At 35.4% G+C, this 69,541-nt stretch overlaps 7 protein-coding genes across 14 annotated transcripts; 4 read left to right on the top strand and 3 right to left on the bottom strand.

The window, feature by feature from the left end:
* The first annotated feature begins 1,639 nt into the window (after positions 1–1,639).
* LOC132185681 (protein TIFY 6B) lies at positions 1,640–5,997 on the top strand. 4 transcript variants are annotated; one of them, XM_059599456.1, is made up of 7 exons: positions 1,640–1,952; positions 3,815–4,005; positions 4,279–4,571; positions 4,687–4,777; positions 4,879–5,188; positions 5,336–5,396; positions 5,586–5,997. In XM_059599456.1, the coding sequence occupies exons 1-7, from the start codon at positions 1,862–1,864 to the stop codon at positions 5,680–5,682; spliced, it is 1,134 nt and encodes a 377-aa protein (XP_059455439.1). In that variant the 5' UTR covers positions 1,640–1,861; the 3' UTR covers positions 5,683–5,997. The 4 variants fall into 4 exon arrangements, with proteins under 4 accessions (XP_059455439.1, XP_059455438.1, XP_059455436.1 ...); XM_059599455.1 differs by having other exon boundaries at positions 1,641–1,952; positions 4,276–4,571; XM_059599453.1 differs by having other exon boundaries at positions 1,641–1,952; positions 3,818–4,014; positions 4,276–4,571; positions 5,586–5,996.
* A 7,387-nt stretch (positions 5,998–13,384) lies between these two features.
* Positions 13,385–19,748, top strand: LOC132184590 (TPR repeat-containing thioredoxin TDX). Its single transcript, XM_059598278.1, has 10 exons — positions 13,385–13,729; positions 13,818–13,851; positions 16,328–16,483; positions 16,596–16,683; positions 16,795–16,875; positions 16,984–17,048; positions 17,219–17,359; positions 17,430–17,543; positions 18,091–18,121; positions 19,239–19,748. The coding sequence occupies exons 1-10, from the start codon at positions 13,620–13,622 to the stop codon at positions 19,565–19,567; spliced, it is 1,149 nt and encodes a 382-aa protein (XP_059454261.1). The 5' UTR covers positions 13,385–13,619; the 3' UTR covers positions 19,568–19,748.
* Positions 19,749–21,205: 1,457 nt separating this feature from the next.
* Positions 21,206–25,686, bottom strand: LOC132183596 (ABC transporter G family member STR-like). The gene is given in 7 exon segments (XM_059596946.1): positions 21,206–21,665; positions 21,667–22,454; positions 22,654–23,050; positions 24,104–24,372; positions 24,471–24,497; positions 24,500–24,655; positions 25,330–25,686. Coding segments are annotated over 7 exon segments (2,454 nt in total).
* A 6,953-nt stretch (positions 25,687–32,639) lies between these two features.
* LOC132185919 (non-specific lipid transfer protein GPI-anchored 9-like) lies at positions 32,640–36,011 on the top strand. Its single transcript, XM_059599734.1, has 3 exons — positions 32,640–33,008; positions 34,387–34,440; positions 35,804–36,011. The coding sequence occupies exons 1-3, from the start codon at positions 32,657–32,659 to the stop codon at positions 35,926–35,928; spliced, it is 531 nt and encodes a 176-aa protein (XP_059455717.1). The 5' UTR covers positions 32,640–32,656; the 3' UTR covers positions 35,929–36,011.
* A 700-nt stretch (positions 36,012–36,711) lies between these two features.
* On the top strand, positions 36,712–43,315 carry LOC132185918 (surfeit locus protein 1). Of its 3 annotated transcripts, none has more exons than XM_059599733.1 (7): positions 36,712–36,991; positions 37,077–37,177; positions 38,651–38,889; positions 39,271–39,445; positions 39,526–39,809; positions 42,890–42,967; positions 43,094–43,314. In XM_059599733.1, exons 1-6 carry the CDS (start codon positions 36,793–36,795, stop codon positions 42,957–42,959), a joined length of 1,068 nt encoding a protein of 355 aa, XP_059455716.1. In that variant the 5' UTR covers positions 36,712–36,792; the 3' UTR covers positions 42,960–42,967; positions 43,094–43,314. The 3 variants fall into 3 exon arrangements, with proteins under 3 accessions (XP_059455716.1, XP_059455714.1, XP_059455713.1); XM_059599731.1 differs by having other exon boundaries at positions 43,083–43,314; XM_059599730.1 differs by having other exon boundaries at positions 42,890–43,315.
* An 821-nt stretch (positions 43,316–44,136) lies between these two features.
* On the bottom strand, positions 44,137–52,269 carry LOC132183819 (uncharacterized). 3 transcript variants are annotated; one of them, XM_059597260.1, is made up of 11 exons: positions 51,656–52,269; positions 50,943–51,200; positions 49,553–49,795; positions 49,180–49,329; positions 47,341–48,842; positions 46,644–46,723; positions 46,441–46,522; positions 46,233–46,358; positions 45,973–46,079; positions 44,761–44,918; positions 44,137–44,608 (listed from the first exon to the last, which is right to left on the bottom strand). In XM_059597260.1, exons 1-11 carry the CDS (start codon positions 52,094–52,096, stop codon positions 44,363–44,365), a joined length of 3,393 nt encoding a protein of 1,130 aa, XP_059453243.1. In that variant the 5' UTR covers positions 52,097–52,269; the 3' UTR covers positions 44,137–44,362. The 3 variants fall into 3 exon arrangements, with proteins under 3 accessions (XP_059453243.1, XP_059453244.1, XP_059453245.1); XM_059597261.1 differs by lacking the exon at positions 44,137–44,608 and having other exon boundaries at positions 44,834–44,918; positions 45,973–46,069; XM_059597262.1 differs by lacking the exon at positions 44,137–44,608 and having other exon boundaries at positions 44,834–44,918; positions 45,973–46,063.
* Positions 52,270–57,175: 4,906 nt separating this feature from the next.
* On the bottom strand, positions 57,176–61,822 carry LOC132185846 (uncharacterized). Its single transcript, XM_059599643.1, has 6 exons — positions 61,771–61,822; positions 61,282–61,413; positions 60,558–60,718; positions 58,635–58,724; positions 58,102–58,260; positions 57,176–57,380 (listed from the first exon to the last, which is right to left on the bottom strand). Exons 2-6 carry the CDS (start codon positions 61,409–61,411, stop codon positions 57,282–57,284), a joined length of 639 nt encoding a protein of 212 aa, XP_059455626.1. The 5' UTR covers positions 61,412–61,413; positions 61,771–61,822; the 3' UTR covers positions 57,176–57,281.
* Between the last annotated feature and the right edge of the window lie 7,719 nt (positions 61,823–69,541).

Genomic DNA, 69,541 nt, shown 5'->3' with positions numbered 1-69,541 from the left:
CTTCCGGATATCGGGTCAAATCATATTTACCTTATTATAACTTCTAGAGCATTATATATATATATATATAGAGAGAGAGAGAGAGAGAGAGAGAGAGAATGAAAAGAAGCTAATGTCTCACTTTCAAGGGAAGTGGCCAGTGATCCAATGGTTTATTTTTAAATTAGCAACCTAAAATCTTTCCCCATTATAAAATTATGAAAAATAGCTAAATAAATGGGGGAGGAGTAAAAGCTGAAAGCAAATGGTCGGCAACGGGAAAGTGACGAAAGTCCCGTACGAAGGATGCGTCGGTCCAAAAATAAATAAATAAAAGAAATCGTGAAAAGATGTCACGTTGCAATTGGGGTTGGCTGTTGTGTGGGGACCGATTGGTACGCTGGCCCACTTGGGCCCCGCCATTCACATGCCCGCATCTTTATGCTCCACATGCTCTCCCTCCCCGTCCTATTCTTCTATCTATTCCTTCCAATCTTTCTTTATTTCCATTTTTCTTCCTTCTTTATTTAATTAAACTATTTATTTTATTTTATCATTTTACACTACTAGAATAAGTGTAAAATATCTTCTTATTTTTTACATTTTTAAACAAACAAAAAAAAAAAGACAATCCTTTTAAATCCTACTCAATATTCCTTGAATTATTATCTTTAACATCCAATTAAGAAGGGCTAGAAGGCTTCATTTTATAAATTAAAATAAATGACCACAAAAAAATTATTACAACACTAATTCACACAGAGTAATGCTAAAAACAAAACCCATGTCTTTTTTGCGTCCTCCCAAAAATTGACGTGTCACAGTTTGATCAAAATTTAATAGTAATTTATCATAAATTCAATGATCATTTTAAAAGTTACACTAATTTTAGAAAAAACAAAAAAGACAGAAGGATGTCATATTGTCATTCAACATTATTCATTAAAACAAACAAAAACAGTTTAATTTTAACCATATTAAATTAGTTTTGAGAACCATAACTTAACTAACTTTTTTTCCAAGATTTTTGGGGGCTATAAGTTGATCTTGTTTATAAAAAAACAAAGACGGAGTTTGAATTCAAGCTCTACCATAAATAAATTAGTCAAGTTTAAATAACCGTTATTCGAATCTCGAACAATTTGTTGTTTAAACCGTTAATAATCCAAATAATAAGCCTATCTATCCGAATAAAGCGAGATTTAAGCACATGATTTATTTAGGTTCACTCTTTTATATTTATTGTCTGAATTTTTATTTAAAATAATTGAAAAACAAATGTTTTGGCCACGCGGCGGGATGTAATTGGGCGTTGAGACTCTTTCGCCGCGTAACACGTCGCGCCACCTGACACGCCCACTCTTTCTCCGAACATTTTTCCTCGTGAAGCGTTCGCGCGCGCGCGCGCACAAACTCTCAAAAAGGGCTCGGAAAATAATCAAAACAAGAAGATAATTCTAAAAGACGCAAGCACGAGGCGCGCCACGTGTCAGACCGGCCGTCACTTAATCGAACCTCGAGCGCCAAGGACCCACCAGTCCCCGAGGTTCGTCCGCGCACGTGGTCGCTTATCGGCACCACCCGGTCCCCACACAGTGGACCCACCGGTCACCATCCAGGCATCCACCCCCACTCAGAAACGTATCTTGTCCATCGGACGGCCAAGATTTCGCATAGGGTATTATTCAAGAAGAAGCTCTCGCATATTTCACAAGCTCCACTCTCTTTCTGTGTTGGACGAAGCAAGCATTTTCCCACATGGTTTAGAAGAAGCTTTTCTTTTATGCTGCTTTTCTTTGCTTTATTTTGGTTATAGTTCTTGGTAGAATATTTGGTGGGTTAAGCTTTTTGTGGGTTTTGAGAGAGAAAGAGAGAGAGAGATATGGAGAGGGATTTTCTGGGTTTGAGCTCCAACAATGTTTCAAAAATGGTGAAAGAGGAGGCCAACGGCAACGATGATTCTATTAAGTCAGGTATGGCCGTCATGTTTCCATTTCAGCTTTGTTCATTTTGGTGCTTGTTATAGCTCGTTTTAGTTTTCAAAGAGTTTTTGAGCTTTTTCTCTCTGTTTGGTTGCTTGGAGAACCTGGGAGAGGAACGAAATTATGATCTTGAACTTTAGTTGTTTTTTCTTCTGGGTTAATTGTTTGAGGCAGAAATAACATGCAGAAGGTAAATTTTGATTGGAAAAAATCTTGGGGTACAATATATTCAGCACAGGGTACAAGTTTATAAAGCATAAGGTATACAGGCTCTTGTCGGTCCTTTTTCTTGTTGTTCAAGGATCTTGAATATCTTCCCTTGAATATGTTTTTAGTGAGCTGTAGAAAATAAATAGTTATATTTTTGTATATTTTAAATTGCTAATTTGCTCTGGGGGTTTTAACTGTGGGTCAGTCAATGAGAAAAGTATGCTGTTGGAGAGTTGGTTGGTTGTAGAAACATCCTTTTGTGTTTGTAATGTAAAGAAAACTTTGGTTTTATTTAAGATAAATGCTCGAAACTTGCTCACACGTGTCATGTCATGTCATGTTAGTTGCTAAAAAAATTTAACATTGTCCGGAAAACGATCATCTCAATTTCAAGGAAATTTAGAGTATTCATTTAGTGCATTTAGGAGGACAATATTGTCAATTTTATTTTTTGGGCAAAATGTTTTTGACAGTATGCCCTACTAATTGTACTAAATGGATACTTTCCATTCAAATGAAATGGAGAGGATCCGTTTCCTCCGATTACGTGTTGACTCGGGTCAGCAAGCTGTAAAAGCATAGTCCCCCATATATATATATATATATATATATATATATATATTAATTTAATGCCTTATGCTTTAATATTAAAATTTTTCTTTTCCTGCTTTTGCTTGTTGCATTGGGGATAGGACCATGTGTGCTTGGTAACATGCGCATGAGGTGCTTATTGAATGTATTAAATTAATGAGTCACGTTGGGTTGCCTATATAAAAGAGCATAGTTTATTATTTCTAAACAGGAATGCCTAGCCAGATGCAACAAGTTTATAGTAAATTATTTACCTGTTGAAAAAAAAAAATTTTAATAATATATACTAAAATGAAATTATTGTGCTCCTTTGTTTGGCAAAATGCAGTTAAAATAATGCTTGTGATCACAAGGAGTTGGTGATTCTTTGTTTTATAGTTCTTAATTTTACTCTTCTCTGAAAAGTAATATCTGGACAGGTGCTACCAGCATTTACAATAAAATACTCCCAAAGAAGCGTTTTTTATAAAGTATAATAGCATAGTACACCTTACTGTCTTTGCTCCTTATTTCAAAGCGTGAAGCTCAATGTTCTTCTGACCAATTGTTTAAGGTGTTTTGGAGATATTCAGTTCATTTAGGGTTGATCATAGTCTTTGAGGCCATAATTTGTTGTCTTGCTCTTTGGCTGCTTAGTAATATAAAGTAAGTTGACAATGTGCTGTACTCTTTTTGTTTGTAGTGAACTTTTCTTGTTAAAGATTTCTTTTGTTAATGATAGTTTAATCTTTTGCTTTTGAGATTATTGTTGCAAGAACACGTTGAGAATATTTCACTCTGTTACTTATACTTACCTTGTAAGAGAATCATGATTCTTGTTGGCACATAGTTTTTAGATGCCATTAATTTTATGTTCTTTTGGAACATTAATTATATCAAGTTGCTACTTTTAAATTTTGAGGTATTCAAGGAATTTGTTATCAGCATGATAGAATAATGGAAACGCCGGATTATTGCATATTTATATATACCATATCTGTTCTTCACTTGGGGTTTCTAATCATTCACATACTTACTTGGGCATCACTTTCCATTTTCTTTGATTTTTCCAGCAGTGCTGAGAGGTTCAGGGATGCAGTGGTCATTCTCAAACAAGATTTCTGCCGTTCCTCAGTTCCTGTCTTTCAGGGATCCTCAAGAAGATAGGCCCAGAAAGATTGTCCATGATCCAGTTGCATCATCTGGATTTATGACTGTTTCAACTGCTGATGTTTTTGAATCTAGCCAGAAACCATATTCTGGGGTAATCCAGGTTTTTTCTTTTGCTCTTCTCTCTCTCTCTTTTTTGTTCTTATAATTTCCCTCATGTTTTTTATATTAAGAATAGTTATTACAAATTATTTCCCTTCTTAAAACAAGTGAAGTTAGTCAAAGGTCATATACCTATACCTTGTCTTCAAATGTTAGGACTTGTGAACAGTATTGTCTCCTTTGTGAATTGCAATATATCTCTAGTTTGTTTGGTTCTGTATGAACTGATTTATTTTCTCAATCCTATCTTGTACTGTTTTAGAAGAACTTGATTGTTGATAAGCAAATGGGGAACCACTATGCAATGAAAGTCTATCCTGTACAACACCATGATGCACATTCGGTTCATCGCCCCCAAGAAATGAGAATATTCCCAGTCTCCAATCAACAAAATCAAACAAGTACGGTTGCTTTGGGAACTACTGTTCTCCAATCTCATCTTGCTCCCACAGGCCAGAACATGGTTGGTTCTACCATAAAACCACAACCTTTTAGAGTTGCAGCCCCTGTTTCTTTTCTTCCATCTACAGGCTCCATTGTTGGCAGCACTGATCTCAGGTATGTTAGTTTCCAGTATTTGCAGTTCTAATGAGAAAACTACTAAAGATACTGAATCAAAACTGTCATTTTATAAGGATATGGAGAAGCTCAATCGAAATTGTTCTTTTTGTAGGAGTCCTTCCAAATCCTCTGGGGCACCTGCTCAGCTGACCATCTTTTATGCTGGTTCAGTGAATGTTTATAATGATATTACTCCTGAAAAGGTAATCTATGTTTCAACGCATTCTCTGGTCCCTTTGTTAAACTCAGTGTGGAACCTTTTTTTTTTTTTTTTTTTTTTTAAATTCCTTATTTCTCTACACAGGCTCAGGCTATTATGTCATTGGCTGCAAAAGGGTCTTCTCCAACACATCATAATACACTTTCAACAGCTCAAGTGCCTTCCCCATGTAATGGTTTGATTAAAAACCAGTCCCAAATCATAACTCTGTTGCCAGGGCTCTCGAACCCTCTCACATCGCAAGCTTGTTCTCAGTCTGGAGTAGGAACAAGTAGTTCCAATGAATTAGTGACAGTCAAGCCAACTGGAGCTTCACCATTTTCTATTAACCATTCAGAGCCTCCTAAAGCAGTCAATCTGGCAGAATCCGCTGCAACAACCTTAATTCCAACAGGTATAACTTTGTTTGTTTTGTGTACAGTATATATATGCCTTGGCTTCTTGATTCATTGTCGAAATTTTCATCTGTATAATTGATACCCTGCTTTATAAACAAGATGATTGATACAAGTATAACAAGACCTTTGTTTCGTGTTCACAGTGGCTTTGCCTCAAGCACGCAAAGCATCCTTAGCTCGATTTTTGGAGAAGCGCAAGGAAAGGTAATTACTAGCTTGCTTTTCCTTCAGGCTGAATTTATATTTTTGTCTGTCCATTTTGAGATTCAGTGTCCATGAGCATTTCAAAAGGCTCTGTTTGCCTTTTGGGTTCTTTTTTTGTTCATAATTATATTATGCTTTCTCCATTGTGTTGAGAATTGGAGCTTTAAAATTTTGTTTGTGCATATTCAGGGTGATGCTTACCTCGCCATACAATGTCAGCCAGAAATCACTAGACTCCAGCACTCCTAGATCTGATGGTTCCTGTCCTCTCACAGCAACCAATTAGCCAGAAATAGAGACACAAAGAAGAGTTGCTCATTACTTTTAGAGATTTCAGGAGAGGTCTTCATTGACATTGAATTTTGTTTTTTCTTTTATTTTTATTTTCAGCTCAATTCTTTCACCCAAGTTTTAGATGAATTTATTAGTTGTATTATTCTAGTTTTTTTTTTTTTTTTTTTTTGAAATTATGAATGAACTCATTATCACATTTATTATGCTGTAAAATTATTATTTCTTAAATTGGTATGATTTAATCTGCATCCTCCACATCTGTTGACTTTCAAGTGGAACAGATTTTGGGCAAGTGGTCCCTAAGGGATAGATCAATTGATTGTAAACCACGCATAATGAAGCAGTGGTTATTAGTTCAAATTCCCGCTCCCCTTCTTTTGTGTGGACATGTCAAAAAAAAAAAAAAAAATTGGGCAAGTACATGTGCAGAGCATGGGAGTACTTGTTAATAATGTTTTGTTTTTGTTGTGCTAATTATTTTATACTTAACTACTAAACATCCAGGTATATTATTTTAAGGAAAAATTATATTTTACCCCCCTAAAGTTTGGGGTGATTTGTAATTTGACATTCAAAGTTTCAATTTTGGCAATTTACCCCTCGAAGTTTCAAATTTTTGCAATTTGACTAATTGTATCTAAAACTTTTCATATTGTCCATAGTTTTTTATTTTTTTTATTTTTTATAAAAAATTAAAAAAATATTTAGGGACGGCCAACCCTTTGGCTATTTGGCCATTTTTTCACCCTCAAATTTTATTTTATTTTTATAAAAATTAAAAATTAGGAGCAATATGAAAATTTTGGAATAATATTGGTTAAATTGCAAAAATTTGGGACTTTGGGGGGTGGATTGCCAAAATTAAAATTTTGGAGGTTGAACTGCAAACTGCTTCAAACTTGGAGGTAAAATGTAATTTTTCCTTATTTTAATGAAAACTTGAAAGTTTGCAATTAGTCATTCAAATCAACATTTGTATTCCTTGCTTGAGCTCTTGAAAAGAGGCAGACATCTGGATAATTTATATGACTCTTATGAATAAGGGGAAATTGGATTTGGCTTAGGTGCCGTTAAAAAAAAAAAAAAAAAAACTCTTATTTTTTATTTTTTTTAAAGGTGTTGAGATCTAATTTCTTTTTTTTTTTTTTCATAAAAAACATGGAATTAGATTTGGACCATTGAAAGAACTATAGGAAATGCAAGAGTTTTTTTTTTTGAACAGCACGTAAACCAACTCTGTCGCTTATGTTAATATTTGAAATAAATTATTAAATTCACTCTTTTTATATTAACTTAAGGTTTTTGGGTAATTGGCAATTTAACATAGTATTGTAGTGTTCATAAATTGAACCAAAAAAAGAAAAAAAAGAAAAAAGAAAAACACATAGTATCATAGCAGAAAATTCTAAGCTTCGATTTTATAATTTCTTTACTATTTAAGTTAAATGTTTTACCTGTTGGACTTTGTTTAATGAGAAAGAATGTATGTTTAGATGGGTGGAAAAAAATGTTAAAATATTAATTAAATAATTAATTCTTTATTAGCTTTTATGATATACATGAAATGATTGAAGAAATTTTTTGCACTGGCGTGCTAGGCACACCGCGTGCTCTTTTCATTCACCCTTGAAGATTTGAAGTCAGGTGGGCCTTACTGAAGTGGAATTCATGTTTATCCTTTATGATTGTGATTGAATATATATTTTTTTTTATTTCAGATGAGTGAATTTAAGCCATTGCTGCTGGATCTCATGATTTCTTTTCAGGGGGACTTGATTGCAACTCTTCTCACTAATATCCAGTTAAATTTTGGGGTACGTGGGATTGATTAGTTAAGTATGATTGATTGATTGTGCAGGCATATTACAATGAATAAAAAACCATAAGACAAGTTTGTGGCGTATTGTGCTATTAAAGCTCCATTTGTTTTGACGTAAAAAAATTTTTATAACGTAAAACACTTTCAACTAAAAATACTTCTTTGGTAAAACTATTGATTATTACGTGAAAGCGACAAACATTCAAATTTCCAAATAAAGCTTGCTTAAATAATTTCAAAACCTTCTCATCCTCACCCAACTAAGCATACCCATATATAGTAATTACTAATTATGTATATCATCCCATTATCCCTCCATCCTCTCAAAGCTAATATAGTTTAGCCTTTCTAACTAAAAAATCAATTGACTTGTGTTGATACAAAATATTTCTCAAGGCCCAAATAAGGAGCTCACCGTGAATGAAAAGCCCATGGCTTAATAAGCGCACTAAACACAAGCCCCAAAAACCTGGCATTGTCCCCGGTCCACATCAAATCAGATAGTTGGCCACAAGATCGTGCAAGTCCAACAATTAAGGGGACTTGATCAAGATACATCCAAACCTCTCTAGAGATTGCGAGAGAGATATCTTCTCAACAAACTCAATCATTGATCCTCTCAACAAACTAAAATCCCACCTTCCAAAGCGGATATCTATAAGTTAAAACCAATCCCACAGGGGTCGAGTAAGAGTCCCATAAGTGCTCACCCACTCATAGCTTCTATAAAAGTAGGAGCCTACAAATGATAAAAACACGGTGAATTATACGCTCAACTATTTTCAATTCATTCTAACTTAGGCATCAGAGGAGGAATGGCCACCACACCCCCACTTTGTGGAATCCATTCTTGCTCTTATCAAGCTTTGGAATCCAGTTGCTACCAGGGTTGATAACTATCTCAACACCTTACATTAAATGCTATGGAGAACCACACCACATCAACTTTTCAAAAGATCAAGGAACCTCTTAGGCAAAAGAAGAGGGCACAATGGTCTTTGCAAAATTGAAAAGACCATTTTACCCTTCTATATTGCATTAACCCGATTCCTCTCCATTTCAATCCATCAACTTTGGGGGATGAGAGGAGGGATAATAAAGTAATGTATAGCATTACTCATCCATATATCGTCTCACACTAAAAAACTTCTCTTTTTAAGCATTTCATCAAACTTCTTTTGAGTATATTTGATTTCTCTACGCTTTGCAAACATGTCAATAAAGTTCTCCACAAACACATAAGAAATGCAGGCAAGGCAATGGCATTGATTATTTTCTTTCAATCTTCTATTACTATAAATCATTCTTTACTAGATAGGTTCCAAAAGAATCTCAAAATTATAAAGAGGAAGAAAAGGGAAATGACTTGACACAACTCTATGAGTCAACCACATGACCATATCTCAAAGGCTAATGATTCAAACTCAAATTTGATCGTTCTAATCAAACTCAAGCTCAACATCTAAAGCAACTGTAATGCACCATTTGGTCACATGATAAAGCATTCAAATTTTAGTTAAAAAAGAATTGTATCAACCTTACATATTAAATACATTCATTCTCTCTTTTAGCATCTTCTAAGGTTGTCAATTGAGCTTCATGCATTGCTGACTTTGAAAGAATATAAGCAAGTCGATGTAGGGATGATGATCACACCATAACAAGTATGGTTATGCCCACACCAAATCATTTCCATGGTATATGAAAGATGAAACAATGTAACTCTTCATCTATAAATAGAATTGGGGAGGTGGGGCAGAATATGTTTTACTAGTGGTGAAAATCTAGAACCGCTAACCACTTTGTTAACCACTAACAACTTTTTTTTACAAAAATATAATATAATATATATATATATATATAAACTTGAAACGACGTCTTTTCAGTAACAAATCGCACCATCTACGTTGTAGATGAATGCTTTGAAAAATAACCACACCACCGCTTGCTTCTTTCTTTGCAAGAATGACGCCAAGCTTCAGATTTCAGGATGAAAAAATGTTGAGGTATTGATCTCCTCCTCTCACCACTCTCTCTCTCCCTCTTTCCCTCCGCCACTTTCTCTCACCTCTTCTCCCCTTCTATTAAAACTGAAACTCCCCCTTCAAGTTGAGATGCTCTCTGCTCTAGTGCTCCTCTTGTTCTTGTTCCTCTCTTCCTTCCTTTGTTTCATTTCTCCAAAACCCACCTCATATTGCTTCACTTTTGACCTCATTTCCTTGGTACTTTCATCCCCATCATTTAAGCACACAACCAAGAAATAAAGATTATGTATTTCTACTGATGTGATAACGTTGGAACCTCGCAAAGGGACACCGATGTTCTAACCCAGCGGTGCTGTTGGGCTTGAGTTAAATCAAACTCCAGCAAATAATAAGCAATTATAATTTCCAGTAATGTTGTTTCATCAAGCCTTGGAGAATTCCTATGCTTTGGGTAAGCATCTGGAGAGGGTGGAATTGCACTGGAGGAAGGTTAGGATGCTTTGTTTGTCCCACATCGAGAAAAGCTACGAAGACTCTTCCTTCACATATCTATAAATTGAACGCCCCTTTGTTATTGGGAAAGGCGTGGGCCAACTAACGAGAATCACAAAAATGCCCTTGATTCTCAGCTAAGCCAAGCGGCTGGAATAAAAACAAAAAATTGAGTTGAGCAAAAGCCAGTGGCTTGCTCTCAGCTCGATTTTTAAGTTGGCTTCTTAAGTACAAATTTTTTTATTTTTTTTTTCTTCAAAAACCGGTTAACCTCTAACCGTTTAATTAACCGCTAACTAGGGCGGTTAACCGTCTAGCGGTTAGCAGAGGTGGTTAGTAAATTTTACTAACCGCCTCTGCGATTGCGGTTAGCAGTTTTAGCCATTAACTGCTAACCGCAACCTCCTTTTCACCCCTATGTTTTACACAAAAATTAATTTTTTTTTTCCTTCCATGCCTTTTGTATCTTTTCTTAATCAATTTCTAACCGTGGTATTAGAGTCAAGTTATGGAAGACAAAGAAAAATTAAGAGAGTGAGAGAAAGTGGAGACGTTGAGGGGAAGATACTAAATTGAAGAGAGTTTTTGGAAAAAAAAAATCATATATTCTTCAATATCCAAAAAGAGTTTTTTTCCCAATCAAACCCTATCACCAAATTTGAAGAGAAAACTCCCATGGTTTGAGTTTGAAAAAGGCGATTTCAGGAACTTTGAAAAAGGGGGAGAATTCACAGGTTGAAGTTTCGAAAATATTCACCCCTAGCATCCTTCAAAACGAAGTCGTTTCAAGTCACTTAAAAAGGTGTCTTTCGACTTCTTTAGAAATTAGAAATGACATCATTTCTGTCCAAGGGAACAACGTTGTTTCACGCCCCATCCAGGACGACATTGTTTTGGCACCTATCCGAAATGATGTCATTCCGCAGACATTGGAGGTGGTCTGCAAGAAACGACATAATATCATTTTGTATAAGGCCATAGACGGCGTTGTTTCGAGTAGTAGGCCAAATTAGAAGCCCATCTCGAACCGGCCCAAATTTTAAGCACACAACCTTAAAGTCTGTCTTGAAAGCAAAAGCCTAAGAACAAGCCTAAGCTTAGAAAGCCAAGGACCAAGTTGACCTAGAAGCGCGGCCACCGAGCAGCCGACCCTTGCCATCTAGCCGAACCACGCGCCAGAGCTACGTGGTTCGCTGACCTGTCGTTGCCATAAACTAGCATGAACCAGTTCGGTTAGATGCATATGAATTGCCTAAATCATCTAGTTTAAGCCATATTTGGTGTTTTTGCTTGTTTTGGCTTGTTTCAGCCCCAATTTAGACCATTGAAAAGACATTTTACAGTCTTACTAAAAAAAAAAAAGAAAGAAGACATTTTAAAGATTGTTTAAAGGTGAAGATCACTACAATATTTTTAGAAGAAAAATCACAAGAAGGTATGGGATATGAGAGAGTCTTTGCATCAAGGATGCAGGGACAAGCAATGAAGGTACGTTTCCCAAATTTGGATGTTACCAAAGCAACACAAGGAGGTGGCATTCATTGTTCTCGATATGTTGCAGTATGAGATATCGAGTCACAAACGATTGAGGGGTCCGCATTCATTGAGGATTGTTAGGATTGTTGGGCATAGCTTGAGGGACCCGTGGCCACTGGGCATCCACCGTTACACTCTTCCAAGAAGAGGTGAACGGGTCAATTCGCCATATCCAGATTTGACGTACTACAAGGCTTGCTTGAACGATTATTAGGCTAGGTTGACATACGCTGATGTTGAATGAATTTATTATTATTATTATTTGTTTATTTTATTTATTTGGTCTACAATAATTAGAACTATATATATATTTTTTAATTGTTGTGTTGTAACTAAGACAATTTATACTTGTTAATTTGTATTAGTAAATTTTTTTTTATCGTATCCACTTTTAAAAATGGCTATTCCATGTGGTATTGATGCCTCGAAGGTTGAGAGCTTCAATGGGATAAATTTTTAGAATGCGGTAACGACATATTTCTTAAGTACTGACACATGAGAAAACATTGTATACGTTCACAATTGACAAGCCATAAGTGGAAGACCAAAAAGATAAAAAGGTCGTCAAGAAACAAGAAAAATGGATGGAAGATGACCTAATGGCAAGTGTCACCTTTCTCCATAGTATGAAGGACAACAATATTCCTCTATTTGAGGGGCATTAGACAACAAAGGACATTATCTAGACTTTAGACAAAAGTAGGTCTGACATATAGACAACTGTTATTAAACAAATATAGCAATGATCATGTGGGTGAGAATGACTATGTGGGTGACCATGTAAGCTAGTTGGAACTTGTTGCAAAGGAACTTGCAAATGCTGGTCACCCAATATCAGACAAAATGCAATTGACTACCATATTTAATAGTCTTCCATTATCATGAGAACATGAGGTAACTTTTTTGATGCATAATGACAAAGAAATTTCCATGATATCTCTCTATGTTGCTTGTGTTTAGAAAAGAGGATGAAGAAAAGAAGGAAAGAAGGGACAATAAGCAATCTAATGATGGCTCAAACCTCGCATGCGCCGAAATTTAAAGGCAAACATAAGAAGTTTAAGAGAGTGGCAAGGTAACCCAAATGGTGGAAATAAAGTTAAAGGAGCATGCTACAAGTGTGGAGAGAAGTGATACTTCAAGGTGAATAGGTACAATGGCAGCAAGAACAAAAGGAAATTGTAGTGATAGTCACTGAAGTAATGATGGCGAAACCTACCTCAAATTCTAGATGGATATATTCAGCAGTGACAAGACACATATCAAGAGGCCAATAATTTTTTTTTGTGGACTTTAAAGAAAAGGCGACCGGGGAGCACAAATTATATGTAGACAACATACTTACAGTGAACATAAAGTATACATAGGCAAACTCTCTGCCTAAACCCAACCAAACCGTCAGGAATAGCATCTTCTGGCACTGGAAGCATAATTATCCAAACTCTCCCAACCTATGAACCTCCTCATACGGTAGATATTGGCGGCAATATGAAGGAGAAGAGATTATATATAAATATAAGTGTGTATATTAGTTAATAAGAAAATATGTATGTTATACATAAATATGAACAAGCTAACGAGTCGACTTAAACATATACAAGCTATGTTCGTAAACATTAATTAAGTTGAGCCAAGTTTATACAAATATGTCTTATTTAATAATCAAGCATAATATTATGTTTACAAACGACTCATATATTAAATAAACCGAGATTAAGTCTTAAGTTTATTCGACCCAATAACCCTAGCTGCACACTTTTTTGTTCTTGTAATCAATTCTTTCGCACTTGACCTTTCGGCAAGGAATTCGATTCTTAGACACAAAAGCCCGCGAATTTATTCAAAGAGTAAAGCAAGGAATAATACTTTGGTAGATCAGGTCCATCACAATCATCGTACTCTAACCATCAGCAACGATCCAGCTCCATCCACGTGGCATTGGGACCCGGCATAAACTTGAACGGTGATTGAGCGTAAAAATCCATTGAGACTGACACTGCTCACCGGTACCAAACCCCAACCCTCCCCTCTGAGAAAAGCTTTCCACAGAGAGAGAGAGAGAGAGAGAGAGAAAGAGACGCACCGAAGCACCGAATAATGGATGCGGAGAAGACAGCAGAGCTGGAGCAATTCATAAAGCAATGCAAATCCAACCCTTCACTTCTTCACGACCCTTCCCTTGGCTTCTTCAAGTCATATCTCCTAAGGTATTGTGAATTCACACAGTTTCTTAGCGTTAATTTCTGCTATTGATTCTTTCGTTGACTCACCTCTGGGAATTTCCATGTTTGAAAGCTTGGGAGCTCGAATTCCGCTACAACCAAAAACGGTGCGTCTCGATTTTACTATTATTTGTAAATGCAGCGAATATTGCTCCGTTTTAACTCCCTGTGCTCGATGTTTTGGAATTTTTTGGTGTTTTTACGTTGATTTGTTGATTTTTGTGAGTCTTGATCATGCTGTTATGTACTTTAAACGGAGAAGACAGTTGATTAAACTCCCAAGTTATCTTTTTGTTGAATTTTATAATAAAATGAAATATGTGAATAAAGAGTGGAAGCAGAGAGTGAGGAAGAGACATAAGTCCATCACTAGGAAGTGTCCAGTTGCTCTTATTGACTTGATTAATACAATTGTGTCATATGCTCTATTTGTAAATAGGGAAAATGTGGTAGGTGAGGTAGGCTGGAAAAGGTTATCAAATCTTTATAGACTATAAGGAAAATATATCAATGCTTAACATAGATTATATGCTAAATATTCTAGCATTCCCCAAAAACTTAAGCTGGAAGCTTGAACTTGGAAAGAAAAATAAATAACAATTTTTTTTTGGGCTGAAGCGGAGCTAGTGTGGCAACAAAAATATGTGTGTGAGCTCGGGTTTCAGATGTCTTGATTAGGGTCCTGTGTCGCAGGAGTGGAAACTTGGAAGTGAGATCGGCAGGGTCCGAATTGGGTGTGACACAAAAAGAAATCCAGGCGTGAAAGTTGGTGGAGAAGATGTGGTGATGGTGGTAGGCATGGCAGAATGGGGGCTGACAGGGGACTGAGGCCGGGTGATGGCTGGCGGTAGGTGGGCTGAGAGGTGGCCGATAGAGAATTGGGGCAAGATGATGACTGGTTGTAGGCAACTGAGTGGTGGCTGACGTTAGGCTAGGTGGTTACCGATTATGAGCCTTGTGGTGGCGGATGGCAGCCAAGCGATAACTTCGGCATATAGTTGCTGACTTTGGCTGGTTGTTCGGCATTGGCACGGGGGCCGGCTTCAGACGGTTGTTCGGCATCGGCGTGGTGGCTGTCTTCGGCATGGTGGTTGGATAACTAAGCCAACAATGGGCCGCTGAAATGGGTTGACAAGGGCCGTTGATTGGGTTGGCAACGGGCCACAACTGGGTCAACTAAGGTCCAAACTGGGCCTACTTGGGCCGAAAGTGGTATGGGCTGACTAAACAAAGTTGATGGGTTAGGCCGACCTGGCCGGATCGTGTCAGCTAATCCGATAGATGCACTTGTGTGAAGCGAGTGAATTGAAGTTGTGGCACGTGCAACATGTGAAGGCGTGAGGGGGCACATGAAGATGCTGTGCAATGCATGGGCACGCAAAAAGTGCGTGGACAGAGAGGTAAAAACGCTTGGTGGTGCACTGGGGTGAGTGGAGAGGACATTCCAATCAGCATTTTTCGTAGATCGGTAGATCTGCACCTTGTGGACTTGATTATGAGATTGGTTTCCTAGAATCAGCTTCGGACAAGGCTTGGGTTGGACTAGCAATGACGGGAGAAGGTGCATGGCTGCTGTGTGATGGCGGCAATAGTTGGAGAAAAATGAAGTCCACAAGAAAGTGACTCTAATACTATGGAGAATTTTATAGTAAAATGAAATTTGTGAAAGAAGAGCGGAAATGAAGAGAGAGAGAGAGACATATGAACTTTGGGGCGGGTTGGCCTTAGAGCCCTATGTTCACCACTAGGAAATACCTTGTATGGATACATTTTGCTCTTATTGACTTAACTAATACAATACAATTGTGTTACATGCGCTATTTATAGGAAAAATGTGGTAGATGAGGTAGGCTTGAAAAGGTAATCAAATCCTAGAGATTTGGTTACAGACCTGTAAGGAAAATATATGAAGGCTTCACATGGAAGCCTTCATATAATAATTGTTGGTTCTATCAAATTGGGCGAATTTGGAGGGGGAGGATACCAAGTTTATGATTTGTTTTATTGCTTTCGATTTATAATAATTGTTAGAACCCAAGTAAACCCTAAGCACTTATCTCCATATACTTGTTGATATACGTGATACCTTTCCACTCTACAACCAAATAAGAGGAGGGATAACTAATCCCCTCTTCCTCCTATTATTTAAGGGAACATCCAAACAAAGGAATGGAATAAGTACTCCCTCTTCTCGTCTCCTCGTCCTCTTAACCCCACCCCCTCTCTTTTTCTCTACTTTCCTCAGCCTCCAAAATCCTAAATATAGTTTAAGGTTGGTAATATACATTTGTTGGAAGGTTTATTACACACCTTTGAACCTTGGATCCTTGACAATTACTTTCCATGAAGTCTGAGTAGCTGACTGGCATAGCTTCAGAAATGTTTGTGCAGCTTGTGCGCAGTGGATATCAAATGATTTTCTTAAGAACCATAGGGTCTTTTTTGTTCTTGTTTCTTAAAACAGTTTTCTATTTTTTAAATTCAGCAAGACAGCAAACAAAATAGAACTGTGCTCAAATTTTCTTTAGTTCATTTTGCTAGCTATTGTGGTAAGGCATAGTCTGATTATTAGCAAATGTGCAGGAAAAGGGTGGTGACAAAATGTCAGACACTAGGGAACATTTTGATGCCAAAAATCCATCTACATCGACTGAGGATGATGATGCTGAAATTGTGGAGTCTGATATTGAGTTGGATGTTAGTGAAGTTGTGGAGCCTGATGATGATCCTCCACAAAAGGTGGGTGGCATAAAACTTGGTTGGGGTGCTTACTCCTGGTAATTTCCCTTTTTCTCGGGGGGTTTATCAACTAGTTCCTCAAACTAGTAGATTTTGTATTGCTTAATGGCAGATGGGAAATCCTTCAGTTGAAGTTACAGAAGAGAATCAGGACGCTGCACAAACAGCAAAATCAAAAGCTATGGAAGCAATCTCTGAAGGCATGGGATCATTTTATTTTTATTTTTTATGATTATCCTTTTGAATTGAAGATTTCTTCACTTCTGTTTTGTGGCCACTTTTCTTTCTGTTAATTAGATTGTATATTTCAGGTAAGCTGGATGAAGCCCTAGGTCATCTAACAGAAGCGATCATGCTGAACCCAACTTCAGCAATATTATATTCAACTAGAGGTGATCTTTTTCAAGTGAAAGTTATTTTATTTTAATGTGATCACCTTCTTTGGCCTTATTTCAACATTGCTTCAATCTCTTGAAAACCTAACTTTGTTATGCTTTCAGCTAGTGTCTTTGTCAAATCAAACAAACCAAATGCTGCAATCCGTGATGCTGATGCAGCTTTACAGGTTGGCTAATGGCCCTTCTTATACCTGTGCCTCTGAAGACTGCACAAGATGTTCCAATTAATAATGAACTAATGATGCATCCGAGTTTGTAATTTTCCGCGTTTCACACAAGTATGATGATCGTTTTTTTGTTATTCAGATCTAAAAGGACCTATATTTTTTTGTCCTAGATCAACCCTGACTCAGCAAAAGGATATAAAGTACGAGGAATGGCAAGGGCCATGTTGGCCCAGTGGGAAGCAGCTGCAAGTGATCTGCATGTAGCATCAAAGTTGGACTATGATGAGGAGATCGGTTTGGTGCTTAAAATGGTAAAATTTATTCTTTTGACAGGAGAAGCCACCAAAGAAATTGTTGCTTGATAATTCATTTAATTGGTAGGTTGAACCCAATGCCCACCGACTTGAAGAGCACCGCAGAAAATATGAACGTCTGCGAAAGGAAAGGGAGCTTAAAAAAGCTGAACGTGAGAGGCAAAGACAGCAAGCTGAACAGGTAAGTAGAGTTGATACCAATTTATTTATTTATTTTTTTACCTTTTCTGTGTGTTGAAAGATATTACATAGATTAGATACTTGAGATTTTCTGTAAATGAGATATGATTGGCAAGGGAAGATTGAATATCAATGTAATTTGAGGATAAAACTTTGGTATATCTGGCGATGCTAGATTGGTTATTTCATCTTCAGTGGAGATGTGGGTTGTTGTCAGGTTCTTAGTTCATTTATATCAATTCTCTTATTAATTAGGTCGAAAGGGACCTAGACTCTATAGCTAAGTCCATTGGCAAAACTGGTGTCAGTGAGATGGTATAAATATGTATGAAGCGTAGGCCTTGGATAAAATGTTTGGTATCAGATTTTTTTTTTCTTGTTTACTTTTTGGTGCTGCTGAGTGCTACGAGATGGTTAGGGTGGGGGTTGTTATACTGAGGGTCAGAATTCTTTGGTAATTGAATGATTGCTTCCCTGTTTATCCCCATGCTTGCTGAATGTCTTCGTATTTCAGAGATTGATAACCTTTATTCTGAATCTTCTTGCAGGATCGAGATGCATTATCTGCTTTAAAGGATGGTACGGCTGTTAATTCCCTTTTCCATCTATAATACATAAGTCTTCAAATTTATGCAGGAATAAATGTGTCTTTGCTTTCCCTCACCATTTATCCCTTTGATTACCATAAGAAGGTCCTGACAGTAACAACCATTTTCCTAGAAGAAATCGTTTCTCTAGAATCTCTTCCTATATTTATACTATTTATCCTTGAAAAACTAAGCTTGGGTTACAAACATGGTTAGAGCTTTACCAATTGACCAAAAGTAGGAAGATTAACTAAGAATCTGTGGAGCTCATTTACCAATTGACCAAGAGTAGATGCCATGCCCGCACTTGAATTGGGCTTTGAGAATTGTTTCATAATCACCTAGGGCCCTAGGCTGTGGGCACGAGCATTTTATTAATATAAAACTACATGTGTGATTGTTTTGTTTTTATAACTAAACTTTGTATGTTCTGTTTCGAGGCAATTCTGTTTGTTCTTATTAAAGTCTGTTACCTCCCAAATTTCCCTATTCTAACCTCTTTCCCTGACAGAAAGCCCCAAAATTTACATTTTCCCCTGTAAATACAGATGCTGACTTTTCAATAATAACTGTTGTTATTGTTGTTATGTTAATCATTTTTATGGACGTTGTTCTCAAGTGCGAAGCCCCTGGAGTTATTTTTTTTCCCTAGATTAGATTACAAATTACACCAATGTGTTTCTTTGATACACAGTCTCCCTCTTAAACACACGCCTTTTCTGCTGCACAAGAACATTCTAGGAAGGATTTCTTGGAGAGAATTGCATTCAACTTAGGTGAAAGCTATCAGATCTAGGCGGAAGGTTAGAGTTGAATGCAGTGCATTAGCTATATATCTGAGTTAGAGAGACTGGAGCACATCATTAAACTTGAAAAAACTTGTATGCGGCTGAATTCCTTGATCTAATGACAGGTAGTTAGAGAGGTTTCCCGAGCTGCCTTGAGTAGGTAGTACGTCAAAAACATCAGAGGCATGAAGTTGTATGATAATTGGTCTGAACAATTTTTTTCCCGAGTCATTGATTTATGAAAAAAATAATAACAGGTCATGGTGTTTTTAAGACAAATTTTGCTCTAGCTTATCTTACCATAATTTTGGCTTACAACAGGGGAAGTTATTGGTATTCACTCTACTAGTGAACTGGAAACAAAGTTGAATGCTGCTTCTAAGACATTTCGCCTGGCAATCCTGTACTTCACTGCAACGTGGTGCGGTCCCTGCCGCGTCATTTCTCCTCTTTACACAACCCTAGCTACGAAGTATCCGAAAGTTGTTTTTTTGAAAGTTGACATAGATGAGGCCAGGGATGTGGCTGCACGCTGGAATATTAGTAGTGTTCCATCCTTTTTCTTTATAAAAAATGGCAAGGAGGTGGACAAGGTTGTTGGAGCAGACAAAAGTGCACTTGAAAAGAAGATCGCACAGCACGCAAGCTAGATGTGAGCTAAATCTTGATGAGAATATGAATTCTAGTGTTTCTTGTTCTTGCCTTCTGTGTTTGATTTTGTCTGTCTACTATGTCCTACATGGACGATATGTCTCTGAAGATAGTACTGAGTCTTGTTAATTGACTCGTTGAGTCGTGTTACTTCAATTATAGCAGTAATAAGTTTGCTTATGTTTGTTGTGACTAGTGCGTTTAGGGTTTTTTTTTTGAGTTTGAAAAAATGTTTTGACGTGATATAAATGTGAATTGGGTTGGAATTGTGTGATTTTCGCCAAATTGTTGGTTCAAGAAATCAATGCTTACCAGAATTACTTCACAAAATCACATACCCAATAACCACAGGTTTGCTTGGAAAGATGAACAATAACTCATGATATGGAATGCAAATGATGTAGGACAAGTTACCTCTAAAAATCAAGATGTGGTTGGATTTTTCTTTTTATTTTATTTTTTCTTTTTATTTTACTAATAATTTTAGGATTTCTTATTTTATAGTTCTCTTATAACTTTAGGACACTTGTATTTTTTGGTTTTCTTTAAACTTCAGAATTTTTTTTTCTTTTCTTTTATTACTATTATTCTCTTGAAAACTTTTAGGGTCTATCTAGGATTGCATTGGAAAATAGAGCTTTTGTTTTATATTTTTATATTTTTTTGTTTTTGTTTTTGTTTTTTTTTTTTTTAAATCCTAATTTTCAAGCTTGGCCTAAAATTTTTTGAGCAATAAAGTCAAAAAATTACTTTTTAAGTTTATCAAACGGATTAATTTTTTTTTTTTTTTGTTGACATGTTCACACAAGGAAAGGGGGAGGGAGGATTTGCTAGTGACTTGCGCTTCATTAAGCGTGGTGCACAGCCGATTGAGTTACTTCTTGGGGACAAACGGATTCAGTTTTGCTTGGCTAAACTTTGTATGTATTAAAAATGTTTTTTAACCTCTATAACGCTATTCCAGCTTGGCTCTTAGTATCCTTAGAATTAGGATTTGTAGCCTATATAATAGATTTTATTAAACCTTATTTTGTAAGTAAGTGGGCTATTAGTTTAGTATTGAGTGGTTATCTAATGAAAGAAGATATTTCTTCTTTGTTTATCCTCCTTATGTGTTCAAGGATTTAATTATTCTATATTATACGGCTTCAACTACATTAGTTAGTATCAAAGTCTTTCTTTTCCCTGGCTTGGCTTGATAGCTAACCCTTGAGAACCAGTAGGCTTTGTGTAGTGTTCAGACAATTCTTGCTCGGTTAGTGGTGGATTTGCTTGTGAATAGTGGAAATGATAGGAGATTAGCCGCCTTCCTCTTCACTCGCCGTGAAGCCCTCAGCGCTGGCCGCCCCTTTTAGTTCTCCTTCCTTGATCATTACTTTGAAGAGGCTTGCCGGGTGTGCTGGCGTGTTTGGAGTGCTTTCTTGGGGTTGAGTGTGATTATCTATAGTTGAGGAACCCACAGGGAAAAAAGTAATAAGCTTTATTATTCATATTCAAAAGAAATTTGTTGAAAGATATGGTATATATGCTTCCATAATATGTGTTTGAATACTGTATTAGCTACTCTCCAACTTGGGAGACAAACATAAAACTAAGATATATAGTAGCAAATGCAAAGAGATAACAGATCGATCACTTCATTTCCTCTCATTCTTGGAGTAAAATCTCAGAACCAAGTAGAAGAAGAGGCGATAAGGAACTCCCCAAGCCAGCAAGATTCCTATGTCGTACCAAATTCGATGGTTTTCGCCTATACCCATTGAGAACAAGACATCTTGTCCGATTAACATGCAATCCTTTGGCAGTTGTGCAATAGTTCTGATGTGCAGACTGCTGATATTCACCTGTCCCAAAGGACCTGGTGAAAGATCCTGTTGCTGCCCATTATAGCACCTGCTGCCTTTGAATTCATTTGTCAACAGTGCCTCAAAAGGGTATTTGATTGCTGAGATGTAATGCAGCCACCTCCAGTATAGTGGGATTTGAGTTCTTTTCAGGAAGAAGCCGCAAGTGAGGAAGAAGAGAGCTGTGGTGGCAATCACAACAGCATATCCTGTAATGTAGCTTGGAACAAGTGCACTAACAAGCATCACATAAGGTTGTAATGAGAGAGGCATAGAGGGTCAGCCAGAAGTAGAGGACATTGCTTTTGAGTCCAAGGATGATTTTGGTGATGGCTGCAAATGTGAGACCTTGGATTGCAAAGAACGGCAGATACACGAGAAGCGAGGAAATGACGTAAGAAGAAGCGCGATAAGCATTGTGGGATGTCTCTCTGCTGAAGATGAATCTTTCTTGGATGAATGTCGGCACGGCATCGTTGGAGGAGAAGAAAACAAGGCAGACTGTGAAGATGTAGAAGTTGAGAAGCCGGTTGACGTCTTTGAAGGTAGGATGACTGAGGTTTTTGAAGAGGGAAGATAGAATGAATGCCATTACTGCCAACACAATCTCCCGTGAAAGGAAGAGTTCTGGAGTTCGAATTACGTTGAGCGCGGTCCGCCATGAGAGGACGGCAACCTCACGGATCCACGGGTTTGCATATTTGGGGCCGTGATGCGGCGGCTCATCAAGCACTTCTCCCACCTCAAATTCTTCATAAGAAGTTGCTGCATAAGAAGTTGGTGCATAAGAATTCATGGACGGGCTAAAGACTGCAGGAGTTCTAGGAGGATTGTGTTGAGGTGTAGTATATTGGCTTGAAGCTAGGCTTCTTGGTCCCGGAGTGAGTACTCCGGGGGTCCGTCCAGGTGTTCTAGCCGGAGTCCATGACGGCGGTCGACCGGGGGTTCTCTTGACACCATGGTAGATCCATATTGAGAAATCTTTGTAGAACTGAGAAGCTAAACGAGGATTATAGATGCTACTGTGCAGTGGTGTGTGTACCTGTTAGAAGATAAATTAAATGATTAAATTCATCACTTCCTATAAGTAAAGCTTTTGAGATAAGTAATAATTTAACATGGTAATAGAGCTAGAATATGATCCCAAAAGTGATGGGAAGTGTTGGAGTATAAATTAAATGATTAAATTCATTATTTACTATCAACTTAAACTTTTGAGATAAATAATGATTTGACAGTACCATTTTCCTTTCAAGTGAGTTGTCAAAATTGTCATCATCATCTTCCTCATCATCGTCATCGTAATCATCTCGTCCGGATTCCGGTTGAGGTGTTTGGGAACTGGAATTAGAGAATGCATTAGTACTACGGAGGCTGATCATATGCCTAGATGCAGCAGGGCTCTTTTTGTAAGGTGTCCGAGGTGTTTTTGGAATGGGAGTTTTGGCCACTTGATCAGGTTTGATGCCCTCTCGTTGGTACAGCACCAATGGGTCTAGCCCTACTGTTGATTCATCATACTCTTTGATCACATCTAGGAGATACTCAAGGCTGTTCTCACCATCTGGTGTAGGCCTTCCAAATCCAGCTAGGTGAGCAGAAAGCGCACGTGGGCTTCCCAAATATACCAGTCTTCCCCTGCAATTATTTGCCCACTTAATAAGCATCAAGTCAACTACCGAATCACAAAGATGCTTTTTTATAAGCTTTGAGTAATGTTATGTAGTAGATTATTATACGATTGTCATAAAATTGGGATAACGTGATGGTAATTAACTATTGATGTTTCTTTTTTACAAGTCCTTGTTTATCTAAAGACTAATTTTCACTATTAGGTTATCTTAGTTGCATGACCGTCGTATAGTAGTTTACTAAGGACACAATTTTCCTCCAAACTAGTTTAGAGAAAATTTCTTTCAACTTACTTTAATAAGTGTCAAGTATCATTTAACATGTTTGAATTTCTCAAAAATCAATGTTTGGTTTTCTAGGTTAGTAGAATATCAATAAATGACTATTAAGAATATTAAAGAAAACACGTAAGAGATGACATTTGATACTTATTAGAGTAGGTTGAAGGAAATTTGTGTCCGTCTACTAACATTATGTTAAGGATTGTGTTTGAAAAATAAAGCTTTTAAGTAATTTTTTTTTTTTGCAAAAGCTTTATTTACAAGTTTTTGCCAAAATGGCGTTTTAACCATTTTGAGCTTTTTGGACCCTTAAAAATATTTTTAATTTTTTTTTATCAAACGGGTACTTTTTTCTTCAAATAGATTTTTTGAGTGTTAAACGCACGTTTAGACCCCTTAAATACACACCCAAATAGGCCATAAATAGTATTTACTCATAAGGTTTTGGTTGAAGTCCAATAGTTTACAAAAAAATAATGTTATTTAGTAGATTGTTATACAATTACAGTACGATTGCAATGATTTGAGTATGAAAATCAAGCTTTGAATTAATTAACAAAGGCTTGTAAAAATAAAGAATTAATGGTTGTTTTTCACTGCCACGTCATTCCAATCGTATATGTAGCTAGCCGTCTATGAAATAGCATTTTAACTTCCCGAATTCAAGATAATTCATGGTTTCTTCTCCATGATCTATTTTTCGGCTTTAAAGGGTAGCTAATATTTCCCAAATTCTAGATTGTGCAGATGAACAAAATGGACATGTTGTTTGGTTTACCTTGCAAGGACAGTGATGCGGTCGAGGAGCATTTGAATTCTATAGGAAGGCTGGTGGATGGTCATGAGGACAATGCTGCCACCTTTAGCAATGTCCTTCACCTTCTCCACCACACTGTAAGCACTTGTGGAATCCAGACCTGAGGTTGGTTCGTCAAGGAACAGTAACGATGGCTTGTGGATTTTGTCGATTCCGATCGACACCCTCCGCCGTTCCCCTCCCGACACCCCTCTCGTCTCCTCATTACCAATATATGTTTGTGTTACACTCTGCAAATATATTCACGTTCTCATCAAATACTTTTCCTTAATTTGTGCGCTGAGAGAGAGAGAGAGAGAGAGTTATATAAATGTGTATATATATATACCTGCAAGCCGAGTTGATCAAGGAATTGAACTCATGGACTCTGTTTCTCTTTTCAGCCCTGGAAATGGAAGGAGGAAGCCTGACCTCGGCTGCAAACATGAATGTCTCAAACACTGTCAACATGGGGAAGAGCTGGTCGTCTTGCATCACGTATGAAGATAACATTTTCATGTAGCTTGTTGTTACCTGCATTACCAACCCATACGTCGTTAAGATATAAATTAAATGATTAAATTCATTTCCTTCTATCAGCTTAAGTGATGGTTTAACATGGTATTAGAGCAGATATTTTGAGTTCGAATCATGTTTCTAAGGGTGAAAAGGCAGGTGGTTAATAACTGTTAACTAACTGCTAACCACTTTTGAAGGCGGTTAACAAAAACTGCTAATTGCCTAGGTGGTTACAGTTAGCGGTTTTAGGCTTTTTTAAAACCGCTAATTACTAACCGCCTATGTATATATATATATATATATACACACACATGAAATGATGTCGTTTTTGTGTTTAAAATTTTAAATATATATAAAAATGCATAAAAATCTAGAAACGATGTCATATGTAGTATAATATTATCGTATTACCATATAAACGGCATCGTTTTGGTTTTATTTTTTTAAAAAAGTGGTTATTAGAGTTGCTAACCGCTAACTAACTGCTTCTGCTAAACGCCTAGCGGTTAATTGCTTAGGCGGTTAGTAGATTTTACTAATTAACAGTTTTAGCTAATAACCGCTAACCGTAACGGCCTTTTTACCCTACATGTTTCTATCATTTATCTCAAATCTCAATGAAATATTTTGCATGTTGGGATTTAGAGAAAGTAGTGAGGAAAAAAAAAAAACAAGAGATGGAATATTACTGGCTTTCCATCGATTTTAACAGATCCTGCAAGGCTCCCTTGTGCAATCCGAGCAGCCAGGGCATCAAGAAAAGTGGATTTTCCAGCACCACTAGGCCCCATGATGGCCATAATTTCACCCTTGATGGCCTGCCCAGAGATGTCATTAAGAAGATAAGCTTCTCTCTTAATCCACTCCCCATCCTTCTTCTGCTTCTTTATCACACTGTATGAGAGGCTGCTGAATTCAACACCTTGGCCGGGAACCATCTTCCGCGGTGCAGGCGGCTCAGCGTTTTTACCTGCAGCACCCAATTTGTCGAGGTCCAAGAGGGTCTCGAGGCTCCTATTCATTTCCGTCCGGCCGAGCTTCGCCATGGTGGTGATTTCTGTCGGCTGCAGGTCTTAGCCAACAACCGGTGTGAAGGCAGGGGCTTTGAAGAGCTGAGATTGAGGAGTGAAAGGGTATAAAAAGGAGGGAGATGGTGGGGTATTCATGCAGGCAATGTGGACAAGAAGTGAGGCGGTTAAAATGAAAGCAAATAAATAAAGAGGATTGGAGGCTTGTGAATATGTTTGAGAAGAAAATTAGGAAAGAGGAGGAGGAATCAGACGGCAAGGCTTAAGGGCTTCCCTTTGGGCTTCACACTCATTTGCTTTGATATTCCCGGAAGATGTGTGGATTATTGTACGTGCACTAGAGACAACCTATTTCTTTCTGTCTATTTCATTTTGTTTTCTCAAATAAACATAAGAATTTTCTTAAAATGCCTTAAGGTGGATCAAGAAAGCTTGATTCAAATTTGAAAAAAAGATTAATTGATAAATACTTCTATATATTTTGGAACAACCAAAAAAGAAAGCATCTCATCTATATTCAAAGGTCTACTCCAACTGTTAGAATATTTTGATTTTGATATTATTTTATTATGTTGCCTTATATGTTTTAGGGTTTAGTCTAGGGTTTCTTTTCCACTACTTCTTCTTTCTCTATATATAGAGAGCTATGTAAGCATATCATATCATTATCAATATAGAAGATATGTAGCCCTATATGCTTCCGCTCTCTCTCTCATTCTTCCGCTCCAATATATATATATATATATCACCAACAAATTTTGTTAGGAGACCAAATGGCGTGATCAGGCCTCGTTTATGGAGCTTAAACGCATTTTTAAGCTCCTCAAACACACACCTAAATATGCCCTTAGTCCGGAACTCGCACGGTACGTATATCTATTCATTCCCAAAATCAAAGTTTATGGACGGTTCATCTATGCTTAAAGGTCATGCTTATGTCACTCCTAGAAGCTCCAACAAAAACATTAAAAAAAAAAAAAGAAAAAAAAAAGGAATATTGAGTTCGATTGGATGCATTTTAATTTGCCAGTTAGCTTTTTTCCACCACACTTTAAAATGTTATTTTTTATTAATTTAATTTTAAAATTAAATCTTAACAAATATATATATATATAAAAATATTTGAAGGGGTGGCTAGAACTGGGGCTACCACCCCTGGCCACCTCCCAACTCCTATATATGGGGCGGCCGCAAGCCACCCTAGCGGGATAGGGGTGGCTTTGCGGCTACCCCTAACCTGTAGCCACCCCATGGTGGGTTTTGTGGTAGCTTGGGGTGGCAAAAAATTAAATTAATAAAAAATGATATTTAAAGTAAGGTGGAAAAAGAGTTGATGTGGCAAAACGGTGAGTTTTGAGATTTAATGACAAATGTTAGACATTTTGAAGAAAATGTAATGGAAGGACTTATGACATCTTTTCGATTGACTCATGGAGTAAACATTATTAAAAAAAAAAAAAAAAAAAACAAAGTTGATGGAGTTTTTTTTTTTTTTTTTTACGCGTTGACTCAGGAATTTATTATACATTTACCCTAAAAAAAAAACCACTATAGAAATTTTTATTAGCAAGCAAAAAGAGCATCATCCAATCACCTTGTCATTCTGCACTCTCAAACTAGTCTTGTTCTTTCAAATGTTATTGTCCCCATGTCATTTATTAGGCTGAGCAACCTTATGAAAGCTGCATTGATGACCTTGTTTATGGTTATTCCTTTCCCTGGCTAGCAGGGGCGGAACTAGGATTTGGGGTATGGGGGGACGGAATATTTTTTTTTTTTTTTGGGTTGGGGAAATGGACGGACTCGTATAAATACAAAAGCATATAGATACACATAATCTCTTTATATGTATGTTTGTATAAAATAAAAGTATAAAAGTGTTACATCTAATCTCATGGCATCACAAATACATAATAATATAAAAAACTAGCAAAATAGCGTAGAATAAAAAATAATTTTTTTTTTAAAAAAAAATTAGCAAAATAAATTAAACACGATTTATAGGGTCTATGAAAAAAAGTACCTTTGAGCGTTAACTATTTTTCGTAACAATCCCCACAAGCCCCAAATAACAAGAAGAGAAATGCTAAAAGTTGAGTCAAACAATGGTGCAATCATAAATGATTAAACCATTTAATTTGTGATGTCAAAACAAATATTATAAACCTAAATGATGTCAAAATAACTATTCAAAAAACTGATTGTTGGGTTTTTTTTTTTTTTTTGATTGTTGGTTAGAAGCTACTCAAAGATCCCAAATCATTTAACTTTTTTCATTCACATATTCAATCAAAGTCCTAAATCCAATTGAGTTTTTAATTAGAAGCGAACTAGAATATAGAGGGAAACTAAATGAATTGGGTATTTTAGGTTTTTTATATTGAAGGAGGGTGCAAGGTTTTTTTTTTTAAAAAAAGAAATGAAGGGAAAACAAATATTATTTTTTTGGGGGGAGCAAAACTATAAAAAATAATTAAAATGGACACATATATTATTTTGGGGGAGCAAAAATAAGAGAAAAAATTAAAAGGAGATACAAATATTATTTTGGGGGGACAAAATATCATTTTGGAGGGACAAATTTATAAAATGGGTAGATTTTTAAGGCAATTAATAAAATTTTGAAAGATTTTGGGGGGACATTCGTCCCCCCAACACTAGCTGTAGGTCCGCCCCTGCTGGCTAGCTTCCTATATTTCATCATTTGGTTAGGACTATTTCATAGATGTATGAATTGGGCAATCGGATAAATATTGACATCTCATTAATGTAGACTCTAATGTTGCGGATGAGTTCATCAAAGTGTTCCTGTTGGGATTTTTGTGTTGTTTATGGTTGGTGCCGGTTAGGGGTGCGTAGATTTCCGGGTTGGTTTTTGATGGCAAGTGGAGGCAGAGTCATGTTTTAGTTTCCAATAAAATTTGGAGGCGAAGACAGAGGTTAGTTTTCGTTTCCAATGAAATTTAGACTCGCCTGACTCCTTCACCAACAGTTCGGAGGTGGAGGCAAGGCAAAAATGGCCTCCATTGGAAAGGAAGTGGAGGATTTTTGACTATTCCTGTAACGACACAGGAAAAAACGTTAGCCATATCTGCGCTATCACCTCAAAATGACTAGTCAATTTGAGCTTCCTTAGAATTCATTATAAAGCTCAGTTTCACTTAGTAACTAGGCAATGTGGGATTTAGCACCCATGACTATCTTTATAAACCATCTACTCTATGGGGCTTCTTCTCATCTTCCCAATATAAGATTGGGGTGTTACAAACTCCCCCTTTTAAATTCCTGACGTCCTCGTCAGGGTCATGTCATGCAGTGCTCTAGTACTACATGACCTGACGTTACTAGGTGGCTTTGATACCACTTGTAACGACCCAGGAAAAGTGCTAGCTATATTTGAGCTATCACCTCAAAAGGACTAATCAATTTGAGTTTCCCTAAAATTCATTATAAAGTCCAATTTCACATAGTAACTAGGCAATGTGGGATTTAGCACCCATGACTATATTTATAAACCACCTACTCTATGGGGCTTCTTCTCATCTTCCCAATATGGGACCCGGGTGTTACACTTCCAATCCCGTCAGAGGTACTGGAATACAAAAATATCATTTTCAACTCTCCCAACTCTGATGCGCACCCTTAGTGTTGATCCACCAACTGTTTGTTTTGTTTTGTTTTTTTTCCTAATAAAATAGGAGAATGAGAGATCCTGATAGAAATGAGAATGAGAGGTCCTATGAGAATGCTACCAAACACAAGGTGGGTAAGGCCCATTTTACTAAAGCGTGTGCACGGTGGTATGTCAAGTGTTGTTGTTTTTTTCTTAAAGTTTCTTATTTCTTTGCTGTTGTGCTAGGAGTTAGCTGTGTGTTTGTGCATTTAGTTTTGTTTCCTTGTTAATTATATTATCATTCCTTTTAGAAGGATAAAATAGTTCATCAAAAGCCTAATTTTACACCCAATCATTTTGTGATAATGCATTATATTATATATGTGGCTTGTTAATTTTCATTACAGAAACATCCCCCCCAACCAATTCAGCAGCTGCCCTTGCTCCCTCTTCTTCCAACAGTAAGTGCCTAGATTTTACTTCATAATTTTTAGTTGTTGGTTGCAAAGAAGTACAAATTTTTTTTTGTCATATTTCTCTTCCTTTCAAGGCCCTTGCATTGGGCAGATATTGAGAACATTTTATCTAATTTCTAATTATTGATGTGATACCCTCAACTTGTATCTTTATGCATACGAGGCTTGGGACACAAGTCTTACTCTATATTTTTTTTAACAAACCTGTCACTAAATTCAAGCTAAATTTTGCGTTCAAAAGAAAATCTGAATTGTGGGGCCTGATTTTGAACACATAAATAGAACTAGAGAATTAAGGCTTGCCATTTATCAGTAAAGATGATATTTCTCTATCTCTCATTTTATTTTCCATCGGTCAAGATTTAATCTACTATTTGATTTAAAAAATGAAAAAGTCTATATATCTCATCAAACTACCACCAAATTAACAATACTCCTCTCAAACTTTTAAATTATTACAAAATTGATAATATCCCCCCAAGACAACAAAAAGACAAAAATGACCCTATATGTTTTTAAATAAGACAAAAATACTTTAATAAATTTGAAAACAAAAAAATAATAATTATTTAAAAAAAATTAGTTCTAGTTTTTTTTTTTTGTTTTTTTGTTTTTTAAATTTACTTTATTAAGAGTATTTTCATCATCGGAGGCATTGATAATTTTTGATAATTTGGAAGGGAAACTATCTCAATTAAAAGTTTAGAGGGAACATTATCAATTGAATGATAGTTTGAGAGGGTACTGAAATTCAAATTAAAAGATAAATATATTAAATTTAGAGTTTTTGAAATTTATGAGGTAATTGCAAAAACAGTGACAATTAATCCGTTAAATAAAATTTTCACATAATTGCCCAAAGGTAGACAATTACTATAACAAATTGTGTGTTTTAAATAATTGGGACATAAGCTATTGGATGTAAATTTTAGCTAGTTTAATTTATACAATTTAGGGAAAAATATACTTTACCCTCCCAAAGTTTAAGCCGATTTTCAATTTGATCCTCAATGTTTCAATTTTTACAATGCACCATCCAAGTTTAAAATTTTTTCAATTCAACCCTCAATGTTTCAATTTTTACAATGCACCTCCCAAAGTTTAAATTTTTTTCAATTCGACCCCAATGTTTCAACTTTTACAATGCACCCCCAAAGTTTAAAATTTTTTCAATTTCGCCTATCCATTAGTTGTTGTCATCTTCTCTGATGAAAATGTGATCACATGACTCGCAAGTGATCACTTATGAGCCTGCCTTCCCCAAAATGCCCCCAACCTAGCCGTCTTTAATTTAGAGATGAACTCAGGCAAACACGACCTTTATGATATTGAACCTTTCCTCCCAACTGAGAATTGTTTTTGGCTCATCAAACAAGAACTTGTCTAAGTTCCCATTGGCCATAAAATCATACACAAGAAGAAAATCGCCTCCTCTGCGACACCAACCCAATAACTGAACCAAATTCTGGTGGTGAAGCCAGCCGATGCTAGCGATTTTGAAGATGAACTCAGGCATAACTTGTTTGGAATCGTGCCAGATTCTCTTAACCGCAACTTCGGTCTTTGAATTTGGAAGCGTCCCTTTGTAAACTCGACCGAATCCGCCATGCCTGAGTTGCTCTTTGTCTTTGAAGCTATTGGTTGCTTTCTTTAGTTCTTCGTAAGAGTACCAATGCGTGCCTAGTTTGAATTCTCAATCTTCGATTATGTCGGCGTTCTTTATCTTTCTGAAGATGTAAATGGCAACGGCGATTGCAGCGCTGCAACAGAAACTCCCACTGTTAGACCTGTGTAGTTCTTCTTGGGTCTTGGTAGAGAAGGCAGAGAAGAGAGATCAAGGGCTAGAGCTTGCCTATTAATCTTGAAGCTCCATCTCAAGAGGTAGTGTGAGCTGGCGAGCAAACTCATTGAAGCAGAGAACCCGACGAACATAAATTCCTGGAGGATCGTTGAGAGATCTACAGGAAATGACAAGATTGACTTTCTGGGTTTTGAAGAAGACGATGAACTCGAAGTCTTGGACAGTGTCGAATTCAACTACGAAGAGATGGGTTGGGGGCGTTTTGGGGAAGGCAGACGCATAAGTGATTACGTGCGAGTCACGTGATCACATTTTCGTCAGAGAAGACATCATCGACTAACGGATAGGCGGAATTGAAAAAATTTTAAACTTTGGGCGGTACATTGTAAAAATTGAAATATTTTGAGTCGAATTGAAAAAATTTTAAACTTTGGAGGTATATTGTAAAAATTGAAACATTAGGAATCGAATTGAAAAAATTTTAAACTTTGGAGGGTGCATTGTAAAAATATTGGAAGTCGAATTAAAAATCAGCTCAAATTTTAGAGGGTAAAATATATTTTTCCATATAATTTAAGAGTTTTAGCTAATATGCAAGAGGGAAAAGCCGTAATAAGATATTTCTTATAAAGAAATAAATTAAGTAGAAAATACAAATTAATATTAATTATTGCTGCAATATCCTAATTGGTATACGCTGTTGAGCAACTTTTTAGAGGTTGGATTTCCGTTTCTACAATTTCTGAGTGGACATATTCTCGTGCATGGCAACTTTTTTATTGCATTTTCAACGTCACGAATATGGAATATTGAAATATCTCCCCAACGGCTTTCTTAAATTTCATAAACAGACAAGGACACGTTTACCTTGTCTGTTTAATTATAAGGATGTGTTCCACTGTTCCAATAGTATATACCCAAAAAAACCAAACACATACGACTACCTTGAAAAAGATTTGTAACTGCCGCATAAATTGGTCATTTGGAGGGGCGAGAACGTAAATAGAATTACTTGTTTCCAACTATATATATTTATGAAAAAGCACGTACGAGAGAAGAAAAAGAAAAGAAACCCATCAATTTTCTCATTGAAAAATCATGGCATCCAAGCACATTTTAGCATCGTTTCTTTTGTTTTCTTCATGGGTGTTCGTGGGCTACTCTGAAATAGGATTTGCAACCGCTCTTCAAGGAGGCTCATCGGGGGGTGGAAATTCGATGGCATGCTTACAGAAACTCCTTCCATGTCAGGCATACTTGAAGCCACCCTCCTCGCCGCCTACGGCGTGCTGTTTGCCGTTGAAGGAGATGGTCTCCGACGATCCCAAGTGCCTCTGCGACGTATTCGACAATCCAGACATCTTGAAGTCGCTCAACGTTACCAAGGATGATGCCATGAAGCTTGCAAAGGCCTGCGCTGTCAATGCCGACATTTCAGTTTGCAACAAAGGTTTTTGGACATTTCTTTTCCTTCCATTTTTTGATCTACTTAATTAATTAATTAATTAGTCTTTATTATGATTTAATCATAAAATTAAATTGGAACATAAAAATTTAGGGATCCTTGTCCATAGAGTATATAAGTATATGCATGTTGAGCTTTTTTTTTTTTTTTTTTTTGACACTATTATTATGTCTATGTTGTTTCCTTTTAGATATATTTAACTTGGTTCTTAATTGGATACCTTCTTTGGTAAACAGAGTTGAATTAATTCATTGTGAATGTGATTTTTGTTTCTGATTTTTCTATCTGGGTGGTGAATCTAGTATACTTTTAATGGTCATGTGTAATGGCAAAGTTTGAAGCAAATCTAGAGATTTTTGTGAGAATCACAGACTCTACTAAATTGTGGATATGATAGGATAAAAGCAATAGCCAGTTGGAGGCTTGATTGATTGATGTCATTCTTATAAGTTTTTAGCAGAATTTGAATGTATTAATCTTCTTCTAAAAAGTGTCTTTCATTGTGATTCAATTAATCAAGCATTGGACCTATTTCACATATCTGTTTTCTGAACTGTGAAGTTTAGGCTTTGATCCTAAAGTGTTTTTCTATATGGAAATTGGCAGAAAAAGACCCTACTTTAATCTCTCATTTTGTATAAATTTGTATTCATTTGTTTTTCCCCACTGTGCTCTGTTCTATAGAATACAGAAAATTTGCATGCATGTTCTTTTTTTAAAATATATATATATATATATATTAGAAATTTTTATTAGCAAGCAAAAGAGCATCATCCAATCACCTAGCTTGTCATTCATGCACTCTCAAACTGGTCTTGTTCTTTCAAATCTTTTGAAAGCCATCACAGAAAAGGTTTTGGTGGTTTTCCTCATTTATGGCTATTCCTTTCCCTGGCTAGCTTCCTAGTTTCCAATAAAATTTGGAGGCGTGAATAGAGGTTAGTTTTTGTTTCCATCGAAATTTCGACTCGCCCGGCTATTTTGCCCGACTCCATCTCCAATATTTCGGAGGCGGAGGCAAGACAAAAATAGCCTTCATTGGAAAGGAACTGAAGGATTTCTGACTCTTCCAATCCCGTTAGAGGCGGAATGCGAAAATCTCATTTTCGACTCTCCCAAATCCGATACACACCCCTAGTGCTGGTTCGTCAAGTGTTGTTATTTCTTTGTTGTTGTGCTAGGAGTCATCAGCTGTGTGTTTGTGCATTTAGTTTTGTTTCTTTGTTATATTATCATTCCTTAGAAGGATAGAATAGTTCATCAAAAGCCTAATTTTGCACCAAATCATTTTGAGATTATCTTTTAATTTTTCTTAATGCTAATTTGATAATGCATTATATATCTGGCTTGTTTTTCTTTGCAGAAGCTTCCCCGCCAACCAATTCAGCAGCTGCCCTTGCTCCCTCTTCTTCCAACAGTAAGTTCCTAGATTTTACCTCATAATTATTAGTTGTTGGGTGCAAAGAAGTACAAATTTTTTGGTCACATTTCTCTTCCTTTCAAGATCAAATCTATGTGGCAGATTGCTCTTAACATTGGGAAAATTTTATCTGATCTCCGATTATTGATACGATACTCTCAACTTATATGTCATGCGTACGAAGCTTGGGACACAAGTCTTACTTTATTTTTTTTTAACAAGCCTGTCACTAAAATCATGCTAAATTTTCCATTCAAAAGAAAATCTGAATTGTGGGGCCTGGTTTTGAACACATAAATAGAATTAGAGAATTAAGGCTTGCCATTTAACAATAAAGATGATATTTCTCCATCTCTCATTTTATCTTCCATCAATCACCATCTAATCCACTTGTTAATTTTAAAAGGGAAAAATCGACGTTTTCCTTCAAAATATAACTCAATTGATAATGTGTTTTTTAAACTTTTAATTGAGACAATGCCCGCCCTCAATTACCAAAAAATTGATAATATCCCCCACAAGACAACAAAAAGACCAAAATGACCATAAATATTTTTCAATAAGACAAAAATACTTTAATAATTTTTTTTTTAAAAAAAAAATTATTATTATTATTATTATTATTATTATTTCTTTGAGAAAAAAACAAAATTTTTTTAAATTTCCATACCCAATATATATATTTTTTAAATTTAGTTTTAGTTTTTTTTAAAAAAATATATATATATTTTATTTTATTAAGGGTATTTTTATTAAACAGAGTTTTTCTCCAAACTGGGTTAGAGGAAGTCTATTAAAATGACATGTGTCCTTTTTTTTAATAACATGTAAAATGCACATAAGTTTTTAATATTATTTATTTCAACTTTGTCCGTGTTATTAAAAAAAAAACATGTGCACATCACATGTTCAAATAACACATGTCATTTTTATAGACTGAATTGGAAGAATATTTTCTCTAACTCAGTTTAGAGAAAAACTCTGTCCATTTTTATCATCGGGAGACGAGAGGACATTAAGTGTCCTGTTTGGAGGAGACTATTTCAATTGAAAGTTTAGGGCGAACACTGTCAATTGAATGGTAATTTGAGAGGGTAAGTAAACTTTACCTTTTAAAAATTAAAATATTATATTCCATTTCGTTACAAGTAAAAATGTAAGGGAAGTCCTGAAAGGTTTAAAATAACATATTACATTTTGCTTTTAAACTTGGGTTTAATTCACTAGCAGGGGTTTGAAAGGTTTCCATTTATGCCTCAATATTGGATGCTTAATTCCTGTTTATAAGTTGAAATATTGAAATCAGAAAACAAAAGTTTTGTAAAACAAAAGTCTTATAAATTGTTTTTGCTAACAACAGGTTCTTCCTCAAACAAATCAAGCAATTCAGCACCAAAAGTTGCAGTCTGTGGGTTCTCTCACTTTGGTGTTTCTGGTTTCACAGCTCTCATTGTGGCTCTATTTATTTCAGCATTCCAGGCCTGATAGATCTTTCTTGGAGTGAGGGAATTTGAACTTCCTATCCCAATAAATATACAGAATCTGTTTGTCAATGCATTTTAGAAGATGTTTTTTTTTTTTTTTTTTCGCATTATGATGTAACATTAAAAAGAAAACATGGCTCATATGTTTTTAAGAATGTTTGTTTCAATTGTTTTTTAATATTAATTTCAGAGACATAAAGTTTTCCTTTTAAGCTGAATTAGAGAAATTTGTTTTCTTTTTTTCAAATGCAATGCATAAGAACATATGAGAATCACAAGAACAATCCTAAGATGATTGTCAGGAGAAGACAAAAAACCTGTGTCAATGACTCAATATATAAAAAATTTAAAGGAAAAACATTAAAAACAAAAAAAATAAGGAAATTAAATAAATAAATGTACGAGCTGATGAATGCAAAAACCGTATTGGGTTTAGACGGAAAATGCAAGCATATCTGCTCAAGAATTTCGGCAACGAAAAGGGCTGAATGCGCTACAAGTATATGATCAAGCGCATCAGTGACGCTCACTGATTGCCTTCTTCAACAAGAAATCTTGTCATATCTACAAAAAGCAAACAACTTTGAACCCCAAGAAACCTAAAAGCCCTAAAAGCTAAAGAAAGATTCTTTCGGGAGATGAATGAGATGATGAGCACGGCGGGTGGTGAGGGAAGGAAGACGATGCGGAACGTATATATAGAGGGATTCAGCTTGGAGTGAAACCCTATTTTGAGAAATGGGCTTCACTAAAAAGCCCCAATTTGGGAGAAGGCCCATTTGGGAAAGCCCTCCGTAAACCCCTCGTGACGAAGAGAGAGGGAAGGTAGTGTGAAATGAAATGAGAGAGGAGGTTGCTGATCAAAATGGGTGCAGCCTCCATTTCCAGAACACTGACCAGGAGGCTCTGTAATGGCGGTGGGTCGCCGGTTGCTCTGGGCAGGATCTGGGTCCCTCTGCCACCACAACCGCAGGCATTCTCTTCTTCTTGTTGTTCCTTCTCTAGCTACGCCATCTCCTCCTCCGTGCCCGAGTCCCAATCAGCGTCCTCTTCCCAAGTTCACGGTATGTGCTATGTGGGTTTATCGTTTTTCTATTATCTTGAATTTCCCAAGGTTCGTTGATCTGAGTTGGTGAGGGTTGGTTTTAGGGAATGAAAGAAGGTGGGGATGGTCAAAATTGTTGCTGTTCCTCCCCGGAGCTCTCACTTTTGGCCTTGGAACTTGGCAGATTTTCAGAAGACAGGATAAGGTAACATACACGCATGTACACACACTTGCATTTGCACCTATTTGCGTCTGTGAAATTTTTCGATCATTTAGATGAGGCTCTAGTAAAACGCCATTATCCACAATCTTGAGGCTTAATAGGTCTAATGCTCATCAAGTCTAAATTTGCTTCTAAATTATTTTCAATTGAGGTAGAATACTTTTTTTTTACAACTATCATGTGATGGGTGGCTTCATAGCTTGAAAGTTTCGAAGACTTGAAGTCAGCAAATTTTATTTTTTGCCAACCTTTTAGTGGTTGAAAAGTTAAATTCTTCATGAACAAGTTTACTTTTACATAAGTTCGACGGATTAAGATACTTCTACATAAGTTTGACAGATTATGGTTAGGGCTGTAAATGAATCATGATGTTCATAAACAACTCGAGTTCGACTCAAATAAACTTGACTTGAGTTCGGTTCGTCTACTAATGAACCGAGCTTGAACAAAAATTTAGTAAACAAGCCAAACTCATATAAACTTGGTTCGAACCGTATAAACTCATATAAATTCATTTTCTTATTTTCTATAGTATTGTTTTTAACTTTGTAGTGAGAACATCTTAAGTATTTAAAATGATAAAATTAAATTCTCTTTTTCATATGATAGATATAACTTAAATCCTTGTGATTGTTAGTTTTGATATAGATATGTGTGTGTGGGTGTATGTACTGTAAAATATACATATAGACTTGAGATTGGATTGTTTAAGAATTTAGATAAGGTTATAAGATATAATATAAAAGGTCAATTTCATGATAAAAGACTATATATGATTTATTACACATACAAAATTAGTGAAGTTAATTTTGTAAGTTTATAAATAAAAATTAATTTATCTTCCCTCTCCCATATTGATTAGAAAAATAAAATAAAATAAAAATTAATTTATCTAATTAACTCAAATCATAAAAACTTAACAATAATCAAATAACTAATGATCAGCATAAATTTACGAGAAAATATAAACAAAGAAATGAATAAGTTAATTGAGTAGCTTGTGAACAAGCTCGAGTTCGTTCGAAAAATAAATGAACCGAGTTTGAACATGTTATCTAGCTTGATGATAAGCTCGATCTCAGCTCATGGTTGAAACAAAATTAAATGAACGAACTTTGAATATTCAATACTCGCCTCAATTGCAATTATAGCCCTATTTACAGCTGATGCTTTACAGAAAGCTTCACCCAGCTGGCCTGCCCATTGCCTTTTGACCTTTCACATTGGCATATATGCTTGTGAGCATGCGTGTTCTCATCTTTCTTGTACAGGAAAATTCTTAATTTCTTTAAACAACATGATGGGTTGGCTCATTCTTAATGTGTCAAATTTGTTTTTGCCTTTGTAGCCATGTCTGTAACGATGAATTAGAGTTATTGTATAGTATCTCTGAACAATGTGAGTAGGTTTTGGTTAAGTTGACTACTATCTTTGACAATATCTTTTGTGTTGCAGATTAAAATGCTAGAATATAGACAGAAAAGGCTGGAAATGGAACCCCTGATGTTTAAAAGCATATCTCCGTCCAATGGAAAATTGGATTCTCTGGAGTTTAGGAAGGTGAAATGCAAAGGAGTTTTTGATGAGGAAAGGTCAATCTATGTGGGCCCTCGTTCAAGAAGTATTTCAGGAGTGACTGAAAATGGCTACTATGTCATCACACCCCTCATGCCTATACCCAACAGCACAGAGAGGTAGAAGCATAAGGAGTATTATTAGCTCTATCAATGATAGTAACATGACTCACTTTCTTCTCTATTGTACTTTCTTCTATCCATTCCTCTCACTCGTTAAAGAGTGTTAAGTAATGAAGCTGTTAGAAAGTGATTTTCCCTATTACACCACTTAGGAGTCATGTTCCTTTTTTCTAGTAATAATTTCTTATATCCGATTCCAAGTTTATCAGGGAAAAATAAAAAGAGCTACTGAACTCTATTTGGACTTCACCTGAGTAGCTGATGTTTTAACTTATTTTAAAAGTAGTTTTCTTTTCTTATATCGTCGTTGACTGATGCATGAATTGTTGTGTTATGGTTCGCTTTCAGCTAACAATATGTTGAATATTATTCTTCCAGTGTGCAGTCGCCAATTTTGGTCAACAGAGGATGGGTTCCTCGTAGCTGGAGAGACCAGTCTTTGGAAGATTTACAATCCGGCAAAAAGCCTCCTATTATACCACCCCCCTCTGTTGAAGATAGTGAAGGAAGCTCTTGGTGGAGGTTTTGGTCCAAGAAGCGTAATAACGTTGAGGTAGTTTTCTATCATTACTTGATGCCTTGTTTGATGTGAGAAAAATTGAAGATACAATCTTAACTTCTTGCAACTTACAGGTCAACATCCCTGCTGTTATTCCTACAGAAGTTGTTGGAGTAATTCGAGGGAGTGAGAAGCCTAGCATATTTGTTCCGGCAAATGATCCAAGCTCTTTTCAGTGGTTCTACATTGACGTTCCTGCAATTGCTCGTGCTGCTGGACTGCCTGAGGATACTATCTACATTGAAGACATAAATGAAAATGTCAATCCGAGTAACCCTTACCCTGTTCCAAAGGATGTCAATACCTTGGTTCGCAGTTCAGTCATGCCACAGGACCATCTCAATTATACATTGACATGGTACGCTTTTGCATCTTTTGATATTAACTTTTTACATGCACTTGCCGCTTTATGAGTGACTGATTTGATATTACTGTACTAATGAGATATTCATCTATGCCGTGATCTTTGTTTATATCATTCATGATTGTTCCAAGAATGAAAGGAGTTCATTCTTCCAATTCTTGCCTAAAGAATTGTTTACTATTTTGTGGATCAATGTTAGAGGCCAGTAGTTTCTGTGATAATATTTACTGGGCCACTTTGGGTTGAAATAAGGTGATTTGATCAGGTAGCTTTTAATGCATAAAGAGAACTGGCCAACTAATTGATAATAGTTCAGTTAAAGGTTCATATGATTTCTGCCAGTTGCATGTTGGTGTCTCAAAGGAATAGGTTTATCAGAGCATCCATATGCTTACCCCAAAGGACTTCAGAGTTTGATGTTATTTTAAGAGGCATATTTTGGGCTTTTGTTTTTTTAGATTCTGCGGAAACATCTTATTGCAGATTAGAAGCTGTTGTCTCTTCAAACATCATTTCATTCCTTAAAATGCCCAAATCATTTCCTCCTTTGCCTGGACAGTCCACAATTTCAATATGATTATGTAAAATGTATCAGCTGTTTGAAATTGATCTGAAAGTTAGGCTTGATTTATGGCAATATAGCAGAACCAAGTACGTGGTGGTCTTGACTAAACTCTGGAAGAGTCGGAGTATGAAACATAACAGCTTTATCTGGGCAATCGCCTCGCTTGTTTGGTTTCTCTCTCCCTCAAAAGTATACCTCTGCATGTTAAGTGTGTAGCACCGTGTCAATGCCCTGCAATGCAGGGATGATTGATGAATGGATCCTGTGTAGGTTAAATCTTTAATAATTCAATAGTGTAGCCCATGTAAAAATATGGTAATAGGATACTTACCAAAAAATAAAATAAGATAATAAAATGATGTTGTAGTGAGACAAATTAAGTAATGATCTGAAAATATAGTGGTGAAAATTGAGGCATGATCCATAAAGAAAGTCTTTATCTTTCATACAACCAGTCCCAAGTTCAGTAAAGGGAGTGAGTTGTTGTCGGTAGAGAAATATGCCAAACATGTGGTAACACTTCATAAACATGAGACATGAATGTTTATAATCCATTCTCAGATGTGCTGGGACTGATGTGATTTATCTGTTGATGGATGTAATGAGAAATTAGCATGGCTTTGGTGGGATATCTCTTAGAAGCCCTGCCCTCATTCGAATGTGATATTGGTAAGAAGTTGGTGTTGGTGGCAATGATATTGAAACCTTTTCAAGCTTGGTTAGATGAAGGTGATTGGACAACCTACTTAAAACAAAGTTGAAAAAGAAATAGTAATAACATATTTAGCTATTATGGGTCATTTTGCTCCTTTAGAAGATGTGTCTGAGTAAAATTTGTACGGAAAGATTTTTTTTATTCTTTTCTCTCTCTCTCTCTTCTCTCTTCTCTCTCCCCCTCTCTCTCCCTCCCCCTCAACGAAGCTTCTAGCACACTAGGGATAAAAGGTTGTTATCCAAATCCTGTGAATCTTTTCTCTGCAACTCAAAGCTTCCACCCAAGTGCTTTGCCGCCACACACACTATGGTGGCTTTCTTGATCCTCACGCTCCTCAAGTCTTCAGCAGAGACAATCTCTTTGTTTGTTCTAAGCTACTCCTAGAACACCGTCACCATGTCATCTAGATTATCTTTCCCTTCATGGATCTCTTCGTTGTTGTTGTTACTCTATAACAACACAGCTGGTGATCATGTTCTTGCAGTGCATGTTCTTCTTCGCACATTAAATCCTCTAGCGGGTTTTGATCATTTTGAAATATACATGATAGATCAAAGAAATCGTTGCTCTCAACCAGATCCATGTACCCAAAAGTCTCCATCAAATCCATCCCAATCCACGCCTTCAAGGCCGTTATCTGGCAACTGAGGAATTTCCATGGAGGCAATGGACGTTAAGGCCACTGGCGGCGGTGGTGCATCCATTGAGTTCTGTTTCTTTGTCTCTTTTCACTTCTGCAAATTGGGTATGATGTTACTATGGAATGCTTGAAAATCCCATTATTTTTGTTGATTTTCTTACATTAAAGGAAAAGTCTGAGATACCATTTTCATTTTTTGATATAGAGAAACCCCATTTTGCTTTTTCGCTAAATTTGACTAGGGTTGTAAGTTATGGCCGAATGGGTGTCTTTGGTTCTTTGCTGAAATTCTACTACATGGATGGCCAAATGGGAGAGGGATGGTTGCTCTGCTGGGTTTGCTGGTGTGGTGTTTGCTCCATTGGTCTCGTTGAGAGAGAGGAGAGAGAGGGGAAGAAAACGGTAGGTTAAAAATCAATAAAAAAAATTGAGGAATAATATTTAAAGAAAGTAGAGAGTGGAATAAAAAATCTGTTGAAGTCTGTATTGAAAAAATAGTATCTAAAATAGAAAGTGCTTTGAGTAGCTAAAATAGCTAGTGTTGCTAGAGATGCTCAGAGGTTGAAATGAAGGGAAAAGAAAACCTTTTTAGATTTTCAGCTAAAGTAAAAAAAATCCTACCGAGATGGTCTATCATGTTCATTGACTTCTACAAATAATTCCATATGCCATATGTTTCATTATATTGGTTTCGGGCATGACATGAGTTTGAGTAGTGAAGAGTTCATTCGTAATATTATATGCAGTAACGTCCTAGATTCCATTTATCTTGAAATGGATCAGTAGTTCAGAAGCTAATATGCATGGCACAGGTATTGAGAAATTATAACGTAATTAAAATTCATTTGTTAAGCTTCTACCATCCCGAGGAGGTTGGAACAGTGCTTTAACTATTGTGCATCAATCAAAAAGAAAACATGCATCGTATTTTGATTTATGTTTACATACATGCTCATATGATGCATCAAAGATATGAGAAATCATACTCTCTAGTTGAATTATTCAGCAACTTTCATTAGCATGACCCAAAAAATATTGAAATAATAACATCTAAAAGAATATTCACATACACAAGAGCATCATTTCACTTGAAAGTAAGAGACTCAAACACCTACACCAATATCTTTCTCTGATGCTGGTTTTGTTTTGAGCAGGTATTCTCTTTCTGCTGCTGTCACATTCATGGCTTTCAAGAGATTAAAGCCCAAAAGGAGTCGGAGATAGCATTTCTTGTAAGCAATTACTTTTACAAATCATATATTCTTCTTCATGCGAGAACGTGGAGCTGTTAAATCCATTTCCCTTGTCTAATTTCCTTATCAAATTGAGCGAAATTTTATTTCTTAGTTCATGATCAGTTCTCTCTCAGACGGACTGGGAAGACATTTTCTGGACCAGCTGCTTTCCTCGTTAAACAAGCTAATATACATGAAGGCAGTCAATTCAGTGGAAAATAATGTTCTATTTTGTGTTTTTCTTATCATTTTTTTTTTTTTTTTAACAAGCATGACATGATGTAGTTTCTGATCTACCAGATGATATGGCCCATTGGCCCAATATAGAGCTGATTTTTGAAGTTGTTCTGTAATGGATCTTAACTACAAGGGATTAAGACTTGGAATCATCGCCATTTTCACATCACTTGCACATGCACATGTCACGAGGGCATCCATGCCATGATGCTTCATTTTTTCGCAAACCAGTACAGAGTACAAAAGCATTAGAGAAAGATAATGCTACATTTATTTGGCTTCTCATACACTCAGATCTCGTTTTGTTGGAGTCGCACATTAAGCTTAGAAATTAAATTGCATCATTAATGCATGCTTAAAATAAGACTCAATTTTTTACATGATGAGTGAATCAAACACAAATTCAACACAAAATTAATGGATTAAAATCAAAAGATCTAACCCATTTAATTAAACAAATTATATTAAGGTATATCTATATAGTCTTATACACACCTATTAATTTTTGACACGAAAGAAGTCGACTCATTTAATTAAATTGGTAAAAAATTAGTCAAATTAAGATTAATTTATATAGTTATATTTAACGAAATAATTAGTGTCAATAATTTGTGAATATTTTTCTCATAATCTCATACAAATTTAATAGATCAACCATTAGATTTGTAAGGTCCATCATTGACTTATGTAGATTCCACAAACCTAATAATTAATTTGTACAATTAGATGAAAAAAGAAATACGGACAAAATATTGATATTAATTATTTTTCTTATATTTATGCTTCCACACAATTTAAGCAAACAAAAATTAAGACTCCTAGCTTAAAAGCACAAAATTCATCGAATTTTATTAAACAAAAAAACAAACATTGGTTGTAGAATTCCTGAGAGAGAGAGAGAGAGAGAGAGGGGTGAACAAGACAGCGGATAATATCAATTTCCTTCCTTTGATGTGGTATACTGCACAAAATCTGTACATGATCGACTGCTAAAAGAATACAAATCAAAGAATACAAAACGAAGCTATCGACTCTCACCAGACTTGGGGCTGCTAAACAAACTATACGGAATGAAAGAAGAAAACAAAATGGAAGGGCCGGATCAAAAAGAATGAAATGAATAGGTAAGCAAAAACAATATATAAAAAAAAGGCTTCACCATATACATCTTACAACCAAAGTAGACATGGATCCTCCTGCATGGATTGCCTTCAACAATGCCACGAACTTGAACAGACTCTCTTCAGAAAACCAACTGATCTTCCATGTTACAGCGCCCGAGCGCGTCTTTTTGTCATCGATCGCAGCAACTTCCTTGCCAGCTTCGGCAGAGGGGTGGAACGTTGATGCAGCACATTTAAGAGCCAATGTCACGCACCGACTCTCTCTAGCCTCAATGACCTGCAAATGGAGCTCAGTTCCAGATTAACATATTTTCCAAAATAAAATAAAAAAAATCTTAGAAGCATAAGTCATGAAGCAAGGAAATTTGCATTTGCATATAAATTTAGAGTATAGCTCAAAGGAAAGCTTTAGTAAATTCAATAAGTTACCATCTCAAATATGTCATCAATGGAGCAACATGAATCAAGCGAGAAATATGGAGGCAAAGATGAATCCATTGAAAGGGAGCTGAATTTCGTAAGGTCTTCAATGCACACAACCAGATGCCTTCCAATCACAAATACTGATCTTGAAAGCCACATATCCTCTGTTGCATGTTAAAAGATTAGGCATTACCAATATGAAGATTTGTAGTCAGGTCACAGAAATTTTATACTAGTTATAACAATTTAACAGAATTCATTGTCTTTAAAAAGTAAAATGTAAATACAAATCATATACTCTGTCACATGTTAAAAGATTAGGCATTACCAATATGAAGATTTTATAATCTGATAAAAGAAATCATATAATTGTTATGATCATTTAACCGATATCCATTATCTCTTCAAAAAATACAATTTACGTTCAAATCTTTTTAATAAAGAGTGGAGGTTCCCCCTAAACTTGAGTGAAAAAAGGAACAGCTCAGGTTTTTTTGCCTACAATAACTATCTGGTCCTCCACCATTTATGCACTCATTTCATGTACCTGCACACAAGTGAGCTTATAAACAATATTGTTGAGGGTACAGCAGTTCAAGGGCTATCAAGTCCCAAATAGATCTTGCAAAATTTGATATGTCCCAAAATTCCTTGGTAATTACAGATTCTGAATAAATTTTGGATACAAGTATCACTCAGAACCAAACCATATTGATCATAAGTATAGCTCCTGTTTAACATGTATGTGTGTGTGAGCGTGTATAAAACACAGATTCAACTTGGCGTAGAAGTTGCTAAAATTACAACCATCATTAACTTCCATTTTCTTATTGGGAAGGAAAAAAAAGGTTGATTTTATTTTCTGAAAAGCTACCATATGCAATCACTGAGGCCACTTTGGCATGTATGCCGTGCACAGGAAAAGCATCTAATCAAACAGCTTTTTTGTCAGAATAACAACTTCTAAAACACGTGCAGTGTAAGCCCATTCTATAATGAGCACCCATATGTTATATGTTATATTATTTCACCCAAAAAACAAAATTGCAAAAGCCTTCATTATTTTGCTTTTGAAAGGCTTCCCATTATGTTCAATCAGCTTTTCTTATACCACCCAAGGATATTCTTTTCTTTCAGTGGGAGACTGAACTATCTTACAACATGCTCACGGACATTTACATACAAATCATAACCAGGATGAACTAGTGAGAAGTGAACCTTCATTTTTGTTGCGCCAGAATAGCACCATAGAGTATTGAAATATGCTCACTTTTGAACCTCCACATATTTGTTTCTCAAACAATTCAACCTGAACCTGCTCCAAACTGCCATTTAAATTTCCAAAACCAGTCTATCATAACAAAGAAAAGAAAATATGGGCACAAAACCTGCGATATTAAACTAAATAACTATTAACATAGAAATAGTACAGACACAAAGTAAAATTCCATAGCTATATGCTTGAGGCCATAAATCACCTTTCTAAAGAATAATTATCATTTGCCGCATATGAATCAAAAACTTTCAAGGTGCTAAGTAATTCTCTTGACTTCTCGATGCTTCTAGTTAAAAACAGGTATGCTGAATCCTTGTCAATGTACAACCTAACCCAAACACACAAAAAAATACCATTTTTAGGAAAATGATTAGTTCTGTGATTGCTTAAAAGTACCAGAAATCACTAACCTCACAACCTGAAGTCCTACACCAACTGACACCCCTCTAACATCTTCAACTTTGTGGCAACCTAGTAAAGTTACAGTACTTCCTGCAATAAGCCACTTCAGCAGTCACTAATATGTAAATCAGAGGAAGAAGCTCACAAGTATACAACATTAATCGCAAAATCATCGAAAGTTACACCTCCGGCAAAGACTGTGTAATCTGACCTGATTCATCACCTGCAACGCCAATAAGCAGCACATACAACTTGTTTTCACTGCTCAGTACCAGAGCCACTTCTCCACATCTGGAACCATAAAGATAAACACAACATGAAAATGCCAACTTCTATGTAGGAATAAATAAATATTTCCATATATGGTTTATGCCAAAAATGCAGCTGTCTCTCACTGATCCTTAGAACTTAAGGTAGTTGTTGGGTGAATACATGGCACCTGATATCACCCCATGAAGTGCTTTTGCCAGAAGTGCGGCCCCATGGAGTTGTTTGCACCCAAGGGGATTCGAAAAATAATAATAACATTGTGTTGCAAATACTAGCTAAGGAAAGCACGAGGTTAAAAAAACAGTATGGCTTACAGGACCACAGAAAATTCCTGTATGGCTTTATGGGTCATTCTATTCTTTGCTTCAATGTTACAACTAAGTGCATTTTATTGGACCACAGAAAACTACCATATCAAGGGTAATAGTTAAAGAACAGATTGTAACAATAAAATTACAGAAGAAATAATCGTAGATTATATATAGTGCTAACTATTAGTCCAAGCATCAGTAACAAATGATTTAAAAACATAATACCACAAAAGGATTCTTTTTCTTTTTTCTTTGGCTTGCAGGTGCCAAAAGAACTGGTATCTCCCATTCATTTACCTACATTCAGTGTAAAAGACAAATATTTACCTTTCTCTATATTTGGATTCTGGTTCAAGCACACAGTCACAAAACAAATACCGTTGACAAGTCTCATGGATGCTGGAATCCGCAACATTTGCATTGAAATAGGTCTCAACAAAACCATCATTCCCTCGAGATGGGCATGTAGACCCAAAAAATCTACTTGGTGGGGCTACAATGGCATTTGTCCATATCTGTTCCTTATAAACAACATCCTGAAATTCACTCTGATATGAAATTTGTTTCCCTCGCTCATTTTCCATATCACCTCCACGAATATCCAGATTGCCATTTGATTTGTGTAACACTTCTGTCTTGCCAACCACATTATTCTCCCCTACTAGCGAAATAACTCTTTTCTTCAGTTTCCTTTTGCTTTTTCTCTTCTCCAAATAATCAGCCTCTTGGTCAATAAAATGAGCAATTTCACCATCAAGAGCAGCAGCAGGAAAATCATTGCAGTGCAATTGTTGAAACTGGTCTAAATTTAGAGGTTTCTGCACACCAAAGCTTTGGTCGGAGAATGAATAAGATATACCATTTTCTGTTGTGTAGAGAATTTCATGTCTTCGGTCATGATCCTTATCCTCAAAATCATCTGAAAATGAGTGCCCTTCAACACTCCTATTTAGATACTTTTCATTCAGTGACTTATCAACTTCGGGTATTGATTCACAGATATCATCATCACTACAGCTGGTATTACTATCAGATGATGCCACTGAATAAGACTCAGCAGATAGCTGCAAAATTTCTTCAACTAAGTTATGGCGACGATGAAGAATGTCCTCTTGATAATGAGGGGGCGATGCAGGGCAAGCAGAGGATGAATGAGACTCTGCTATATCATCAATGGCTGATAATGGCGATGTAATGACATTTTCAATGGCCCTATGGCCTCCTTGAACAGCAGAGATATCAGGATGGGAACTTTTAGCTTGGAGAGAAACACCACTAAACCTGTCATGTGAATAAGATTTTAGATGCTCCTCTTTTAGATCGATTCTCCCCATGCCATCCAGAGAAACCTCACCAGTATTCCCCAGCAAACCAAATCGGCTATAGTACGGATTAGCAGGCAGACCAGTAGAAATATCTACAAAGGAATTATCAGATTCTAAAATATATGTACTACTCTCATCTCCAGAAGCTTGAACGGAGTCTGAGACATATCTTGAATTTTCACCAAGATACCTTTTACTTGACTTTTTTTTTGCATTAGTTTCTTTTTCATCATGCAGTTTTGCCCCAACAGATTTAGTTCCATCCACAAAATTCTCAGAAGTGTGATCCATCCACTCCTTAAACTCACGCAACCAAAGAACAGAGCGCTCTTTCTTCAAGAGTTCAACTCTATTCATCAAATCAACAATTTCAGCTTCATCGCCAGACATGACAGTCTCTCCTCTGCTCTGAATCTCAACATCAAATGATACAGACTCCTGGTCAGAAGATATACATGTGCTGTCTTCTTCATTTGCAATAGAAGCAAGACGAGATGCCTTTCTCTGTAAAAAAATAACACCATTAGATGACCGCCTAAATGAATACTAATAAAGCAAAAGCATAAGTAACATATTAATACACAGTGCCCAAAAAAATATCTAATTAGAAAAGGGTTTACATGCTAAAAACTTGGGATTTAGGGAAATGCACTCTTTCCCATGATCTTCTCCAATAGGAAAGGAGAGCAGACAAGCATCATATCGAGCTTTTTGAAGTTATGGATAAAATCAATTACCCGTAAATAAAGAAATTCGATGTGACCCATGAGACACAAATCTCATTGGGTTTCTAATGTATATTTTAAAACCCAACAATTAATTTGTATAGCTCTGCACATACCCTTTTTTGGTTAATATTTCCCTCTTCTTTAGCATCATCTTTTGCAGGAGAATAAAATCCAAAGGTGGCAGGTCGCTTCTGCCTGCTAGCAATAATAAATTGTCGTTTCCAGAACTCTCTAGTGCTGATGTGCTTGTCATCTAACTTCAACTGATCAGCATAAAACAGGAGAGAGAGAGAGAGAGAGAGAGTGAGAGAGAGAGAGAATTTGTAAGTTTAGCAGGGGCACAAAATTGCAAAAAGAAACATGAAATGCTTGCTACAAATATTATGATTCAATAACTCTGCCAAACAAAACAATGGGATATAAAATTTCAATAAACGAGAGCAAGAAGAAGGCACAAAAGTTAAATATATATAAAATATGACTTACTTTTTCTGGATGAGTGAAAAAGCTGAATACTTGTGCTCTATACCATCGGGCACAACATAATGGATTTCCTTCCAACCATAAGCTTCGTAGAGATGGAAGGCAACCAAGGAACTCTAGCTCTGAAAAATTGGAAATTATGTTGTAGGAAACATCAAGCCCTTCAAGTGACTTCAAATTCTCAATCCCATGGAATGTAGTTAGAGCATTGTTCCTCAAAACAAGTTTAACAATATGACAGGAGACCTGCATAGTCCAACAACACCGGTGTATGGGTCCAAAGCTAATTCCTAACTTAAAAATATAAAGCAAAACGTAGACTAATTGGCACTTGCACCATAAAGCCTGCTGCATAACATTCAATTTATGGTGTTTTATGTGCAAATTGAGATAAGTAAAACAATGACCAACCCAAGAACTTATAAACATTTCAAGATGACATTGCTAATCTAATACTATAGAAACAGCATTTTGGTATCAGTCCATGCATACCAACAATGGGAAAAACCTTCAAATTCATATCAGTCTTTCATAGAATGCTTCCCTAAACCTTAAATGAGTGAGCCAAAACTTTTTAATACAACCAAGCTATTACATACTAAATTTATGTGGCACGTGAAAATTTTCAACCACACACAGCCTCAACTACCAATTGGCTGGTGATACAAGCATAACATCATAATACACATAAATACTAACTGATAAAGTCCCAAAATGCTCTTTGACTCAACTTCACACTGGAATAGGTTAACCATAAGTGTTGATAGCCTTGCCTTTGACCACAAAAGAATTCAAAAGGGGAGGGCGGACTTGTGAAAGAAGGTTTGTCTCCAACCTGGACCTCCAACTTTGGATCTCAAACATCCAAACATGCCTTAAAATTAACAAGTTTATATAGAAAAACTAAAAAACATCAGGTTTAGGAAAATATTAAACATGATGCTGCAGCTGTGGTTGATCACTTATGATGGGTTATATCCTAAGAACTAAGAGAAGCCTAACTCAGTTCAAGCTCCACTTACTATGCATCCAATCCAAGAGTTTAAACTTTAGCTTGCTTCTTAGTCGTAGAAATAATCTGAGTTATCTGAGTAAGCTTTTTCTTTTCCTTCCTCCCCCCTCTCTCAAATTTAAATTCTCTGAAAGAACTTCTCAATGAAGCAAGATCAAGTTGTCAACAAATGGCTTTTCCATTTGCCGCTCTAATCTTGATTAACTTGCTGAAAGTAATCCTGAGAACTAAACACTAAAGATGAGGTACAAATGGGCTAGAGCTCATTGCCAAACCATTCATCACCACGTAAACTGGACAACAAGTTGAAGAGAGGACTAAAAAGTGTACTTTCAGACTTCTATATTTTAACATGCGTCAAAACTACTTAAAAGTAAATACCTCGCTGAAGTACGCAATTGATCGTAGGTGATTAAAACCAAGATCCAGGTGCTTCAATTTGGCACACTTGCGAAGATTATCCACTTTCGCAAACTTGTTCCGGCTAAGATCAAGGGTTTCAACGGCAGGAAGAAGTTGCAAAGACTCGTCCATGAGAACCAAGCCATTACAGGCACACGAAACAAAGGACAACCGGTTCCATTGCGAAGAGTCCTTTATCTCAGCAATTCTACTCGCAAAAACATGCCGTAGAGCATCCTACATTAATCCAAATGAAAAATAAATAATTAATTGCCAATTTGAAGCTGCAATAGTAGACCATCGTATTATTCAATTTACACATCAATCAAAAGAAGCAGAGAAAATATTAAATGCAAGAAAAGAGGAGAGATTTTCATTCGAGATGTACAAAACTGAAAGTAAATTGCTAGTGTTAAACTCAAGAACAAAAAGTGCTCCGTTCAATTTCAGATAGAAATCTAGAAAAAAAGAGAAACTCAGGCAAAATGTCATAATCCCATGTTTTTCACTTAAAGGCACGACAAAGAAGGAAATTTCATTCATTACGCAAGAATCGCACTTAATTTCTTTCCAAGATCAAACTCAAAAGGCATTTATACAAATCATGGTATAGCAAGTAAGAATTCAAAATCCCATTTTCTTATTTCCCATTCCCTAACTCTGTAAGCAAACAAGCAAACAAACAAACTCACAGTGGAATTGTGGCATACGATCTTCTCCAAAGTGTGCCGGAGCTCCAGCAACCCTCTGGCCGCCGACGTGGACAAGTCACAGCCTCTAAGCTCCAAAAACCTGAGCCTCGCGAACGGCCGCAAGGAGAGCGGCGTGGGGTCCCTAGCCGGAGGCGCCAGCGTCGTAACGACCTTGAGCGAGGGTAGCAGCCGCAGAATCCGTCGCAACTGCTCGAGCGCGCGGTGGTCGCCGAGGTCCGACACGTAGGCCCGTAGGTAGTCCACCGGCGCGCCCGCCAGAAGGCCCTCGAGTTCGCTCAGCGCCTCCAGCCTCGACTGCACGTAGTGCAAGCCGGCCGGGTTCAGCTTCATGACCACCGCGCCGTCGAGCATCGCTCCGGCTTGCCCCTCCACGAATTGCACCAGCATCTCCAGGTACCGATCCCCCGTCACAATCGCCATTTCTTCGGCGATCTTCTCGGCACCAATTACGGTGTGCGTATTTATGTAAATTCTTAGAGAGAGAAATCGAATGGAGGTTTGGGTGGGATTGGTGAGAGAGAAACGGCCATGGCGCTCACGAAGAGAGAGAGAGAGAGAAAGGGGTTGCTATTTTTTGTTGACAGGGGGGGTATAATGATTGGGGCTGGAGTTTGTCGTTTTGAGAAGATTATAATTTATATAGGGTAGAATTGTTTTTTCTTAATAAATAATTCACAAAATATGACCAAGGCATATGCTTGAGTGCCACCTGGCCTACATGCAGTCAAGATTGGCATCAGGACCTCGCATTTCAAATAAATATATATATTTGTGAATTTTAAAATTAAGAAAATTGGGACCTTTATTTTCATGAAATACTCGAAAATTATCACATAACTATTAAAAAAAAAAAAAAATCATGATCTAAGACTTGACGTGGGTTGTGATGAGAAATAGAAATTTTAAGGTAAAAAATATATATTTAAAAATAAATTATTTTTAAGCTTTTTAAAAAAATGAGTTTTTATCATTTTTAGAGTTAAAAAAAAAAAATCAATTAAATATTTTATCAAATATCAAAAGGGATATTTAAGCTTTTTAACGCAATCTCAAACAAACTCTAGGATGTTACGGATTGGTAAATTTGTTTTTAAAATTTCAGTTTCCTCTAAACTACTTAATATTTTTCAATTTTTCTTTAAATTTAAAAATTTGTAATGTAAATCTTGCTATTTTAGTTATTTTCACTCATCTATTCTATAGAATTTCTCGTTAAATTCTAATAGAAAAAAAGGATAGAAATTTCCTTCAACCTGGCTTGAAAGAAATATCATCAAACCCATTTAAAATAGTGCAAAATGTCTATAAACCTTAATGGTGTTAAGAATTTAATGTGAGTTTTAAATGTTTATAGACATTTTGCACTATTTTAAACGGGTTGGAAGATATTTCCTTCAAACTGGTTTTAAGGAAATTGAGGTCCTAGAAAAAATACCAATATCTCTTTATAAATTAAAAAAAAAAAGAAGAAAAAAAAAAAGGAAACAATAGGGAAAATTTGACCTTCTGAATATTTTTACTTTTTTGTTTTTATTTTTTAAAACTAAGGATATATTTAAAATTTTATCGAAATAAACGTTTTACTAATTACTTGCTATTTGAGTTAACAAAAAATAAATAAAAAATAAAATTTTAAGGAGTTATTGAAAGAATTTAAGAAGGATATTAAAAAATCTTTGGTAGTTGAAGAGAAGAGAGTAAAGGGAAGTTTCCGTTGGTATTGTTTTAAGGAAATGATAATAATTAATAAAGAAGAAAAGCAAGTTAAGCAACGTTAGCTCTATATTCAAGTGAAGCTTTGAGATTGCAAAGACGTTAAGCTGCTGGTTAATTAACAGCATTTCCCTTGTTTTATTCATTTCTCTTTGTTTCTTAATAAAGCAAAAATATTTTAAGTGGTATGTATAGATAATTCAATGTTAAAAGAAGCAAATAATGGTTTAAAAAAAATTGACCAACATTTCAAAAAAATACTCTCTGAAAAGCATTAACAAACAAACAAAACATTAATTTTGTTTTAAGGAAATATAAATTTTAATGATAATAAAGAAAAAAGAAAAAGCATGTTTGATTTATATATATTGATTGCCTTGTGAGGATCAGGGTATTCTGTAGCAAGAAATACTATGGGTACCAAATTTTTTACGAAGAAATGAATACCAAAATGATGTGAAGCTTATTTATTGATACCCGTAATATGTGAGGATTGGGGTATTCCGTAGCAAGAAGTACTATGGGTACCAAATTTTTTACAAAAAAATGAATACCAAAATGATGTGAAGCTTATTTCTCTTCATCAATGAATAAGCTTCACATTATTTTGATATTCCTCTCTTAGAATTTGTTTGGAATTGCTTTTAAAAATAGAGTTTTTAAGTCAAAAAGCATTTTTTGGCAAAAGCTTTATTTTTAAGTTTTTGCTAAAAGTGTGTTTTTGTCATTTTTTGGCTTTTTGAATCCTTAAAAGTGCTTTAAATTTTATGAGTGTTAAACGCACTTTTATGCCCCTCAATCACACACCCAAACAGGTCTTTATTAAAAAAATTTGGTGACTTGAAACGATGCAAGCCATAAAGTGACTGTTGCAATCCATAAGAGATGGTTTGACCCTCCAATTCAGTCACTAAAGGCGGCTGAACCATCCATTATTGCCATGTAAGGTGATTCCACCGGCTCTAATCGCCCCTCTCTCTCTCTCTCTAACATACCCTAAGAGCATGCTAGTGTCTTTGAGCTCAAGGATTATAAACCCATTACTACATGTCTAATGACATGCTTAAATGTTATTATGGCCCATTTTCTTATCATGAGCAACTAATAATTGCTTCTAACTTCAAAATATACCAAAATGTTTAAATGAATAGGCATTGTACTATTCTATTTTATACGTAGTGTGCTACATTTGTTCTGCAATTATTTTGGCTCTCTAGTCTCACATGCAATCATCAATTATTATTATTATTTAATTTTCTTGCATAATTGATTCTGATTGTGGAATTTGGATGGCTATGAGAGGGACATATGGGGCTTCCATTGTTGATTCTGAAAACAGTTTTAAAAATACATTTAAATTATTATTTGGTAGCCACTATCTCTAGTCATTTTCTCATGTAGTGTATTGTAGACAAACAATACCATCATTAATCATAGGGATAAATGCAATAGGTTTGAGGTTTTTACAATAGTTTTGAAGTTTTTAAGAAGTGATTAATCATTCTTTAGGGTAAGTAGAGAAAACAAAGTTGTTCTTACCTTAAGTGGTTAAAAAGGTCAAAATTTAGTAAATCATGTATGAAGCTGTTAAGAAGAAATTAACAAGAACCAAAATGAATGTGCAAACCGGAGAGAATAGCTTCGATTGCCATCAATTGGTTGCCTCTTAATTCAGAGTGGCTGAAATGCCACTTGATAAGCTTCACTAGAGTTTTTCCTTCCATGGACATGCGTCTAAGAGCTGCATGTGTGTTGTAGTGCTCATTTGAGGGTGATTCGCCTACTCCCATTGGTTATTTTTTTAATAATGATTAATACTAATATGACACATTAACCTATTTTGTCAACTTTTTTAACAATAGGGACAATTTATTTCTTTATTTTTATGCTTACCCTAATGAGTGGTTAATCACTTTTTAAAATCTAGGGAGCTATTGGTCAAAACCTCAAACTACAATAACAAAAAATGCATTTATCCCTAAAATCATATAAGGAGATATACGTCTGCCAATATATATTCCCCTCTACACAAATACATTAACAGACAATTCTAAATACAAAACACAAAATAATTTTTATAAATATGTATTCTTCTTTTATTGTTAAAAATATTTTAACAAAACAAATGCTTAATTTTTGCAGAAGTAAAAGCTAACTTATTATTTTGAAAAAAAAAAAAAAAATTAGGGTGGCAAGTTGGCAACACAATGGAGAGGGGTGACCACTATGGCAACCCCTCTCCTTCCCCATAGGGTGGTCACATGACTACAATTCTTTTTTTCTTTTTTTCTTTTTAACAAATAATGTTTTACATTTGTAAAGCATTTTTACAAATAATGCTTTACCAACACTAAAGTATTGAAAAAATAAAAAAAAATAAAACCCTAGGAGCCATCTCTTGGCCCTTCTCCTCATAAAACAGTTTGGAGAGGAGGTCCTCCTCTCCCCTTCCCCTTCCTTTCCTTTTGACCAAATCAGCAACTTCGGCTTCTCCGCTATGCGTCCGTCCACCTTTCACCTTGCTATGTCGTTCATCTCCTCCCCGGCCCCTGCTACTTGTTGGTTATTTGTTTGTATTTTTTCTTTTGAATAAGAGGTTTATTTTCTCTAGATCTACCCTCATGAATGAGGAGAAATAATTAGGTGTGAAGGGTTATTTCCCACTGCTTGGATAATTATGTGGGAGAAGTTATCTCTCACGACCGATTTAAATAAATTTTGTTAGGAAATTTAGCTACTCATATTTTAAATCTAGTTTGCTCAAAGCAGATTTGCTCTTTAACTGTATTAGTACATGAGTTAACAGAAGATTGAAATCATAGATAGCACATGATTGTAAGAATTTTTGTTTATATCTATGACTTTGTAACCTTATAGCATGTGGCTATGATTTTTGCAGAGCTTTATGCTTTGTGCTGTGATAGCTTTTTGCTCTGCTCTGTAAGAACTTTATACTCGTGAACTTTAATCAATGAAATCCTCATATCTCCGCTAAAAAAAAGAAAAAAAGAAAAAAAAAAAGGCACACTAAAGTATTGAGAAATTAAAATCTAACTGAAACTAGCCAACTAGATTTGTAAACAAGTCACTGAAGTCAAACTTACTAACAAAAAAAAAAAAAAGTCATTGAAGTCAAACTTGAGTTTATTATCACGACTCAAGTCTTAATTTATTACTTTTGCATTATAATATTAAAACTCTCAGAATCACTAATTATATTGATATAGGCAGTTACATCTACTACACATTCATCCCCATGGAAACTTACCGTTTCATATGTATTCTTTGACTGTCAACTTAGGCTTAAAGATCAAACCCTTTTTTTCCTGTGTTGAAGTTTTAGTTCATTGATTTCCTTTATATTTCTTGTAGATCCAATTTCATTCACATTGAAAGTAAGTTAATGGGCAAGACTTTGCACTTGTGTTAGGAAACCCTAAATTTTTGTTTCCTTAATAAGTTGTATAAGCATATTTTGATTTTATTAATCTAATAGGCTTTTCCCTAGTTCGCTAAACCCTAGATTCTCTTACCTAAATAAATCAGAATTTAGTGTATAAATTCAGTGTAGATGTCGTATGAGAATTCAATGAAGAAAAAACATAATTTTGCCTAAGGCAATTGAGAGGGATCCGATCCCCTCAAAGTGATCAATTGACAGTTCGATCCCCGCGAAGCGATCGATTTATCTTCTTTTTTTTTTTTTTTTTTTTCTGATTTTCAAATGATAGAAAACCTTAGGTTCCTATCAAACTGCACATGAAACTTCCATGTTTGGAGAGTTAATTTGCATCAAAAAATATGCGTGTGAACTAATTGCCCCATATACATAGATTTGTACATCAATATCTGTAGTAGTGGTTTAGAAGCTATACATGACAAAGATCTTAATTTACTTAACCTGCTCGCCCCTAGCAAGGCGTCTCTTCTCTTCCTCAACTTGTTCAAGCAATACTTCCAGCTCTGCTTCTGTTAGGCCCTCTATCCGCTTCTGCAAATCCACCATTAGCCCATTCAGTATTAGGGAAAACTACACTTACTCCCATGAAAAAGGAAATAGAGAGTAACCAAAAATTGAAAGAAAAAACATGGAAATCAAGAACAGAAATGAGTTTATGCTGAGAGGCTCAGCTATAGATCAATTAGATCAATAGATATGAAAGCATTCTATTGAAGGTCTTCCACCAAAATGAAGTGAGTTCCTCTGAAATTTGATTTTTTTTTTTTTTTTTTTTTGAAAAAGGAATTGATATAAGACAATCCTGGAAAATACACTGCCTCTATACATGGCAAATATTTCTGTAGCAAAACATATCAGTGATACCCACTTAGAGTAGCAGCATGAGGACCAACTCTTTGAAATAAACTTAATTTTCTAGTAAGAAGTTGGAGCACCTATAAGAAAATTAAAGAAAAAAGTATACAAGTATTATTTCAAAACAGAATTGGGCTTCATAATATATATTTGCACTAGACTGTGCAGAATGCAGCGAGAAAACTGTCATCGTAATACGTATTTCAAGATTCTTTTGTTGCCTCTATTAACAGAATTTGCAGGATATATCCATAGACATTTACTAGTGAAAATGTTAGTGGAACTACAAAAACTAAAAAGGAAAGAAAGACTTTCTTTGTTGTGCATAAGAACCAATGGTTTCTTACTTTCAGAAAATTATGCTGAAGAAGAAAATAAATCTTAAAAAAAACTTTACCTCCATGACTTTGTTTTCATAGTCACGTAATTGTTGAGCATATGTCATTTCCTTGTTTGAAACTCTAAATATATATGTTGAAATCCAACCAACAGTTAGGCCCAAAACGAGTACCAGCTGAACTACATTTCCAGCTTGCAGAGGATCAACTCCTGCAAACTGCACCACATCATAACAAGAACAATTACAAGGCTGGACTAGCAGTGAACCATCTTGATGCATTTTATTTATAACCGATGCCTTACATTTCAATATACACAAAAAATTAAGTGAAGATATAATGGGCAAGCATAATTATGAAAAGAAGAAAGGCAAGACTTTTCTTATTATACAGTTTTCGATGTATGTATTTCTCAAATGACTTCTTAGTTTTATCTAGACTGGGAAAATCATATGGTTGGATGTACCTAACACATTCCACTCCATTTACCATAAACCAGTCTGTCAAAAAAAGGAAAAAAGAAAAAGAAAACCTAGAAACAAACATCAAGGGTAACAAAAAGTTGATATTATAACGTAAGAGAGCCGGATACCTCTAATCCAGTTTTCAAGCCAATGCCGAAGACAGTAAGTCCAAGTCCAATCAGTAAAACATCTTTCCTTGTGTAACCGAAAGGTGTCTGCTGTAGAAACAAGAAAATGTTATGACAGATAGCTTGCTATAAATGCTTTTTTTTTGTGTTTTTCTTTTCTTGAACTGCTATGGCTTTGACAATAGCATCCAAATAAATAAAATTTGAAACCCAAAAGTCATAACTTTTTTTTTTTTTTTTTGTGTGTGTGTGTGGATAAATGAGTTATTTCATTAATCACAACAAAGAATACAAATACACTCTAGCAACAGCTAGATCCCGGCAATCAACAAATCATTCTAGCAATACAGCCAAAGCCAAAGTCACCAAAATAAAACCAACCAAAACTATCAACAAGCACTATAACAGACAATAGAATATGTCTGCTATCAATGCAAAATATCAACCCCAATTCCCCAGTATTCACAAAGAACAAAATTAGAATCAGATTTACAAAACCTCCCTTTCCAACTAATTCTACACATAATATCCCAAATCACGGCTTGTAAAATCTGCTCTTCAGTTTTGGGAGTCTTGCCTAGCATTTCCCTGCAGCCAAAGATAATACACAGCTGCACCCAAACTCAGCTTGCAGAGACTAGCCCTGAAGACTATTACCCATTCAGTTTCTAGTGCCAAAAGCCACAATATCAGCCCAATCAACAATAGGATTAAGAATCATGGACTTCCTCATAAGACTTCCACAGCCAAGCACTAAAGCAACAACCAAAGAAAAGATGCTCAGCAGTCTCCACACAGCCACAACAAAAGGAACATGAAGTATCCCCATTATAACCCCAACCCAGCAAACGCTCACCAGTAGAAAGAGCCTTATGAAAAACAAGGCAAAGAAAGAAAGCTTGTTTAAGGATGGCTAATGCAAACCAAACCAATCTCCACCACTCAACCTTAGGTTTATTTTCCCTAATATCTTCCCAAGCAGCCAAACAACTATACCTCGAATTTTTTGAGGTAACCCAAATGGCCTGATCAACATCTCCAATATTAACACTTGGAAGTTGGCTTCGAATATGAACCAGGTCTTCAGACCTAGCAGGGCTCCAATTCCACACTCTATCCAGCAAAACTGAATCAAGTTTAGTTTCAAGGAAACTGCCATAATCATATATGACACGATAGCCATAACTTCGACTTATGAACCTTATCATTTGAATAGGAACACTCCTATACAAAGCAGATGAGGACAAGTGATACTCATCCTTTACCCAAATTCACAGCTCTCTGTTTTGTGTGTGTATGCGTTTTGAAGTCTACTGCTCTCTGTTACGCTTCATTATAACTTAAGGAACCCAAAGAAACTCCATAGCATTAAATGCAGCCGATGAGCAATCGGCATTGGCCTTAAGGTGTACTACTAGGCAGCCACTATCAGCAAACTAAAAGGATGACCCACTAACCAAATTCAATTTAAAACTAAATATATACTTTTTCAAACCAAGAAGAAGCAAAGAGAAAAAAAATGATCATATTCAATTCTGCATCAGTTTTGTGTCCAACATCTCTTTCCTCTCTCTCCCTCGCTTCCCCACTCCCAACCTTTTCTCTCCCCAGGCTGCCTCGACGCCTGGAAAAGGAAAAGAGGAAGAATAAGGGAACAAATGTGGAAGTCCTATGAATTTTTTTGTTAGCTTTTGAGTTTATCCAATAGCAGGACATGATGATACATCTCCCTGTCCAACAAATAAGGAATAAATGAGCAAAGTTTACACTAAGGGCTAGTGTCATCATTTAAAGACTAATATACTATCGAGTAAATATCTTTTAGGTTTCACGAATACAACACAGGCTAGAGGATAACTTCATGCATTGTATGACAGAAAGACATAAACAGAAGCACATACACTAGTTGTTGCTCATACATACCTTGGGCTGTTTGGAGGAGTCATTGTCACTACCACTGGAGTTTGAAGAAGGGCTACATCTAGGGATGGTAAAGATCACTTTCTTTGACAACATGTGGTTGGATCCATTCCCCAGAAAAACAGAAGTTTCCTTTCTACATAAGCTTTGACTGATAATTTGTCCTTAAAAATTCAATAAAAGATGTGGCATCACTAAATAAATGTTATAGTCTTATATAAGCAATGAACTCTGATTTATAAAGTCTTATATCCACATCAGGAAGGCTTCCTGCAGAAAACCTTAAAAACAATTATTACAGAAAGTAGTCAATAGACGAGAAAATGTCAGCAGATGACTCATGCTAGCATTTGAGCATCATGCATCAAAACATTGTTTATCTTATTTTATGGATTTTTCATAAATTATGTTAAGTATTCAATGTTCTTGTCACTGTTTAAGCATTTTTGAAGTAAAAAAAAAAAAAAAATGTAAAACATAATTCTGGCAGTCATAAGAGGTCTTATACTTATCTAAAGAACCAAAACAAAATTGTAACTGTGTTGCCTATTTCCAGTTTAATCTATGAATAGGAGATTAAACTGCCTTACAGAGGAAAACAAATCACAATTTCAAGAAAAATGATAGAAATCCAATCGATCAAATCGGTCAATTTCTAAAACAGAGAATCCGGTTCTAGTAAATCCCAACTTCAGATTCAAGTAAAGCAAAGAAATGACCGACTTACCTCTCACCAAACCTTCAAAAGCTCTCACCCTCGACTGCATAAATGGAAGAGCAGCAAAACCCACGAATGAAACCGCTCCCCCTTTGCATAAAATGCTGCAATTCATATTCCAATGTGGAAGACTACCCATTCCTGCAAATATTCTTCACACACACACACAAACCAAGTTAATCCCACATAAAAGAGAAAAAAAAATCACATCAATGCATCAAATGGAAGAGTTAAATCTTTACTGCACACACACACAAACCAAGTTAATCCCACATAAAATAAAAAATAAAAAAATAAAATAAAAAGATATATCAATGCATCAAGTGGAAGAGTTAACATGTAGTAGTTAAATGTTTCTATGATGCATAAGCACAAACAAGCATGACCCAGATGGTAAACCACAAATATTTTAGAACAAAATTCTTTGCATAGCGTGAAGAAATGTGTAGTTGCAGAGAAAAATAAACGAAATTTTGGAAGAAGAGGTAGTAGCTGTACCTGGTAGGCGGTAGCGGGAGCCGTGGGTGGGTGGGAGGAGACCGTTAATGGATGGATAGATGGTTGCGTCAATTTCCAAATAAGATATTTCTTTTGAGGGAGTTGTTGGGCCAATAAGATGGACATCTTAATGGACCAACAAGCCCATTGGCCCAATAAGATTAAAAAACAAAAAAAGTATTTAAAAAATAAAACTTTTCCGCTGCCGGGATTTGAACCGGATTCAACCATGAGAATTGCCAATGTGCTACAGCGGATTTCTTATTATTTCTCTCCTTGTTCATTTAATTATATAATTTGATAACAAAAGAAATACACCAAAGTAACCTTACTTTAAATTCTTAAATTACTACTTGATTTGAAAAAACTTTTCAAACTTTAAAATCTCTCAATTTAAACCTTTAAACCCCTTCGTCAATTTTTGCCGTTAAAACCCTTAAAAAGAAAAATTACCTTTCAATTTTCGTTAGGCCACCTTGTGACATTTTTAAATTTTTTTTTCTTTTTTAATAAAAAGAAAATTGAAAGGTAATTTTTCTTAGCCTAACCGTGATTTTTTTTTTTGTTATAATTTTTTTTAATTTTTATTTGAAATTAATGGTAAATTTGAAATTTTATAAAAAAAATCGGGGGTATAAACGTTATTGTCTCAACCCCCCCCCCCCTTTTTTTTTTTTTTTTAATAACGTGGTAGTGTGGTACTAAAAAATATTATTTAATTTTAAATTTAATTTTGATTTTAAGTGTTATGTTAAAAGTAATGCTTGGAAACATTTTTTTTAAAAAAAAAAATTTGAATTTTATCCTGATAAAAAAGTTTTTTTCAATGTAAAGGAAAAACTTTTAAATTCAGATAAATAAGTGTTTTTCGCCACGTCAAAGAGTATGCATTTTGGTTTTTCCAATTGTGATCGAAACCAAATCCAATACCCCTTCAACACATTGAATACTCAGCACTTATTTAGAGCATGTTTAGAATTGTGTTTGAGAAATAATGTTTTTAAGTCAAAAGATGTTTTTTTGACAAAAGCCTATTTTTAAGTTTTTGTCAAATGTGTATTTTGATTATTTTTTTTGGCTTTTTGAACCCTTAAAAGCGATTTTAATTTTTTTTTACTAAATAAATAGTTTTTTCTTCAAACGTACTTTTTGAATGTTAAACACATTTTTAAACCCCTCAAACCCACACTCATACAACCCTAAGTAGTAAGTGTTTCGTCAGGTTTTGTTGCAAATCTAACCTCTAATTGCATGAAAATTCCTCTGTTTTAGCTCCCATAAAACAGGGTTGCATGTGCATTTAATCAAAATTATGACAACAAAGTTTGATAATTATATTTATATCATAGATTAAAAAGAAAAAAAACCATCCATATACACCAAACTCATCTTGTTATTACAATCATTGGGCAAAAGTTGTTTTCGTGCTCGTTGAGCTCCTCATGTGTCTGAAAACAAATATTACATTTCCCACAACAGCGATCAAATTCCGGGTGCATTTCGGAGAAATGTTTCTTCATCTCCTCCCTGCCGAAGAACTCATTAAAGTCTACCACAAGAGGGTAGATAAGCTTCTTCTTCATTTTGTTGCAGTGGGGGCACCCATAGAGGCGATCTTTTCCGGGAATTACATATCCGTACCTGTTTTTCCCGGTACGTGGATTGACGGTGCGATCTCGATCGCGCACAGGATGCGATTCTGTTATTGGTGCAGAGTAGTGGGCGCGTAAACTGAAGTCTTTTCTTGCTGGGGAGAAGCTTAAAGTAAAAGGTCTTGGTTTTGGCTTTGTGGGAAGCTGAAAATGTGTTGAGCGTAATGCTGGAGGGAAAGAGCGAAGGGGAGGGAGTGCGAAGGCCATGGCAGAGCAAAGCAAGAGCAGAGATGGCCATGGCATGATGGCATGGAGGATCTTAAATAGGCCATGGCCGATATCCCAATGGGCCTTGAGCAAGTTTACTCAAGGCAGCGGCCTTGAGCAAGGCAAGTCAAGGCAAGGCTGCCTTGAGCAAGGCAACTCAAGGCAAGGCTGCCTTGAGCAAGCATGGGTCAAGGCAGCCATGCCAAGCACAAAAGCAAAAGGGCTCTGCCAGCTCGGGGCAGAGGAAGTACAACAGCAGGGGAACAACAAACATTAATTTTTTTGGGATAAATGTCAAAATTAAAATCTTGGATCCTCCAAAATTTTACTACTTCGTGTAACCCTCCATCTATGATATGCAAGGAGTAAAATTTTGGAAAAATAAAAGATTAGATTAATTTACTGTATTAGTATAAGGAAATTGATTTAAATGAGTAAACTGTTATTTTTGCATACATTGAGTATTTATAAATTATTTTTTATACTACAGAAAGACTAGAAAGTGATTTATAATTTTGGTCAATTATATAGATCTATAAATTATTTTTTATACCACATGAAGTAATTTGTACTTTAGGCCAACTATAAGGACCAATTTTACATTTACCAACCACTTAATTTTTCTTGGGGACGTAATTTTGAATATTTGATTGAAGAAAAATGACACAATAAAAAAAAAAAATACATTTTACTTATATATATATATATATATATACTTTTAACCATAAATGGGCAAAGCACGCTCCAAGCAAACAATAGTAAAAAATTATACTTTTACCTTCTTCTTTTTTTTGAGTAATTTTGATTTTTGATTTTTTATATGTATGCACACAAGAAGGAAAAGAGGTGAGGGATTTGAACTAATGATAATTTTTAGGTTTTTTTAATTTTTAAAAGCGATTTCAAATTTATTTATTTTTTTATTAAACTAATACTTTTTTTTTTTTCTTTTCAAACGGACATTTTGAATGTTAAACGCATATTTAGGCCCCCACAAACGAACACCCAAACAAACCATTAACCACAAATATAAACGTAATTTTGGAAAAAGAAAAAGATGGATCAGTTTGGCTAATCTTGAAGGAACAATAAAAGCAAAAAAATTTCCGCTGCCGGGATTTGAACCCGGATTCATGAATTGAATTGCCGTGGTGCTACAGCGGAATTTGTGTTAAGTCTTAACATGCTTATTTATATAACCTTTCCATGTTTATTTACATAACAGCAAAAACATCTCAACCGACTGATTTACCACCTAATAACACATTAACGAATAACATGAATAGATCAATAAAAACCCAAGATACTTCTAGAAACAACCAAACCACAAGCCTCTTTTTGGTATTTTACACCAAAAATAAATAAATTTTATATCATTAATTCAAATTCCTAGCATTTACTAATAAAACCCTACCCAATTTAAAAAATAAAATAAAATAAAACCCTGGCCCCTTTGTAGCTGTCAGGGTTGGGTATCGGTCGGTTAAGACCGGTTAATGAACTTATCGGTCGGTTAACCGATAAGCTGTCGGTTAACCGATAAGCTATCGGTTAATCAAATCTTAACCGATTACCGATCGATAAGAAGTCTTAACCGAAAATTATCGGTTAAATCGGTAGTCGGTTAATCGGTCGGTTAAACCGGTTTGGGCTTTTATGGGCTTTTTATTGGGTTTTTTTACTGATTGCTAATTGGGCCAAAAATTAATTTGAGAATTGCTAGATTGAGTTTTGTGGGCTTTTTATTAGGCTTTTTTTTTTTTTTTTCTTTTAGTTTATATTAATATAATAAACTCTTTCTCTTATTGGGAGCATCATCTGAGATTGCTCCACGAGCAGAAATGCAGAATCGATTCTACTGTTCTAGCTTCTGGAAGCCCATTTCGTTCCAATGAACAAAATATGTCAACCAAAAAATCAAGCTTTATCTGATTCAAAATGGCAAAATTGAAATTCTTCATTGGAAGGAAATTCGACGTCGTTTTGGTTTTAACTTTTAATAATAAATATAAAATTTTAAAAAATTAAAAATTAAAAATTAAAATAACTTATCGGTCATATCGGTTAACCGATAAAAAAATTTTAACCGACCGATAAGCTTATCGGTATAAAATTTTTAACCGATTACCGACCGATAACTATCGGTTACGGTTAATATCGGTTCGGTTAAAGTCGGTAATCAGTTAATTTGCCCACCCCTAGACCCCCTCTTATCTTTTCCCTTCATTTTCTTTCATCTCTCTCTATACCAATCTTCACGGCTCCAAGGATCTCATGGTTGATGTTTTCTCACATGTAAGTAGGGCTGTATCTTACATGGAGTTGAACCGAGTTGAGTTATAGGATTTTAAGATTGGCTCGTTTACGAAGATGCTTATTTAAGGTGAGCTATAAAATGTGTATTCAAGTTCGGCTCGTTTAAATCTCGGGCAAGCTAGAGCTAAAGCTCGAGTTCGTTGAGAATATTATTCGAGCTTAGTCGAGCTTAACTGAAGCTCGAGCTAAGGTATTAAATTATTTAATGTATGATCCAAGCAAAGTTCAAGACTGAATTTTAAAACAACATCTAGACATTTTATATAGTATAAATATATAATACATAACTATATAAGACATATTATACAATACAGCATATAACTATAGTCTATAGGTAGCAAATTAACAAAATATATTATTATATATAACTAGATAATAGAAACAATAATATATTTATAATGTGAGTACGTTATAAATATATTATATACTTATACTTGAAGAAGAAAAAATAATCTAGTTTGGCTATTCTGTTGAGATGCTTTACTAGTTACCATGTTAATATTAATATATAACCCACACCCATATATATATATATATATAATATAAATAACATATATAGAAATATTGAGTAACCTATAGTTAATTATATTTACTAAGTTTCTTATTTACTTAGTAATTAGTATATATTAATTAACTAGATAATATGTTAGTTTATGAACTAACTAGTTAGTATGTTAACTAATACAGACACATAAATATTAAGTAATTTATATAATTTATAAATTACTTAATTACTAGCATACATACTTAAATTTATATAACTAATTTTTAGGAATATATTAATATATTTATACAAGATATATGAGCATGCTAATGAGTCGATCGAGCTTTAAACGAGTTGAGCTCACGAGTCCCTATCGAGTTTTATTGAGCGAGTTTATACAATAACGAACAGATTTGTACATTATCAAACTCGAGTTTGGGTCGAGCTAAACTAAGTGGGTATTGAGCGGGTTGTCGAACATACTAGTTTCTTTACAGCCCTACACATAAGTAATTAATTTTCTTCATCTCTCAAAATATGTTGTGCAAAAATATTCCTGAAATTGTGTAGTCATGTGTACAATTATCAATGATAGTCGATACAATTTTTTTTCTTAGGTATATTGTATATAAGATTAATATTTTGGACATTAATATTTTTTTTTCATCTTTAATAATTTGTTTACTGGAGGCACTAATTAGAGAATATTGAGCACAATTCGAGCCTTGATACAGGGGTCGCCTAAGCGGTTAGCAGTTAAAAACCCTAATAACTGCTAATTGCTTTTTAAAAGAAAAAAATTTAAAATTTTTTTTTTTAAAAAAAAAAAAAAAAAAAAAAAAAAAACGTAGTTGTAGGTGGTTACCGATTTTTCCTAACCACCTTCAAAAGTAGCTAGTACGGTTAATATCAGCCCAAATTTTCACCCTTACCTTAATTGTTTTTTTAATGGAATAAACAATAAGCTCACACACACAATTACACAATTCTAATTGTCCAATATGAAAAGAAAGATTTACAAAAGCAAAATGTTTTCCGCTGCCGGGATTTGAACCCGGATTCATGAAATTGAATTGCCGTAGTGCTACAGCGGAGCTTATGTTAAAGTCTTGACATGTTTATTTATATAACCTTTTCATTTTCACAAAACAACATCAACAGATGAGATGATAAGGGCAAAATCATCTCAACCGACTGATTTACCACCTAATAACACATTAATGAATAACATGAATATATCAATAAATACCCAAGATTCTTCTAGAAACAACCAAACAACAAGCCTCTTTTTGGTATTTCACACACAAAAAAAATAAAAAAATAAAAATTATATCATTGATTCAAATTCCTAGCATTTATTCATAAAACCCTAGCTAGCCCCTTTGTAGCCGTCCCCCTCTTATCTTTTCCCTTCAGTTGCTTTCATCTCTCTCCCCATAGCAATCTACGGCCCCAAGGATCTAAGGTTGAAGTTTTCTCACACGTAAGTAATTAATTTTCTTCATCTCTCTAAATATTTTGTGCAATTCGTGAAAGTTGTTTATTTATGTGTACGAATGTACGATGTAATCTTACAGAACGGTGAAGAAGATGAATATGGTATTATCCTCGTACCAATGTTGTATGCTTTATCCTGTTGCTACACTTAAGTCTTGTACAAAGAAGACGGACAACCTCTGCATTTCTACTCCATCGGTTTTTGGACAAAAGATGCCTTGTATTACTGGATCATCAATTTCATCGTCATTGCCGGCATCGCTTTTAGAAGCGGCATGTGTTTCTGAGTTGATGGCGGTTCCAAAAAAACGCACTTCTATATCGAAAAAACGAATTCGGAAAAATGTTTGGAAAATGGAGGGGTATTGGGTAGCATTGAAAGCTTTTTCGTTAGCGAAATCTCTTTCGACAGGGAATTCAAAAAGTTTTTTGTACAACAAAAAATAAATAAATAATTGAACACTGGAATAGTTTGAGTTCTATCTCTATCTCTAAATAATTAATGTTTTTCTACAGGGAATCAAAAAAGTTTATGTATATATATATATTGTTTTGTAGAGTAGTAGTGTCGTGTATTGTAGAACTAAATTGTTGTATTACTCCTGACCAAGAGTGGAGTTTGCCGTGTATTGTCTTTCTGGTTCAATTGAATTCTTATTTGAGTAAGGGTGTGTACAAGATTGCTATTTCGTAATAATAATTTGTATTTTTTTAGAAGATATCGTAAAATGTAAGGCGTTCGACATTGTAATTTATAAAGCACGTAATCTAAAATAAGAACAAAAATCTACGATTTTTGTAAACATGTTAGGAGGTGCTTATTTGAAAATGTGCAAATTTAAACAAAAGTCATGATTTTACATAACAAATATTTGATTAAAAAAAATTTTAAACATGTTTTACTAAACATCTTTTGAGATTTTAAAAAATAGCGATTTCAAAAATGCAATTTTTAAATTCGTACTTATTGAAACTGCAATCTCAAACGGACCCTAAATCATTATATTAGAAATTGAGACCATCAACATTCTAGGGCTATTCCTAGGCATTCCTTTGGTTTTGTTTTGTTCTTTTAATTTTTTAAATTTAGGAAACTAAATTGTTATTTATAGGAAATTGTTTTGTTTTGTTTTTTCCTTGAGCAAGGCAAGTCAAGGCAAGGCAGCCTTGATCAAGCATGGGTCAAGGCAGCCATGCTAAGCACAAAAGCAAAATGGCTCTGCCCAGCTCGGGGCAGAGGAAGTACAACAGCTGGGGAAGAAAAAACATTAATTTTTTTTGGGATAAATGTTAAAATTAGAATCTTGGATCCTCCAAAATTTTACTGCGTGTAACACTCCATGGAATGATATGCACAGGTAAAATTTCAGGAAAATAAGATATTAGATTAATTTACTCTATCAGAATATGAAAATTGATTTTAATGAGTAAAACTGTTATTTTTGAATACCTTGAGTACTTATAAATAATTTTTTATACCACAGAGTGTGATTTGTAATTTTGGCCAACTTCATGGACCTATAAATTATTTTTTATACCACATGAAGTGATTTGTAATTTAAGCCAACTATAAGAACCAATTTTGCGTTTATCACTTAATTTTTTGGGGAGTAAA

The sequence above is a fragment of the Corylus avellana genome, chromosome ca6 (assembly GCF_901000735.1).
Source record: "Corylus avellana chromosome ca6, CavTom2PMs-1.0".
NCBI classification, from domain to species: domain Eukaryota; kingdom Viridiplantae; phylum Streptophyta; class Magnoliopsida; order Fagales; family Betulaceae; genus Corylus; species Corylus avellana.
This window is presented reverse-complemented; position numbering and strand designations above follow the sequence as displayed.

What these genes read in the sequence shown, in the direction of transcription:
- LOC132185918 (XM_059599730.1), top strand. Translation starts at nt 36,793, where the DNA reads ATGGGTGCAGCCTCCATTTCCAGAACACTGACCAGGAGGCTCTGTAAT. An exon ending in ATACCCAACAGCACAGAGAG is followed by an intron (nt 38,890 to 39,270) that starts GTAGAAGCATAA and finishes TTATTCTTCCAG; the next exon opens with TGTGCAGTCGCCAATTTTGG. An exon ending in AGAAGCGTAATAACGTTGAG is followed by an intron (nt 39,446 to 39,525) that starts GTAGTTTTCTAT and finishes TGCAACTTACAG; the next exon opens with GTCAACATCCCTGCTGTTAT.
- LOC132183819 (XM_059597260.1), bottom strand. Translation starts at nt 52,096, where the DNA reads ATGGCGATTGTGACGGGGGATCGGTACCTGGAGATGCTGGTGCAATTC. An exon ending in GTAGGACTTCAGGTTGTGAG is followed by an intron (nt 46,359 to 46,440) that starts GTTAGTGATTTC and finishes TGTTTGGGTTAG; the next exon opens with GTTGTACATTGACAAGGATT. An exon ending in CTGGCGCAACAAAAATGAAG is followed by an intron (nt 44,919 to 45,972) that starts GTTCACTTCTCA and finishes AACATGCAACAG; the next exon opens with AGGATATGTGGCTTTCAAGA.
- LOC132185846 (XM_059599643.1), bottom strand. Translation starts at nt 61,411, where the DNA reads ATGGGTAGTCTTCCACATTGGAATATGAATTGCAGCATTTTATGCAAA. An exon ending in TTTTGAAGGTTTGGTGAGAG is followed by an intron (nt 60,719 to 61,281) that starts GTAAGTCGGTCA and finishes TGAATTTTTAAG; the next exon opens with GACAAATTATCAGTCAAAGC. An exon ending in GCTTGAAAACTGGATTAGAG is followed by an intron (nt 58,261 to 58,634) that starts GTATCCGGCTCT and finishes GATGTGGTGCAG; the next exon opens with TTTGCAGGAGTTGATCCTCT.
- LOC132185681 (XM_059599452.1), top strand. Translation starts at nt 1,862, where the DNA reads ATGGAGAGGGATTTTCTGGGTTTGAGCTCCAACAATGTTTCAAAAATG. An exon ending in GTTGGCAGCACTGATCTCAG is followed by an intron (nt 4,572 to 4,686) that starts GTATGTTAGTTT and finishes TTCTTTTTGTAG; the next exon opens with GAGTCCTTCCAAATCCTCTG. An exon ending in ATGATATTACTCCTGAAAAG is followed by an intron (nt 4,778 to 4,878) that starts GTAATCTATGTT and finishes TTCTCTACACAG; the next exon opens with GCTCAGGCTATTATGTCATT.
- LOC132185919 (XM_059599734.1), top strand. Translation starts at nt 32,657, where the DNA reads ATGGCATCCAAGCACATTTTAGCATCGTTTCTTTTGTTTTCTTCATGG. An exon ending in CATTTCAGTTTGCAACAAAG is followed by an intron (nt 33,009 to 34,386) that starts GTTTTTGGACAT and finishes TTTTCTTTGCAG; the next exon opens with AAGCTTCCCCGCCAACCAAT. An exon ending in TGCTCCCTCTTCTTCCAACA is followed by an intron (nt 34,441 to 35,803) that starts GTAAGTTCCTAG and finishes TGCTAACAACAG; the next exon opens with GTTCTTCCTCAAACAAATCA.
- LOC132184590 (XM_059598278.1), top strand. Translation starts at nt 13,620, where the DNA reads ATGGATGCGGAGAAGACAGCAGAGCTGGAGCAATTCATAAAGCAATGC. An exon ending in TTCAAGTCATATCTCCTAAG is followed by an intron (nt 13,730 to 13,817) that starts GTATTGTGAATT and finishes CATGTTTGAAAG; the next exon opens with CTTGGGAGCTCGAATTCCGC. An exon ending in ATGCTGATGCAGCTTTACAG is followed by an intron (nt 17,049 to 17,218) that starts GTTGGCTAATGG and finishes TTTTTGTCCTAG; the next exon opens with ATCAACCCTGACTCAGCAAA.